The 71,879-nt window shown below is 38.5% G+C and overlaps 5 protein-coding genes across 6 annotated transcripts; 2 read left to right on the plus strand and 3 right to left on the minus strand.

The window, feature by feature from the left end:
* The first annotated feature begins 3,157 nt into the window (after positions 1 to 3,157).
* On the plus strand, positions 3,158 to 5,052 carry LOC144998606 (Na-translocating NADH-quinone reductase subunit A). The gene is made up of 3 exons (XM_078958345.1): positions 3,158 to 3,468; positions 4,501 to 4,598; positions 4,665 to 5,052. Exons 1-3 carry the CDS (start codon positions 3,417 to 3,419, stop codon positions 4,947 to 4,949), a joined length of 435 nt encoding a protein of 144 aa, XP_078814471.1. The 5' UTR covers positions 3,158 to 3,416; the 3' UTR covers positions 4,950 to 5,052.
* A 9,220-nt stretch (positions 5,053 to 14,272) lies between these two features.
* Positions 14,273 to 16,170, minus strand: LOC144998280 (Pyridoxal-5'-phosphate-dependent enzyme family protein). 2 transcript variants are annotated; one of them, XM_078958076.1, is made up of 5 exons: positions 15,824 to 16,170; positions 15,666 to 15,740; positions 15,421 to 15,564; positions 14,811 to 15,343; positions 14,273 to 14,733 (listed from the first exon to the last, which is right to left on the minus strand). In XM_078958076.1, the coding sequence occupies exons 1-5, from the start codon at positions 16,034 to 16,036 to the stop codon at positions 14,505 to 14,507; spliced, it is 1,194 nt and encodes a 397-aa protein (XP_078814202.1). In that variant the 5' UTR covers positions 16,037 to 16,170; the 3' UTR covers positions 14,273 to 14,504. The 2 variants fall into 2 exon arrangements, with proteins under 2 accessions (XP_078814202.1, XP_078814203.1); XM_078958077.1 differs by having other exon boundaries at positions 15,829 to 16,037.
* Positions 16,171 to 25,339: 9,169 nt separating this feature from the next.
* Positions 25,340 to 27,426, minus strand: LOC145045159 (two-pore potassium channel 1-like). The gene is made up of 3 exons (XM_078993502.1): positions 27,184 to 27,426; positions 25,764 to 26,684; positions 25,340 to 25,697 (listed from the first exon to the last, which is right to left on the minus strand). Exons 2-3 carry the CDS (start codon positions 26,639 to 26,641, stop codon positions 25,508 to 25,510), a joined length of 1,068 nt encoding a protein of 355 aa, XP_078849628.1. The 5' UTR covers positions 26,642 to 26,684; positions 27,184 to 27,426; the 3' UTR covers positions 25,340 to 25,507.
* An 18,320-nt stretch (positions 27,427 to 45,746) lies between these two features.
* LOC144997859 (serine--tRNA ligase) lies at positions 45,747 to 49,389 on the plus strand. The gene is made up of 10 exons (XM_078957721.1): positions 45,747 to 45,895; positions 46,837 to 46,992; positions 47,095 to 47,165; positions 47,257 to 47,418; positions 47,502 to 47,607; positions 47,704 to 47,897; positions 47,976 to 48,079; positions 48,498 to 48,681; positions 48,775 to 48,954; positions 49,024 to 49,389. Exons 2-10 carry the CDS (start codon positions 46,860 to 46,862, stop codon positions 49,234 to 49,236), a joined length of 1,347 nt encoding a protein of 448 aa, XP_078813847.1. The 5' UTR covers positions 45,747 to 45,895; positions 46,837 to 46,859; the 3' UTR covers positions 49,237 to 49,389.
* Positions 49,390 to 50,784: 1,395 nt separating this feature from the next.
* Positions 50,785 to 54,716, minus strand: LOC144997918 (isopentenyl-diphosphate delta-isomerase). Its single transcript, XM_078957789.1, has 7 exons — positions 54,474 to 54,716; positions 53,592 to 53,760; positions 53,097 to 53,439; positions 52,933 to 53,017; positions 52,763 to 52,849; positions 51,898 to 52,134; positions 50,785 to 51,106 (listed from the first exon to the last, which is right to left on the minus strand). The coding sequence occupies exons 2-7, from the start codon at positions 53,750 to 53,752 to the stop codon at positions 51,030 to 51,032; spliced, it is 990 nt and encodes a 329-aa protein (XP_078813915.1). The 5' UTR covers positions 53,753 to 53,760; positions 54,474 to 54,716; the 3' UTR covers positions 50,785 to 51,029.
* Positions 54,717 to 71,879: the final 17,163 nt, after the last annotated feature.

Here is a 71,879-nt window from a genome sequence, read left to right on the forward strand (position 1 = left end):
ACTAGAAAATAATGGGTTGTTACAATGACAAAAAAGGCATTTGATGTAATGAGGTAAATTAAGTTTTTACATCCTCTCTATTTTCATTGTTGTAACCACTTTCACTCGTCTCGATTTTCTTACTCTTTTTGGACCAAGACAAAAATGCTACGTAACACATATAATAATGTAAGAGCATATGACTTTTATTTTTTGGTAAATTTATAGTTATTTCACAACGCATGACAAATGTTCAATGGATTGCTCAAACGAAACTTAGATCTCAAAAAATGAACTGATAATCTACTTTTTCCCTCACATTTCTTAAGTATATATATTTCATTGAAATTCACTAATGGGGAATTGCATAAAAAATAAATTTTATAGAAAAATAATCATGTTTGTTAAAGCTTTGGTTTTTTATTTTGACTTTTTAACATTGTATGACTTGAAATGAAGAATCTACATCGAGAAACGAACCACATATACAAATGATTGGTAAATATATAAAGTGTTGTTGATCAATCAACCAATTTGGAAGAATATATACGTGGGGCGCTTACAATATTGGTAGATAACATCTATTTCTCTATTTCTCTTACTAAAGGTGAAGTTACTTGGTGGTCTCCCTAATATTGATATTGTATCAAAGTAATAAATCTATATTTTTTTTGCAGGTTATAAAAAGGAAAATATTGAGACTTTTATAAATGAAGGAGTTTGCCCAATATAACTTCCATCTCTTGTTATTATCGTTACATTTCAAGTTTCTTAGCATGTCTTTTATATTTTTGTTCATATGCTAGCAACATAAATGTACTTACATGTAAGAGTTCAATCCCCATTTAATGTTCTTTGTAGAATTGAAGTTTGGTCTTACTAAACTATATGACCCTTTATTATGGTAATGTTGAAATTTTTGATTTTTGAAGTTTGGAATTGATTTACTCCTTCCCAATCTATCAAAAAATGTTAAATGACAATTTATCAAAAATCAACATGTACGAAACAAGTAATTTTAAGTTACTTGCTTCTCATTATTGTTGTTGGTTGCATCCTCAATTTGCACGAATAAGTGTAGTCTTTTATAGGTTGTGAATGACATTATGATTAAACTGGAGATCAATTTTTGTATTTGATAAAATTGTTAAAACATTTGTAAGTAGGTTACTTATAAATGACTTTCTGATTTTATGTTTGGTTTGATTCTATATAGACAATGTTCAACAATGATTGCGAGGCACAGTTAAAAGGAAGCATTATAGAGTACCTTTGATAGAGCCACGTCCACCAAAATGCTTACAAACATGTAACTTCAGCGCTTGGTATTTTATGTAATTTTCACAATTCATTAATTACTAAAATTTATTTGTTATAATTCTTTTGCACTTTAAGCATTATATTGTAATTAGTTTATTTTTATTTCTACTAAAAAATAAACAAAACACACTAAAATACGTAAAATAATTTTGTCTACAAATAAAGACTAATATTGATATATGTTAAGTTTTTTTTATTTTTTTTTATTTTTTATGTTGTCTATATAATCTTAAAAACAGTAGAAAGATTTAGGTCATAATTTAAAAATGTATAATATTTAGATTCTATAATATAATAAAAAATAATTATAAATAATATAAAAGTTTGGTTTGGGTTGGGTTGCTAATGGGTGTGAAAAGTTGGTTTAGTTTGATTGTGTAGGTGGAAGAGAGATCAATTATTTTTTTAATTGATAGTTGGGTTGATTTTGGTTGTGAATGGGAGTAGTCTGACAGTTTCAACTGTTTGGTTGCTTAGGTCTTGTGTTTTAGTTTAGGTTTTGTGTTCCGAACATCGTAACTTCTTTATACGATCTCATATTTTAACGATCTTTATATGTATACGTTCGTATTTGAGTCTGCTACAACTTTCGTTAAGATTACTTCTGTTAAAAAGTAATATATTTTACTTATAATTTTATAATAAAAAAACGTTCATATATACATTCATAAAAAAAAAATACATGGATATAAAGATCGTAAGTAAAAATATATTACTTTTAAAAATGATTCAAACCACAAGACCTATGAAAATTGTAGTTGACTCAAATACGAACGCATGGATATAAAGATCGTTAAAGTTCAAGATCCTATGAAAAAATTACGACGTTCAGAACACAATATCTAAGTCAAAACACAAGACCTAAACAACCAAACAGTTAAGACTGCCATGGACACAAACATCAATACCCTCAAACACTTCATTAATGATTGTCTCATATAGGACGTCGTAAGAAAAACTTAAAGAAATTAGTCTTAAGTATTGAATGCGTACAAAAACAAAAAATGACTTATTTTGCAACAAAAATTATACTAAGGACTCAATGTGCACAAAAATATTAATGACTAACTGTGTATAAAGTGATAAATATATTACCTTATTAAGTTATTTTTCCCGACTTACCTGCAATAGCCAATCGTAAGGATTAAAAACCGGATAAAATGACTGAATGTGTACAGTTTAACAAGGGGAAGGGATAAATGTAGACGAAAAAAACTTAGTGATCAAATATATACAAATCGAAAAATATATTACTTTTTTAAGTCATTATCCCTTACATTTTTATAATTATTCAATAAAAAATATAATCATTATTATAACCCAATATAAACATCTTAAAATTCAGATTTTAAAAATTCAGACTCTTTTCAAAAATTCAGATATTAAAAAACATTAATTCATTATCCCAAAAATATATTGGAAAATTAGGAAATTTAATGAAAATTATAAGGATAAAACGAAAAATTAATCGTAAAAACTCTCCAATCTTTTATGCATTGTTCCCGAGTTCTACTTAAAGAGAGAAATGAAAGGATACAGAGGGAAAACGAGGGGTGTTGAAGGAAAACCGTGTTCCTAAGTTTCATTAATGGAAGGAAAGTGAGGGGAGGAAAAATATTTTTGAACCATATTTTCCTTTCAAAATTTCCTCCCAAATTTGACGGATTTAGGAAGAAAATAAGGGGAAGAAAAATTTTTAATTTTATTATATTTTTTCTCCTAACTCGTAAACATCAAAACTTAAAATTTTCCTTTTATTTAGTTCGAGAATACGAAATAACAAAAACAAAACAAAACAAAAAAAAAAAAAATGGGGAGGGCGTTAAGTTTTCTTGCTAAATAATATAATACCGCATGACACACCACCCCAGTCGCCACGTTCGTGGTTGGTAGAGTAGCGCGAGAGTTTTCTAGGGTTTATCTCTCCAGCGAGTCGTCCCTTGACTCCTTCCATATTCACCATTGGATCAATTCTATATAGAAAGTCACTCACAGTGGAATCAAATTCTCAGTTGATCAATTGTTTGATTCCATTTGCCTTTTTAGGGATTTAAAGTCGCAGTAGGGCTTTATTCGCCCATCTTTGGTAGTTCAATCTCCATGATCGTTCGTTTCCCATGGACCCTTCTGTGCATAACGCTCCAACAGTCGACGAAGATGACGAGTGGGGTAGGCCATATACATCTTTTATTTTGCTTATGCAGTTTTTGCTATTATTATGCGTGTTCTTGTTATAGGGCATGGTATAGTAGATCGTCTTTTTCTGCTACTCATTACGATCCTTGTTTACTGTTTAGTTATATAAAGTTTTGATTTTTGCAACTATCACTTCAATTCGAGATTGTTATGTGATATCATGAACTATTCAACTGGCCAAGTCTCAAAACAAAAATTAAGCAGCGATCACTTCCTTTGTAATTGAAATTGTAACAGTTACATTTAAATAAACATAGTTACTTTTTTCATTTGCTTAACCTGGTCATTACTCATCGGCTTCACAAGATTTTTCTGGGCATTAGTACATCATATGAAGAATCAAAATTTTACATCAAACAACATGTGGCAAACATTGCTCTTGTAAACCGAGGTTGAGTAATCTGAAATCTGTAATAACTAGCAAACAGACCAATTGAGGGTTTTTGTGCCCCTCGAAATGTAGGGCCTTCAAATGATTTTGACAAACTATAAGGGAAGTTATAGTTTATTTAGTTTTTTTTATCTCTGTGTCTCTGAATAATTCAATCTAATTAGTGCTATTGGTAGTAATTAGCATACTAGGAAAGTTAGGTTCTTCATGACCGATGCCAGTTATTTGTTTATTTAGTTTTTTATCGGTCTTGAGTGTTTGTAACACAGTTTTGTATTTGTTCATATCATGGTCTCACTATGATAAATTTTTAGCAGAAAGTGCACATCCTAAACTTGGATCTCCAGAAAATTACTCCATATAATCTTATCATTTTATCTTCTCTAGTTTCACACATTGGATTGATGCTGATGGCAACTATTGCCCTTGCTCTCTTGACCTTCTACTACTAGTCTTAAGACTTTGCAAGCAATGGATTTGTTGGCCTAAAGTATGAAACTGAGAAGAGCACATGAGAGTATTTGGATAATGTGAAATTGTAGAGTAGAACATGGGTTGATTCTGTTTACATTTCATTTAACCCATGTTTTTTTCTGGCTCAATTTTCCGACTAGACACTGATGGGTTTGTGATCCCAAGCTTGGGAATTGAAGACCTAAATCAAAGCACAACAAATGCTCCACTAGTAGAAGACTCGAAACACACAATCAAAGTGAGTAGACAAGTTTGCTTAATTGTTTCATGGGTCTATGTTTTTATTTTCTATGTGGTATTGCAGGATAAGAAGGAAGAGCATATATATCTTGGACCTCATGGAGCTCCTCCTTCACAAGCAAAACAGGATGTAAACTGTTCTGGACGCAAACAGAGGTTCAAGCAGAAGTTGAAGGATGCAGATGAGAGAATCAGTGGGGGTGGGTTAGGAAGAGAAAACAAGCTGGAAAATCTAAGAGATCTTGTGGGTGGTGGAAAGATGCCTGTTAACACGCCCAAGAGTTCCAATAGGGATTGGCTCGACCCGCACTGTCACGAGTCTCAGTTTGAAAAGCGATACACATCATAGAAATTTGATTACTAAAAACCATAGGCATAGTGTCTTGAAAGACCTTGTGTATACAGGCCATCATATTCATGCCTTATTTAAAGCTTTTAAGTTTTAACAGAAATTGATGCTTCTTGTGTCACTTAAAGGCAAGGTCTCCTTTCCTTTGGGCTGATTATATATATATATATATATATATATATATATATATATATATATATATATATATATATATATATATATATATATATATATATATATATATATATATATATATATATATATGTGTGATCGAGATTACGATAATGCCTACCTTACTGGTATTGATGTTTCCTGTCTTTGTGCTTGCTTGCAATCAACCGAATATAAGGCATAATCTTAGCATATAAGTGTTCTTTCATGTAAACCGGTATTTGATCCAAATTATCTAGGTGATAGAAACTATCACAGACATTTTCTTATATTGGAAATAGAGGCGGTTCAAACAAAAATAACGAATTCTCTATTACCAAGTCACATAAGATTTGGGTTAGGTCATCTTCAATGAGTGTTTAATGATAATTGTATAGTGGTGACATGATATTAATTAAGATTGTGAGAGCATGACATTGATAGTGGAGTTGTATCTCCATACAGCAATATCATTGGTATGAGGTTAGGTGGAGGGAGTGGTTTGCTGGCCAAACTTGCCTCCACCACTCCCATTAAACTTGGGAGCTAAGAATGGCTTGTTGGCCGGGCAGTGAGAGGAAAGAAAAGGCTATGATTGGTTGCCTTCATTTTCCTTTTTTTTTTTTTCAAAATAGATTAGATGTTAACATTCCTTATCTAGATGCTATCATTTTCTCCATTCTATGTAACTTAAAAAAATCTTATATGGCTTCAAAAAATCATTTGTGATAGAATGTTAACGATGTTACCATTCCTTTCAACCTTAATGGTGACCAATGAGCCATTTTAGTTTTGTTTTTTTTGTTAAATCAAATTACATTTGTTCCCTTTCTATGTCTTAGGTGGCTGTTCATATAACTTTACTGTTTGTCGAGTGTTATGGATTGCCTAAGCTACGGTAAGATATGGGCGGCCACTCCAACTCAAGGTAGGGAAACTGTATTTATTCATCACCTATGACATAAAAAGGAAAAATAATAATACAAGTACGTAGTAGATTATATTCTACAAATGAAAGACTTTTCAACAATGAAGAATAAACAAGCAAATTAAACAAACTGAACAATTACTTGGGTTAGGATGTTAGGTAACCTTGCTAAAGTTATAATTGGAATATAACAAAACTAACCATAATTTAAATCAACCTTAATGAAAATAACCCGCAATATTCATGAACTTATGATGTTAGCTACTAAAAAATGTACTCCATAATGTATTAAACGACTCCATAGTATGATGAATGGGTCAGGAACGTCTTATTTTTTCAAATCAGAATACTTAAAAGGCTATTGTGGGTCATTAGTTATCCTTAGAAGTCTCTGAAAACTAGTAATGTGAGGATTACTTGTCCCTTCTATTAAACACACCTTATGATATGTCCGAAGTGGATTTCTTGTTTCCGGAATGTGAACACTTTGAAATACAAAAACAATCCAAAATGCAAAAAACAAGTTGGAACGCGAAGAACTATCCAAAACATTGTACTCTGGAATGGTGTCACAAGATACCTACTAATGATTGTAACTCGCTTTGGTGGATATATTTTAGTATGACGATGTGTACAATGTTTCTATGATGTCAACCAAACCTAAATTTTATGCGATTATTCTTTGTAAGCTTCATCCTCTCCCGACATGAGGCGGCTCTTTCCGACAGTCGTGGTTTGATAGATGGTTGTATATTATCAGCTGTTTCCTTTGGTTAAAATGAACGACTTTGTGAAGTTGTGACATGTAGATGAGGTATTTGAAATTCCCTTGATAAGTTATTGAAGGATGATGTGGTCCGAGTGTGTATGTTGTACATATCAGGAAAGACCCCCTCAACCCACTGCCACATCAACTTTTCTATTTTATTTTTTTTATCTTTTCCAACTCACAACATATGGAAACCTTATATTTTACAACCCACTCAACCCGCTTTCCATATCATTCTTTTTTATTTTATTAAATTAGAAAATATAAATTAAAATAAAAATAGAATTCTCGGGTTGAGAAGGTTGGAATTGGGTTTCTGGAACCCTTTGAGAAAACTGATTCCATGGATTATAACTCTGATTTTCTTCTAAAAGTCTAAATGTGTTGTAAGATTGTTGCACCAAGAAATATTGTTGTGTATAATTTTGATTTTGTTGGTAGTTTTGGTATTGCTGATAGTTTGGATTTTGAAAATCTTGAAAAGAAAATGGAATATCTTGACTTGAACCGCCTTGTATGGATTTACATTTTTTATTAGAACCGGTTTGTTTAGCTTTGCCCCGGTAATCCATTTAATGTAACTAAATGAATAAAATGAAATATAATATTTTTCAGAATAAAAACACTACAAATGAATGAATTCTGTGTTCATATTTATAAACTTATTAAACAAAAAAATAATTCTACCCTAATAAACAAAAATCTTTTTGCCACATGTCATATTTTCATTGATTTGGCCACATGTTATTTTGTGGTTATTTTCAATTAAAATTTTTCCAAATGACATTTTGTGGTTTTTTTTATTTTATCAATTTCCATATAATTTTAAATATAATAATAACAATAAATGCATATCAGTTTAATTAATTGACTTTCCTTTTAATTTTAAAAATTTTAAATTAATACTTCATTAGTTTCCTTTGTTTATTTATCTTATTTGTTTAAATTTAAAAAAAAAATAAAAAAACACATTAATTTTAATAATTCAATATTTTTCTAAACTTTATATAAATCATATTTAGAATTTCATATTTTATTTTTCTTTTAAATAAACTCATATAATACATAAGTTTTACACATAGTAATAAATAAAAGATGCCAGTCAAATGCATTCAAATATATGGTCAAATTGCATTCAATAAAGTTGGCCGAAGACATGCATTCAATCTTTGTCTCTGTCCATGAATTAAAGCCACATGAAAACAAAATATTTAATATATTCAATACTCACACTAGCGGGTTCACCAACCCATTTTAAAAGTATTAAACAGTGAACCCGTTGAACCCACCAGCGCTAGACATCGTTTCTCGACGGTACCGTCTCATCCCGTCTTTGAAACCGCAACGACTCTGAGAGGCCTTAGCCAATCAAGGAGTTCTCTGCTCTCGTATCCAATCTTTAGAAGTTCAACAGATACATCCGAAAATCATGTTTGTAATGCAAAATAATCAAGTCTAGAATCTAATAAGAACTTGGGTCAAAACCCAAGAACCCTTCCTGCAATTTCGAGCTTACAGGCAAACTCCAGAACCTTTCGACAATTTATTAATTACATAAAATCCTAAAATAAACTATGAAACACTTTAAATAGGGTCATGCTAACAAACAACAAACAAATCCCAAAACCACGTGATAACTATTCATCCTAATCAAAAGTATTTAGACTTGTCCTAAAAAAAAACTCTTTAATAACAAAAAACTCTTTAATTCTCTTTTATCCTTATCTCCTCCAGTAAACGTTACCAAAACGCCGAGACATAACATTACTCCCCTCCCACACCAAAACCTTGTCCACAAGGTTGAAATCGGGAAACTGCTTATCCAATGTTTCTAAAAGCTCCCACGTAGCCTCATACTCAGGCAAGTCTTTCCAACGAATCAGCACTTCTTTCCCAGCCACCCCTTCGCGTACTCCCTCCACCTGTCCCGGTTGAAGCAAGACTTCCATATCCTCCGTTAACGTAGCTGGCAAACTCGGAGTGGCTGTACGATCTCCAATAGCTTTCCTTAATTGCGAGACATGAAAAATGTTATGAATGCGGGACGTCTCAGACAATTGCATCCGATACGCAACCTACCCAATTTTTTCTAACACACGGAAAGGTCCAAAGAAACGGGGTGCCAGTTTTTCGTTCCGTCTTTTTGCCACTGTATGTTGCCGATATGGTTTGAGCTTCAAATACACCCAATCACCCACTTCAAAAACAGCTCCCGCCTATGCTTATCTGCTTGCATTTTCATAGCCGGTTGAGCTTTCAGTAAATAGCCCCGCAACTCTTGGAGAATCCGGTCCCGCTCTTCCAAATATTGATCAACAGAACCCACTGGAGACCCATTTTGCCCATAATACAACAAGTGTGGGGGATCCCTTCCATACAAAACCCAAAAATGTGTTTTCTTTGTGGAAGTGTGAAAGGAAGTGTTATACCAGTATTCCGCCCAAGACAACCAAGACACCCATTTTCGAGGAGAATCCGCCACGAAACAACGCAGGTACGTCTCCAAGCAACGATTCACCACCTCAGTTTGGCCATCCGTTTGAGGATGGTAGGTTGTGCTTCGTTTCAATGTTGTACCCTGCCATTTAAACAACTCCTTCCAAAATTGACTTAAAATTTTTTTATCCCGGTCTGACACAATTGATTCAGGAATTCCGTGAAGCCGAACCACTTCTTTAAGGAACACAGTAGCTACTGTGATTGCGGTATAGGGATGCTTTAAGGGTATAAAGTGGGCATACTTGCTTAGACGATCCACAACAACAAAAATTACTGTGTACCCTTTAGAACGCGGCAGCCCTTCAATGAAATCCATGGTAAGTTCGGACCATACTTTGCTCGGTAACTCCAAGGGTTGCAACAGCCCACCTGGCGCCAAGGTGGAGTACTTATGACGCTGACACACATCACATTCCGCCACCCTCCTAGCCACCTCCCCCTTTATGCCCTTCCAAAAGACCTCTCGCGCAAGCCGCTGGTAGGTCTTTTGAACACCGGAGTGCCCTCCTACCATACTCGCATGATATTCTTTGAACACGACTGGTATCCACATCGAGTCACTTGGTAACACCAGCCGTCCTTTAAACAACAATCTATTTCGCACCAAAGTATAACCTGCCATAGTTTCGCCATTAAGTAGCCGTCGGCTAATAGTGCCCAGTTCCTCATTCTCATCAATTTCCTTCCATAAACCCTCCCAATCAACCAGACTCATGGCTGCCAAGGCCGACAACTGTGGAGCCCCCGCACGTCTCGACAGAGCGTCTGCCACATTGTTATCCTTACCTGGCCTATATTCAACCACAAACTTATAACCCAATAATTTCGACAACCACTTATGATGATCTTCTGTTACAGTACGTTGTTCTAAAAAATATTTCAAACTTCTTTGATCCGTTCGTACCTTGAAACATCTACCCAACAAATACGGACGCCACCTTTGTATTGCAAGCACAATAGCCATAAGCTTCCGCTCGTACACAGACTTCAAACGGGCCCGCGTTCCCAAAATATGGCTAAAAAATGCTAACGGTCTTCCTTCTTGCAACAACACAGCTCCCATACCGTATCCCGACACGTCAGTTTCAATAATAAATTCCTTGTTAAAGTCGGGCAAAGCAAGAACCGGAACCTCAGTCAATGCCTTCTGAAGTTTCCGAAACACTTTTGAGGCCTCTTCCGTCCACTTAAAATTGTCTTTTTTAAGCGGTTCAGTTAGTGGCCAAGCAATCTTCCCATAATTCTTAACGAACTTACGGTAATAGCCCGTCAAACCCAAAAATCCCCGAAGCTCGCGAAGCGTTTTAGGTAAAGGCCAGGTTAACATGGCTTCAACTTTAGCTGGGTCCGCTGCCACCCCCTCCCTTGACACTATATGACCCAAATATTCAACCCGCTCCTGACCAAAAAAACACTTCTTTTTATTGGCATATAATTGGTGTTCACGCAACAAGTCGAGCACCTTCTTCAGATGTTCCACGTGCTCTTGCTCAGTTTTACTGTAAATGAGTATGTCATCGAAAAACACCGATACAAATTTTCGCAAGAATGAATGGAAAACCTTGTTCATTAGAGACTGGAAAGTAGCCGGTGCATTAGTCAACCCAAAGGGCATTACCAAAAACTCGTAATGGCCCTTGTGGGTCCTAAAGGCTGTTTTTGGAATATCTCCCGTCTTCATTCGGATCTGATGGTACCCCGCTTTTAAGTCGAGTTTCGAAAACACGGTCCCCCCGTGAAGCTCGTCTAATAACTCATCAATAACCGGAATTGGGAATTTATCCAACACTGTGACTTTGTTTAGCGCGCGGTAATCAACACAAAACTGCCAACTCCCATCTTTTTTCTTCACGAGTAGAACCGGACTGGATAACGGACTCATGCTTGTTTGAATAATCCCGACACTTAGCATCTCTCCCACGAGTCTCTCGATTTCATCCTTCTGAGCATGTGGGTAATGATAGGGTCGCACACTGACCGGAGAAGTTCCCTCTTGAAGGGTGATGCTATGTTCATGGCTACGATTGGGCGGCAAACCACTCGGCATGTTAAACACATCCTGATATACGTCAATAATAGCTTGAATTTCAGTCGGTACCGCTAGTGGGTCTTCTGCATCTGATTTGGCAGTCAAATGTACCAAAAAACCCTCTACCTCCTGTTGTAACATTTTGCAAAGAGTCTTGAAAGAAGCTAAGGATTTCGAAAGCGTTGGGTCACCTACAATCCTCACTAACCAATCTCCATCCCAATATTGCATCCATAGCTCCTCCCAATTAACGGTCATGTCTCCCAAAGTACGTAACCACTGGATACCAAGGATGATATCAGAACCCCCAATATCGAACGGAAGGAAATCACTCACCACTTGCACCTCTGGCAAGTTAAGAACAATACCTCTACAAACCCCTTGATTCCTAACCAGCAACCCATTACCCAACTTGACTCCAACAGATCTGTCACCCCCTGAAGTAATTCCTAACTGACTGATAATTCGTGTCGACAAAAAATTATGCGTAGCCTCGCTGTCAATCAGCACAATCACCTCTAATCCCCCACGTCACCCCTCACTTTCATCATCCGAGGAGGCGTCAAACCGTTGATCGCATTAAGGGATACCTCAGCCATGTCAAAGTGGGCATGTTCTAAGTTGGTTCTCTCGTCGTCCTCCTCGTCCACAATCAGGACCTGCAACGTCTTGCTGGGACATTTGTGCCAAGGTGCAAACTTGCGATCGCACCTAAAACACAAACCCTGTGCCCGTTTCTCCGCGAGTTCGGTCTGAGTAAGATGCTTGAACGTACCTGGGCTACTATTCTCTCGCTTCACCTGAGCTACTGGAGCATTAGTATTGGTCTTTGCTGGGAACCCCTGACCCATCTTTGGAGGACCAACATTCACTCCACTCCGAATTGATCCTCCTGTCGTGTTTTCGTCTATCCGGATAGCCATATGGATGGCTTGAGCCAAAGACTCAGGTTCGGCTATCCGAACCGCCGACCTAACCTCTTCTTTTAATCCCTTAATGAAAGTGCTCTCTTGAATCGACTCGGAGACATCCATGAGTTACCCCGCAAAGGCCTCGAACCGGTCCACGTATTCCCGGACAGTTCCTGTTTGTTGGATATCCAAGAATTGTTCTTGGACACTGCCTTTCCCGCAACGCTTGAAAACGCTCCAACAACTTGCGTTTGAATCTTCCACACGACTGAACGGCTTCTTTGCATTGTTCCACCTGAACCATGTTAACGGGGCCCCTTCCAAGCAAAGGGTCACCGCCCGTAACTGATCTTTCTTGCCAAACTTATGAATTTCAAAGTATCTTTCAACCTTGTAGATCCACCCATGCACGTCTTCTCCACTGAAAATCGGAATCTTCAGTTTCCGGCAGTCAAGCAAGGGATTATGCTTCCGATGCTTCTTCTTAGATCGTTTGGAATTGTCGGAATTTGAGCTTTTATCAGAATCGTCAGAATCACCCTCTTCGTCCCCATCATCGTCCCCTGAATCGTCAAATGAGCTATAGTTGGCCTTTCTGCCCTTCTTTCCTGGTTTCTTGACCGCTTGAGTGAGATTATATACAACCTTAGTGAGTTCTTGCATATGTACCGCCACCTCCACGCGATGGGCTTCAGTGGAGTCGAGCATGTGATTGACAACCCCTTCTAAAGCAGCCAGTCGCTCAGCATTAGTGCCCTTTCCCTCCAGTTTGTCCGACATCTGGACCAGAACCGTGAAGCTCTGATACCAAATAATAAGAACTTGGGTCAAAACCCAAGAACCCTTCCTGCAATTTCGAGCTTACAGGCAAACTCCAGAACCTTTCGGCAGTTTATTAGAGGGTGTTTGACATAGCTTTTTAAATGACTTTTGACTTTATCTTTTAGAAAAAGTCTCAAAAGATGTTTGGCAAAGGGAAAAGGACTTTTGTAAATGACTTTTCCCATAGAGTAATTTGAATCTTTTTGAAAAATCAGGATTACCTGACTTTTCCCAACTTTTCACAACTTTTCACCAGTTAAAAATATTAAATTACCAATATACCCCTCATCTACCCTAAACATGTCTTTTTTTTATCATTTTACATGTAAAACTTAAACCAACACTTTAATTTTTGATTTTTTCCGTTCAAAAGTCAATCCAAACACATTTTAAAAAATAACTTTTGTAAAAAGTTCTTTTACAAGAAGTCCTTTTACAAAAAGGACTTTTGCCCCATAAAAGCTAAGCCAAACACCCCCTTAATTGCATAAAATCCTAAAATAAACTATGAAACACTTTAAATAGGGTCATGCTAACAAACAACAAACAAATCCCAAAACCACCTGATAACTATTCATCCTAATCAAAAGTATTTAGACTTATCCTAAAAAAAAAAACTCTTTAATAACAAAAAACTCTTTAATTCTCTTTTATCCTTATCTCTTCCGGTAAACCTTACCAAAACGCCGAGACATAATAGAATCTGAAATTGATTATTTGAATTATTAATATATTGACTGTGATTATAACTATATTTACAATTACAAAAACCAAACCTTTAAAAATAATAGTCTATATTTTCATTAAGATAATTTACATTAGCTAAATATTTTGAACGATATTAGATCATATGATATACACACCACTACAACAAATGAGATGAGATGTTATCGTTGTCACATCATGAACTTAGTATACCTACAACTACTGAACTACATATATATTTTTTAAATTTAAATAATAAAAAGTTTCTCATTGCTTGGTCAAAGGTTAAATGCATGGAAAGCGTTCTCATTAGTCATATGATAGATCGTGATGGGACAACGATGGACCAAACCACAATGGATAGTGGTGGTGTGCATGATAGTACAATGAAGGTGGTTTATTGTATGTATACGATAGACCCAGTTGATCTATCAATTATTAGTCATATTGATGCACTTGTACATTTTATGTAAGTTGATCAAGATTCTTGTCTCAAAATCAGAAACCACATTTAAAAAGTAGGTTAGCAACCTGGCACCATTCTATTTAAACCTCTATAACTTACAAAGCACACAGCTTAAGCTTACAACATAAAGAAATAAAAACTAAACTAAAGCAAAACTAAAAAAAATTGAGATCTTTAAGAAACAAAAGCTACTCCTGAATGTGTATGGCTGAGTGTGCAACCATATGAATGTAGGTGTTGTGAAATTCAGTGCTAAACAATGTGTATGGATTTTAGTCACGAATCACCACGATCAAGAAATTCTAATCCTTTTGCAGAAGGTGTCAAGCCATGTTGAGAGAGGTACTCCGGGTTACAAAACTTGCTTAAATGCCTCATCCCACTATCACACAAAATCGTGACGATCGTATGACGAGGACCCAACAATTTAGCCACTCTCACAGCTCCAACACAGTTCATTGCTGAAGAACTTCCAACAAACAGTCCATCATTCTTCAAAAGGAATCTGATGATAAAAGGAACAAACAAACAAATACTTACAACGCACAAAAACAAAATAATGTTGACAACTCTCAATCCTACCTTGACATTTCCACAGCCTCAATATCAGTACCCCTGAAAGCTCCATCAAGTTGAGCCATTTTGAAATTCTCAGTCAATCTATTGATCCCTATTCCTTCAGTGACAGTATCAAATGGGTTCTTTAACCTCTTCCCTTCAGCCTCCTCTCTTGTATACATCACTCCTCTTGTAACTTTGTTAAACAAACCAGAACCCGGAGGATCCACAAGATAACACTTTATCCCTGGATCATTTTCCTTTAAAAAGCAAGAAACACCAGCCACAGTGCCACCTGTCCCTGCAGCTGCAACAAAAGCATGTAATTTGCCACCAGTCTGCTCCCATATCTCAGGCCCGGTTCCTTCATAATGAGCTCTGTAGTTTGCCAGGTTCTCAAATTGATCTGCAAAGAATCCACCTTTATATCCATTCACTGCTACCTTATTTGCATCAGATGCCCTTCTCCTTGCAATATTCACATAGTGATCTTTGTGAGTTATCGACACTGGCCTAACCCTTTCAACTGTTGCCCCAAGGGCCTCTAGTATTTTAGACTGAGTAAGTTCAGACAATTTCAGTAACATAATATAATCAAGTTTCTTTTCCAGTTATGAAATTTTAACAAACCAACCTTCTCGATTGCAGCATCATCTGGGATAACTACATGACATTTGCATCCATAAGCAGGAGCAACTGTTGCAAGACTAATTGCAGTGCTTCCGGCACTTCCCTCTGTAACTACACCGCCTATGGATAGTTGTCCAGATTCTAAGGCCTGTGGATTATTTTCTTATTCATCAGCATATATTACTATAACCAAATTAAAGAAAGAGACATGTTAGAACCCCTAGAATCAATAGATAAGATCGAGTTAACCTCTTCAATTATTTTAACAGCGACTCTGTCTTTAACACTTCCTCCAGGATTCAAAAACTCTGCTTTCGCAAGAATCTGATTAACATGGAATTACAAAACCATCGGCAAAAACCATAACAAAAACTAATGTGTGTAAAATGAAAAAAGGACGAGGTTACTTCACATCCAGTCGCATCGGAGAGGCTAGTAATCCGAATGAGAGGGGTGTTGCCAATCGCACCGACGATTCCATTTCTCTTAAGCTTGTTCTTGGTTAGGGTTTTGCCTCTCGAATGAGACGTAGCACGGCGTTTATTGGATATAACGTATAGAGAACATAGGACGACTGAGACTACTCCTATAATTGCGATTGGTTTTGGCGATGGGGGCATCTCGCGGTGGTCGGAGCTTCAGAGAAGTAGACGGCACAGTGGAGTTGTGTAACCGGCTATAAACCGGGTTACCGGGCGGCGGGTGTAAACTATTTCCAAAAGAAGACTAGAGCCCAACCCAATAGTGCTATATGTCTTAACGCTTAAGTCTTTAAGTCTTAATTTTGTCAATCAAATCTTTATAAACAATAAGCCCAATTGTGTGTTGCAAATATAATATGTACTTATTTTATGAAGGGTAAATTACACGTATGGTCCCTATGGTTTGGGGTAATTTGCGTAGTTGGTCCCTAAGAAATTTTTTTAAATCGGACAGTCCCTATTGTTTGGTTTTGTTGCGCCGTTAGTCCCTATTTGACCTAAAATGACTTTTTTACCCTTATTAATTTCTTTTTTAATTTGTTTTTTATTATTTATTATTTATCATTTATAATTCTAAAATACAAAAATACCCACCCAGCTCCTCCGACAACCTCTACAGTCCTAGACACAACTTCCGACAACCTCCATTCCTCCGATAACCACTACAATCCTCTGCTGCCTGAAAAAAAAAAAAAAAAAAAGGCAGATAGCAGACCAACACAACCAACTCGTCTTCTTCCTTCTATTTTAAAAGATCTATGATACCTCATCCATTTCAGCTCAGACAAACCTAATAACGTAAATGAAACCGAAACCAAAATTCATACTTGAAATCAAAATCAAAACTAAATATGATGAATATCAAAGTCAAACCTGTGAAAATGAATATCAAACCCGAAGGAAATGAAAACCAAAATTGATGTTAGTAGAAGCTGGGTTTGATGATAATCAAAATAAAATCAAACGATCAAGATGATCAAAATCAAATGAATATCAAAATCTGATTCAATGATTAGGGTGGCTCTGGTTCACTTCAAGCACCAACGATTTCAAAGGGGATCAGCTTCAATCGGAGGAGAAGGTTGTTAGGGTTTTTGATATAAAGTGTCAACAATAAGGAATAAATGGGTGGGATAAGCGACGAGGGTGAGGCTAAAATAGAAGGACAACTCGTCGGACTCTCTGGTTTCTCCGGCTTCCTCCACCTTCTCCGGCAATCTGGTTTCTGTAAGGTTTTCCCTGATCTGATTTCTCCAATAATTTTCTTCGAGTTTGATTTCCAAATTTCCTTTAGATCTGTCGGTTTCTTTTCCTAATTTCTTTGACATTTATTTTGAGTGGAGGTTCTATGACGATCTTGTTGAAGAAGACAAACAGGTTGATGATGGTTAGGTGGAGGGTTACCAGTGAACGGGAGGAGGAGTGAGGGGGTGGGTTGGATTGGAGGAGGAAGTAATCTGATTATGCTTTTCAATAATAATAATAATAATATAACTAGTGAAAATAAGAAATAATTATTAAAATGAATTTAAAATATAAAAAATAACAGTAAGGGCAGAAAAGTCTTTTTAAGAGTGGTAGGGACTAAAGACACAATAAAACCAAATAATAGGGACCGTCCGAGTTAGAAATTCTTCTTAGGGACCAACTACGCAGATTACCCCAAACCATAGGGACTATTCATGTAATTTACCCTTTTATGAAATTCTATTAGGCGAATGTCAGTGAAATAATTATGTAATTAAATATCAATATCTAAATTATGGTAAAATAAATAATTGATATAAGTTGTAAGTTGTTAACATTGTTTTTAACCATACGTTAAATTGGTAAGTGATAACTTTATAGCAAATATGATAATAACATGATGGCGTAATTAACAAAATTATATTCCAATTGATATGTTCAATCTCTTGTTAATATTTTTTTTATTTACAGGTAATTTCTATTAGGGATGAGCATAAGCGGGTACCCGCCTCATTTGGTAGAACCGAAACCAGAACCGATGGTTCCTAGAAAGTTAGAACCGGAATCGGAACCAATCTAGGCAGTTCTTAAATGTTTGGAACTAGTCCCGAAACCAGGGGTTCCGGTTCCCGGGAGCAGCTAACCCGATTACATTAATTTTGTTATCTTTTGGCGATAAAACCACAATTTCGTTCGATCCAACTCAAATCAATTAGGACCAAAGACGGACAAAATTTGACCACTATATTCTAAATCGGTCTAAGTAACACACGTGTGTGTGTGTGTGTGTGTGTGTGTGTGTGTGTGTGTATATATATATATATATAAAAACCGGATCCGGTGGGTACCCAGTGGATAGCGGTTCCGAAAAAACGTGAACTGGAACGGGAACCGCTTAAGGCGATTCCATAACTTTTGGAACTGGAACTGGAACCGCTTACCAAAACCGACAGTTCCGAGGCGGTTCCGGTTCCAAAAGCGGGTACCCAGTTCCGATGCTCATCCTTAATTTCTATTAATAAATAATACAAAATTATTATTGCATTAAGTGTGTGTTTAGCACAAAGCATTTGAGAGCTTCTAGCTTCTAGTGTTTGACAAAAAAAACTCCGTTTTAAATAGAAAGTCCCGTTTGGTACTACAAGCTTATAGTGTTTAGTTTAAACAAAACGCCCCAAATCCAAAGCTACTTCACATAACGTTTAATAAAACACTGACATCTACAAACTACCCGCTACCAACTAGTTTTGTCAAACACGTCTTAAAAGTTTTACTGTAATGTTAGTTACTCCATTCGATATTAGTATTTAGTTAGTATTAGCATCTCAATAATCCTGTTGTAAGTCACACCTTGTAATTTGATGAGTCAAACATATGACACGTTGATCTATCAGCTTCAGCATCTGCACATTAACAACGCCAACATATCAAGTTTATCAGCGTCAACTTACAGTTTAGTTATTCGATTGTAATTCTTTGTATATTAGTTAATGATATAGATAAGTATATAATAGATCACAGATTCGGTATCTTTATGATAAGATCGTCTCTTAATATAGATTAGATACAATCCCGTCAATCATGGGATATACATGTATAGATTAGTATATATACACAACATAATGGCAAACCCTAATGTTGTGGTCGTGGTAGTTGTGATTGTGGCTTTGTGTCATCCGTCTTTGTGACAAACCAATCTTCTTGGTGAAGACAAAGCTTCTTTTCTTAGTGAAAGGAACAATTTGGAGAACTTATGTGTTATTTTCTTTCTGCTAATTATTTTGCTTAGATAAGTTTGACATGTCTTATACATACTTGAAGTGTATCTGATCATCACAAACCTTCAATTGGTATCAGAGAGTAGGTTTGTGATGCATTTAAGTAATCATGTCGGCCTCTTTTGTTCCTACGTCATCTATCTGTAACAAGATCCCTCCGTTTGCTAAATACAACTTCTCTTATTGGAAATCAAAGGCTATGAAAGTTCTAGAGTTCATGGATTTTGATGTGCTCGACGTCGTCAACAAAGGTCCTATAGCTGCTATGCATCAATCATCCAATAATGGTGCATCTAGAAGTAAGCTGAAAATGAAATTTGTTCCCTGTTATAACAAGGAAGAGAAAAGGAAGTTAAATCTTGATGTCAAGGCTAGAATTGCTATTGGAAACTCACTTCCTTTTTCTGTCTATCATTTAGTCCAAAACTGCTCAACTGCTCAAGAGATGATGACCACTCTATCATCTGCTTTTGAAAAAGAAAGCTCTTTAGACGATAAAGCTAAGTGTCTTATGGACCAGGTTGTTGAATCTCACACTAACACTTCACATGACAGTGTTGGGATCCTTAATGTTAATTCTCCTCACAATGTTGATGACCTCAAGTTAGAACGGGACGATGCATCAGTGTATCAGGTTAAAAATCATGTTAATCTTTCCTTTGTTGATAATATCGAAAAAAGATGACACAATCGATCTCTTGCATTTCAAGTTATTGATCTCAAATAAATAAAAATCTTATTTCAGTCTTGAGCTAAAGATTCTCAAAGAAAAACTCCTTTCTCTAAAAAAAATCTCTTTCTGTTTTAAAAAATGAAAACACTTGTTTCTCGCTTACCAATACTTTTCTTCACTTTGAAAAATAAAAAGTTGTTGATCATGCTAATCACACTCAACTTATTTTGAATTTCTGGGCATCCTATCACTTTAATGTCACAAGAATCATTAATGCTTAGATTCCAGACCAGTGTAAGAAAATTCTTGGAGGTGATATAAAAGGTGTTGTTTCTTTAACCAAATTCGAAACTAAACAAACATTTTATAAAGTTGAGTGCTTAAAAGAAGACTTTAAAAGTATATTTGTGAGTTCTTACTTTATAAATCAAACCTTAATTAATACTCATTGCACTTGATCCTTCTCTCCAACCTTCTCATCGTGAGCATGTTCCTACCTCCACTAAGACTTTACTAAAGTTTCTTATATGTAATGGTGAAGTTCATTCTGTAAACCATATTCTTAGTATGTATCCTCAGTGCTCGGTTAGCAATTATGAACCTGAAGATCAATCAAAGCCTTCTACTCTTGATAACTCTTCAAAGGATCATGAGTCTCCTGACAATGTAGCATATGAGCATACCATTGATAACATTCCTTGTTCTAAAGTTAAACAAAAAACTCTTAAATCAAATAAACAAAGTTCTTCAGATTCAGCAGTTGAAAAGAAATCAAAATCTAATGTTAAAGGAAAGCATCCTGGAATTAAATTTTGTTATCGATGTGGTGATGCCTCTCACAAAGTCAGTGAATGCACTTTTGAAAAGAATATCGTTAGTGCTGATAATATCATGACTCAAAATGATAAGTGGATCAAAAAGGAAAAGTCGTTGAAATGTCTCCCTGATGAGTGTTATGACATCTTTTCTTAGTGATCCTTTGCAAGTGGGTTAGTGTATATTCAATGTATATTTAATGTATATTTTTTTTGGACTTACTGTACATTTTAGTTTCAGGGTAAAGAGCTTATTTGGTATTTAGACAGTGGTTGCGCAAGACATATGATCGGATTCAAGTCTCTCCTCAAAGATTTCATAAATAATGATGGTCCGTCAATCACATATGGAGATAATGGTAAGGGAGCTACAAAGGGAAATGGATCCATCAAGTGCAATTATGTCACACCCTCGAACCAAACGGCGGAAACGTCTGAGGGCTCTTGTGACTATCAATTGAAATATCATCACAATGAATATACATGAAACATAACATAAAAGTCACCATGCATTACATATTACAACCGGTATTGTTCACATCAAGTACATTGTTTTATAGTACACATTTCAAATCATAAATTGTACGGAGATTAACACATCATAACAAAATTCCCAAAATACTCTTGACGATTTCTTCGGCTTACCAATTACCTGATAATACAAGTTATTTTGAAAATGGTCAACATATATAATGTCGGTAAGTTCATAAGCATGTTTGACTGTAAATTTTTGTATTATTTGTAAAACCCAGAAAATCCGATATTTTCTGTAAATTATATGAAAATGATGAAATGATCAGGTACAAATGTATGTGTGATTTCCTTTGTAAAAACATGTATAAGTGAGCAATTCAAAAAATTTCTTGTATTGTATCTGTTGTAAGTAGAAGATAATGAATAATAGTATTCCCCAGAAAATCTGATATTTTCTGATTTATAAATGTGCCATGGTCCTTGTATTACCGTAGGATTTGTTATCGTGTTATCATGATTTAAGCATTTTGATTTCCGTAATGTATCGATGGTAATGAATCTGTACGTGAGTCGTTATAACCCTGCATAATAATGACTAATCCGCTTGTCTTGACATTTTTCCAAACATCGATTTTGATCAAGATTTTGTCACCCTAGACTGACCTAGTTTAACTGTAGCGAACAACTCAGGTGTGGGGGAGTCACCCTCGTATAGATCTATACACAAACTCTCGCTCTCCCTCCAGGAGACTCTAATTATAACTACATGCTACAGCCAAACACTCAATGGTGTCAACCGATAGTTCTCACTAGATTCCAATGATTGTCACATGAATATGTTTAATGTTAAACATAGTTTGATTTACAAACACCTGATGATACTTGAATGTGAAAGACACGGCCCAACAAACATGAATAAGGACAATTGTGGCCCATTAGACATGTAAGTTATTTCTAGGCTCGATGGCGTGCAAACGGACACATTAAAGCCCATTAAGCATACAATGAATCTCTTCGGGCAAAATTAACATGTGAATGGGCCACTAAGGCCCAATAACATGTAAAAATTAATTTAGGCCAATTGAGCATGTCATTGGGCCACTAAGGCCTAATAGACATGTATTGAATATATTGGGCCCAATAAACATGCAAACGGATCACGAAGGCCCAATAAGCATGTAAAGGAAGTATTAGGCACGATATTCGTATCATTGTTCTAATTTTTGTATGTTTGTTGTGGTATAGTTTTTCTAGATGAAGCATTCGTGATGTTATAAAATATCCAATGTTTGATTTATAACAATATATTTCAATTTATATATATATATATATATATATATATATATATATATATATATATATATATATATATATAAATACCATTTTAAATCCCTTATGTTATAAAATTTTATATTTTTGGTCCAGTTGTTCAATAATTAACATATTTAACCCAAAATATTTATTTGACTATTTCAGCCCATTTTTCATTAGAAAATTCATTTTTCAACCCATTTTTGCATAAAATGACATTTTGGACCTTTTTGGTGTAAATAACATTTTTAGCCTATTAAATTATTAAACTTAACATTTTCGGCCCAATTATAAAGTAACTTACAATTTCCGCCCCAAAATACCATTATTGACATTACCAGCCCTTATTTGGTAAAAGTTAACATTTTTGATCCATTTTCTGTAAATTTTACATTTTTGGCCCAATTTCAGAAAACTTTACATTTTTGGCCAAATTTAGGAGTAGGTGTCATTTTTTATCCTTTATTTTCATTCATTTCCTGTTTTTAGCTCATGTTTTGATGAAATAACATTTTAGCCCCTAAAAACTCACAAGTTTCGCATTTTGGGCCCAAAATCGTAAGGTCCAATTTTTAAGCCCATTATGCTAAAATTTATATCTTTGGTCCTTTAAAAAGGGTGATTATAAAAAAAACATAATTTTATGCAAATACGGCCTTTTTATCCTTATAAAACCGAAAATGTCACTTTTTGCCCAAACTTTACTTTATTTGACAAAAATGATCCTTCTACATGATTTTTGTTTTGTTTTTCACATCATAAGCATATAAAACACTTTTATCTTTGTAGTATGATGACTAGTATGTTTTAGTTCATGAATCTCACCCATTTTGGCTAGGGTTTTCGAGATTTGTCAAGTTTTACCTCATATTCACAACATAAACCAAAAAAATAACACATAACATGTATAAACACATAGATCTACACATAATACTTGTTTTCTCTCCCAAAAAACATGTAAAAACCAAAAAACAAGGGGGTATGAACTCACCTTGGTTGATGTATTCGGTTTTTGAAGAAGATTGAAGGAGTTTTCGACCTAGCTTGCTTCTTGAGAGGAGTTTTCGATCGTAAGGTGTTCTAAGAGCATGAATCACAAAATGAGAGTGGTTTAAGGAGAGATTTTTAGCACAAGATTAAATAAAACAACTTGAGTGTGGAGTTAACTTACCAAGTTGTGATCTTTGATGAAGAACCTTTTGAACACACCCTACACCCACACGATTTTAGGGAAGAAAAGAGGATTTTTCCTTTGAGGTTTGAGATGAGAATGAGAGACTTAAAAATGAATTTAAAGAGAAAATGAAAGGGTGTGAGGGTGGTCTCAGTCGATGGAGAGATGGGGAGGAAGGGAATGGCTTGCCTAGATATTTGGTGAGTAATATCCCTCCTAGGAACATGGTGGGTTTGTGCATGGATACCCCCCATGCATTAATGAGGTGTCAAGAGCTCAAATTTTCTTCCTTTTTTTTAAGTATGGGCCGAGAATAGGCCTAATGGAAAGAAGGAAAATGGTGTTGGGCTTAATTTCTTGGCTTTGTTCGGATTTCCTAGGCTCAATATTAGTTTTCGGCCCATTGGGCCCATAGGATGGTCCACGACCCATTTGGATAAAAGAGATGGAGTTTATGGCTTATTAAGGCCCATTAGGGTTAAAATGAATCATTCTAGGCCCAAATGGTCCAAAATGTTATAAATCTATGAGTTGGGCCCATTTTGAATCCAAAAGGGTTCTAAGCCCAAGTTAGTCAATTTGAGTGCTTATTGGTCCATTAGGCCCAATAAGAAAATCCTAATCCATATAGAACTTAAACCAATAATTTTAGGGTTTTCAGCTCCCAATTGTCTTTCAGAAATGCTTTGCATAGAGTTTTGAATTTCAATTGTAAATCTTGACTAAGTGTGTTGTCATAGAATAAATACATTGTATAATCTCATGTTAGAACTACAAGTATCATCATGGATGATATTTACATGATCATAGAACTTCCTGGCTAAATTGCTAGTTGTGACAAATTCTATTATTTTCAAGAATGTCTCTTATGTAAAAGGTCTTCAGCATAATCTCATTTCTATCAGTCAACTGTGTGACGCTGGCTATGAAGTTCTCTTTAACAAGAAAGAATGAAAAGTTGTTGATCAAAAGAACATCACTGTTCTTACTGCAAATCGACAAAATGACATCTATGTTCTAGATATGTTTTTTGCTGACAACTTACTTCGATGTTGCTTATTCTCTCATGCTCATTCTCATCTAAATTGGTTGTGGCACAAAAGGCTATCGCATCTGAACTTCAAGAACATCTCAAGGATTGCAGGGAATCAGCTTGTGAGAGGAATTCCTAAGATGCAATTTCTCAAGGACAAATTGTGCTCAACATGTGAAAAAGGGAAGAAAACCAAGTCTTCGTTCAAGCCAAAGTCATGTTCTTCAATCATCGAACCTCTTCATCTCCTTAATATGGACCTTTTTGGACCAGTTCCGATCAAGTCAAAAGCCAGAAAAAAAATATACGTTTGTCATTGTGGATGAATTTTCAAGGTTTACATGGATAGTCTTTTTAAGAAAGAAGAGTTATGCCACTGAAGAAATCATTGCTCTCATTAAGCAATGAGAAGTCCTCTATAATCACAAAATAAAGCAATTATGTAGTGATAATGGAACTTAATTCAAAAACTTTTCTCAAGAATATTTTTGGTTAGTCTCAGGAATCTCTCAGGTTAGAACCCCCTAACATTTTGACAACAATTTTGTACGTGTTGACTATGATTCCATACATTTCATTTACTGACATTTTATCTAACATTTAGAAATTAACATTAGCTCTTTTATCAATAATCCTTTTATCATTAATCAAGTTCACTAACTAAACCCTCAAAATTTGAAAGCTTATCGCTTTATACAAAATTTAGATCAGAAAAATAAAAATAAAAATTACGAACGATATTGTAATTTTAACATGTTCTGGTTAAATTGGTAATAATTTAACCAAATAAAAAATACAAGTAAGAAATTAGTAAATAACATCTACAACACAACACTAGCGTGAATTGGCGTCCTCATGTACGTACGTCGTACGCTTACAATTTATTAGACGGATGTTTGCGTAAGTAGAAATTCAGAGGCATACCACGACGACTGTGAAAGCAGAACATCTGAAGCCGTCAGCGTACCAGTTTTATCAAAGTCGAGTCTTTCAAACTCTTCCATGATAGGTGCCATGTCTTCTTGGCTGATTTTCCCCATCTCTTTTAGCTTATAAAGGATGAATTCAGCAGCCCTATATAAAACATAAAGTAATTAATTAATTTTTTAACGATTGGATGTTTCATAGCTAGCTACTTACACTACAACACCATCGTCATCAAGATCAGCTGCCTCCAAGTCTGCAGGCGTGGTCTTTCTCTTAAGAGCCCATTTCACTAATGACCTCTGTCTTCTTTGAGTGTGTAGCATAGCAAAAGTAAACAGCAACTGACCCAAGTAAACAGTACCAGACAGAATCCAAAATAGCGCGAAAACACGGCCGCCTTTTGTTGAGAAGCATTTATCGATGTAACCTAAGCTTGTGATTGTGGCAACCACACAATAAAAAGCATGAATAAAGTCCAAATCTTCAACAGCAACCAACACGGTTGTCCCGGCAGCCATAAGAACCACAAGCAAGGCCACTAGTATTATACACTTGTTCCTAACTTTGTTGGTTTCCATTTGTTTTAGGGTTTCAGCAGTGCCAAGGGTTTGATTCAAGTGTAAGGCTCTTGCTAGCAGTAGTTCCTGTTTCTCGACTAGAAAATCTGCAGCTTTGCTGAGGACTAGCCCGATGAGAAGCATTCCCAAGACGACGAACAGACAGGATAGTAGTATTGTGAGAGTGCTACCAGGGAAAAGGTCTCCATACCCAACAGAAGTCATTGTGACAACTGTGAAATACAGAGCATCGAGGACTCCGTTTGTTTTCCTTCCATTAATTTGGTGTCTAACCAGATAGAAGCAAAGCGTGCCTGCACCCAAGTAAATAGACAAGATGATGGCTACTTTTCGGTAGCTTGGGTGGAGGTAATTAAATACAGACTTAGGCCGTGCAAAAGAGGAATCGGCAGTTTTGGATTGTGAAGGAAACGAATCTGCTATTGGGGCGCTTTTAATGCGTCTGAATCTTTTTCTTTTGATGGAAGCTATTTGGTCTTTTGGTATTGGTTGTTGTCCACCGTTAGATGCCATCACAATTCACAAATCGCATGCAATGCACCACTTTTCTTCACTCCTAAGAAGCAATATTTCAAAGATTAATAATGCCAACGATACTTGATGCAATTCTTGTGTCACTTATAGACTAACAGAAGCTAGTTGTTGTGATATCCAAACCATTTAGATTAGGGGACTTATTATCAAAGTAGCAGCTTAGAATTTGAAAAAAATATGGAAGCAGATGCAGGAAAGTGAATCAGATGTATGGATCTTAGTAAGCAGGAAGCTACATAACACTTTCGGCCAGTCAAAACCGCCTTCAACTTTTCAAAACTAACTTTCCGTTTTCAAGTTCTATCTTGCATGCTGTAATATAGATTTTGCTATTTCGTTATTTTTTACCAGACGTCAAACTAATTAATTGTATATTTTCCACTAAACTACCAATTACGATCGATCAAAATCAAAAATCAGAGACTCGGATTCAACAGATCTCAACAGTAGCTAACAAATAAACAAATGCTAATACAATAAGTCAATAATGCTCTGAGAAACAGTTAAAGTAAACTAGCTACCTTCGTGAATCGTAGGTTTCCTTTCCGTAACTTGTTAGCAGCAGCAGTCATCCATGGTTTCTAATTGCAGTCAGTTGTAAATTGAACACGAAGTGGAAGTCCATTATAATATTATCGCAAGCTTCGAAAATGTCAGAAAGAAACACCGATTTGCTTTCGTTTACTGAATGTCAACCGTCGGATTCACGTAGTGATGTCGGAAATCCCGTTGGCAGGACGATTAATGTTTCCACACTCAGCAATTTTTTATTTTTTTGACTATATTATTGCAGTCAACTCCCACCGGTAGTTTGAATAGATTGAGTGCAAGCATCAAGATCGCCAATAAATGCATTGTGGATCCATTATCCCATTCACTCCAACGATATAAAGTCATACACCAGTATATTATTAAAGATTCTTAACTTTGTATTTTAAAGAGGGTTAATCAACTATTCAAAAAATTGTTTGAGTTCATGCAATTTGTCCAAGAAAATGGTATAGATATGGACAATATTAGAGTCGGTTGGCTTATTTTTTTCAAATAAAACTAATATCTAAGCCTAATGGTTTTGATAATTAAGATATCAAACTTTATATTATTATTATTATGATGATTGCTTGTTATGACCGTAAGCTCGAATTTGTAAAATTAATATATTCGTTGAATATGCGATTTACTTAAGAAAACAACGATTTTGTTAAAGCCGATTCAATAAAAATGGAATATCAAAATTAAAGAAGAAAATGATTGATCATATTGTTCTATTGTGTAACATTCATATCTTTGAGGTAATAAATTTTGAGGATTTTAGCCTTTTGGAAGTGAGTCACGGCGTGAACTATGCCCAGTCATGTCGTGAGTCAGTGTTGACCCGTTGACTCGCGTTTTTTTGTGTGTCACGAAATGAGCGATTGTTGGTCACGATGTGAGAACTGTTTGATGGTCAAAACCCTAATGTTTTCGGGAATTTAATGGAATGAGGGGCTAATGTAATGTTGTAACACCCTGTTTCGAATCGTTCCCATTACGGGGCAGTGATCAAGGAGTGGGTATTAGCTGAGTTAGAACCCTTGAAGAATTGAGTTTGGGCTCATTTAGAGGTGGATGATGCACTTTGGATGATCCAATTATTCGGTTTGTGTTTTGGATCCCAAGGGTATCGGTAAAGGCGTTGGTTCGGGCCTTTTATGAATTTTGGATTTTAGTTTGGTTGAGTTTCAGGCTAAATAGAGTTGATAGATGTAACATCCCAAAATTTGAGGCCAAAAATTTCATTTTTTTGTTAAGTGATTCATAAATTAGTTTATCAAAACATTGTCAAGATCATGCCAATACATAAAACCATAATAGCATGTCTCAAAATCAAATCATATGAAGTAACGAAATATCAGAGTACAATCCCAGAAAACTCTAAACGGAAATCATGTATGTATGTGTGATGCCCTGCTACACCGCCGACTCCTTCCCCTTGAACGAAGAGGTACCTGAAACCAAAACTGAAACTATAAGCACAAAGCTTAGTAAGTTCCCCCATCATACCACATACCATACAATCACATAACATACATATTATTGGGCAATTCTGGGGCGCCCGTCCTACCCATGTCAAGCCATTCTGGGGTGCTGACCTACCCATATTAAGCCATTCTGGGGTGCTGACATACCCATGTCAAGTCATTCTGGGATACTGACATACCCATGTCAAGCTATTCTAGGGTGCTGACCTATCCATATCAAGCTATTATGTTATGCTGACCTACCCACTGGTCTGTCTCAACCGAACACGGGGACTATTACACCTCCTACTACTAACACATAATATCATATCATAATCATGATGTCAGACATATTTGGGGTGTCCGACCTATCCATTGGTCCTAACGACCGAATCGGGGACTAGTCCCCTCCTACTGATACTATCTTATATAACATGGCAACTAGCAAACTAGCATACTCACATATCTAATAGTCTAGCATACTCACTTATCCAACAATCACAAACCAAACAATTATCACAAAGATAACCATCCCAACTAACAATTATTAGTGGGCCGGCCTTGGTGCCTTAGACCCACTTCTACTGGAAGGTAACTCACCTCGATGTCATGTAGTGTCTGAACTCTCCTCGGTGTGAAGGTTGGCTCTCCTCGACTCCTCAATCCTTACACGACAACCCTTAAGTTATCAAATAGAACATACAACCCTAACCAGGGTTAATACCAAAACCAGGAAAAGTCAACATTGGTCAAAGTCAACACCCTGTTGACCTGACTCGTCGAGTTGGTCTACCAACTCACCGATTCCATACTCCACTAACCCGATCCAACCCCGACTCCACTCGTCGAGTCTAGCAAGAACTCGACGTGTTCTCCTTCATTCAAACCAGCGGGACCATCTTCATCCGACTTGCTGAGTTCTTCCTTGAACTCGACAAGCTCATCTCACTCATAAGAACGTGTCCGGTCTAAGACTCGCCGACTTGTATGAACAACTCATTGAGTCCAGCTTCAAAGATTGGGAGATTGCCTTGGACTTTCCGAGCCTCTTCTAAGCACTCGTGGAGTCCCATGATTCCCAGGTACCTTTACGTCTAAACATCTAAGGGACTTTCATCCCTAACAGCTGGTCCATCCATAGAAAGGATTATGTGGTCATTACACCGCGACTCGCCGAGTCCCAAGAACAACTCGTCGAGTCCATCATTGACCAACACTATACATTCAATTTAGATGGGTCTTAACACCTCAAAACCATAGATCTGGCCCCCTAATGTCCATTTCATACGTAAAGCTCCAAACTTGGTGCACATGCATGGGGGTTTTGGCTCAAAAAGCCATAAAAGGTGCTCTACAAGATGCATGGGGCTCTCATGGCCATAAAGTTGGCACCTTTATGCCATGAGACCCTTCCAATGACTCAGATCTGAAGTCAAGACTCCATATAACACTCCACAAATCATAAAATGGCTTGGAAAGCCCTAAATGTGCCCAAAATCCAAGTCTAAAGATGAATATACACATAGAAGACCAATACATGGGCATTTTACCTTGATTATGCTGAAAATGGAACTAGATCTCTGAATCTCTAAGCCCCCAACTCGAACTCTCAAGCTTCTTTCTTCTTCTCAAGCTTCACAAACCACCAGATGTAAGGGCGATGGAGGTTGAGATAAGGTGTTTAAGGGCGATGGGGGTTGAGATAAGGTGTTTAAATAAGGTGGAAACCCTTAGATTTAGGGTTTCACTCAACCAAAACCTACTCGCCGAGTCAGTCCCCTGACTCGTCGAGTAGGTTACTTAAACTGTCCACGGTCACGACTCTATTCGACGAGTTGGGCCTCCAACTCGTAGATTCCCAGAGAAAAACACAAAATACTTGAATAGTAGGCATACCAGGAATCATGTGTTACAATATAAGTGTAGGGCTTCTCGTTACCTTTTCGTGGATATAAATAACGTCGAAAACGGAGTTAAAACGAACAAGTTATGTCCGTTTGAAGTTTAGGGGGTTTTAGGCCAAGCTGAGTACGCTGGGCATACAAAAAGGTGTACGTTGGGCGTACTAATGGAATCCTGAGTACGTTGGGCATACCAGGAGTACATTGGGCATACGTAATCAGTGCGCAAACCCTATTTTTGTGGTTTAAGCCTTATTTAAGCTCCTTAACTCCCCCAAACCCACTTCATTCTCAGCCTCCGCCCCTCCAATACCGCTTTCATGAAACCCTAACGTTATATGAACCTTGTGAGCTTAAGAAATGTGATTTTGAGTGCTTTGGAGTATGCACGATGCACCTTGGAAAAGAAGGAACTTCTTGTAGAAGTGTTGGTTGCATTGGAGCTTGTAGATTTGGACTTTGTTCACCTTTATCTATCTTCTAGATGTATAATAAGCCTCTTAAGTACGTTGGGTGTACTTTATGGGTACACTTAGCGTACCATGTATGGATGATCTATCTTCTAGATGTATAATAAGCCCCTTAAGTACGTTGGGTGTACTTTATGGGTACGCTTAGCGTACCATGTATGGATGATCGCGGAGGGCCAGCACATACACTCGGCGTTATCTCATTTGAGCTTATATAAGCATCCTTATCTCATTTGAGCTTCACCCTAACCAGCCTCCTTCACCTTCAAATGTTCCTGAAAACCCTAAATGCATTCGAGAGTGTGTTCTTGAGCTTTTGAGTGTTTAAACACCATCCTTTTTTATGTGTTAGCCACTAAGAAGAAGAGGAATAAAGCTTAAACAAAAAGGATCTTTTGGATCTTACATTTTGAGTGGTCTAGGAAGCTTAAGGAGGTAAAAAGCTTTCACCTTGGTTATCATTTCCATTTCTAGAGCTAGGATTTTCTCCTTAGTCCCTTTTTGTGTTCTTGAACCACCTCTTGAGAGTATGGGCAACTCTAGAGCTTAGGGTGGATAGATATGAAGTCCTTTGGTCCATTTATAGCATAAAATGGAGTCCTAAGGATTGTTTTGACCTCATGCATAGATTAAGACTCCTAGAAAGGTATTAACGGGTTGTTGGGAGCATAGGGGACATGCAAAGGCATAAAGTTGCCAACTTTATGCCTTAGGAAGTCTTAATGGAATCAGATCTAAAGTTTGGACATTAGAACATCGAGTATTAAGCACTTAATGGAAGAAGGTGCTTAATCTGTTTATACATTGGGCGTAAGTTAGAGTACGCCGCGCATACAGCTCAGGGACGCAGTACGCTGCGCGTACCAGGGTGATATGCAAGGCGTACGCACAACAGATGGACTCGGAATCGTTTTGGTCTTGTAAGATTTTAGGCCTTAATTAGTCATTGGGCCTGGTCACATTTTGGATTTGGTGGGCCAGCTTATCTGTTTTGGTCCATGGATCCTATGGTTGGGCTTTATTAGACCATGAGGCCCATTAATGATTTAGACATGGACTTTGTGCCCATTAGCAAAGGAAGATTTTTGGGCCATTGTAAAAAGGACTTGGGGTTTGGGTCCTTTAACTTGGATTATGTTCAATCCTAACCTGGGTAATGTTATTATTGCTCAGCACGAGTGGTTACAGACTGTTGGGAGAGCAGCTTTCGGATTCAGCAGACAGAGGTGAGTCTCCTCACCATACCAATAGGTCTAAGGCACCAAGGTCGGCCCATTTTATGATATGTGGTAGACTAGTTGTAGTAGAAATATGTGGTATGATAGTTAGCTATATGCTAATTGGTTTGCTAGTGATTATGTGATACTTGTAGGGAAGACCATGAGGGAGCCCATGGCACTTGGACAAGACCATGTGGGGATCCCATGGCTTGATAGTTAAAGACCATGGGGGAGCCCATGGTAGTTAAATGAAAGACCATGTGGGGGAGCCCATGGCTTGTCGGTTAAAGACCACAGGGGGGCATGGCACTTTGGTATAAGACCATGTGGGGGGGAGCCCATGGCATCCTTATATGTTTGTATGCATGACTTGTGTGATATATGTAGCGTTTATAGCTAATATGATATGTGTTATGTAGATTGTGTGTGGGTATGCTTTGGGGAACTCACAAAGCATTAGCTTATAGTTTTTAGATTTGTTTCAGGTACATCTGATCCTAAGGGCAAGGGAAGGGATTGATGGTGCAGTGTGCAATCTCTCTCAGACGTTTGTATGGGAGTTGAGGGCAGGGTAGGGCATGCCAGAATCGTACTGTGGGCTAGGTGGCAATCCATATGTGATTTTTGGGCCCGAAAGGCAATCCAGACTCACACTATGGGCCCAGGGGTAACCCGGTCTGTAAAGCTGTGGACCCATTGCATGTTGTTTTGTTTACTTTGTTATGTTATGATATTGTTAACATGGTTATGTGGATTGTATGTGTATCGGTATTTTGGGGGAACTCACTAAGCCTCGGGCTTACAGTTTCAGTTTATTGTTTCAGGTACATCAGATGATGGCAGGAAGGCAAAGGTGTGATCGTATAGCTCCTCGCCTTTTATGACTATGTTTCTAGGAGACTCTTATATAGAATTGTTTTGAAAACAAATTGGTAATAACTAATGGCTTTTAAATGTTTTAAAAAGTTTAAATTTGGCTTGATTTTTTATGGATGTTACAAGTTGGTATCAGAGCCTTGGTTTGAGTGAATTGGAGGAACACTCATGTGAATCCAGTCTCAAAATGATTTCTAAATGGTTTCAAACTAAGTAAAGGAGGATGTAGGGTGTACGATCAGTCAGAGCCAGTAAGTAGACCCCAATATACCATATAGTTGTTTGAGATTGTGATATGTTAGAACAACATGCTAGTACTAGGATAGGGATCTTCAGGAATTCCATGATAGAATTTCCTGATTGGATGATGCCATATAGCCTAGGGTGTTCCTTATATGGAATTGATATCATTACTGTAGTTGCTTAGTGTATGCATCACGGTTGTACATAATTAAGATTTTATAGCCTGAGAATGTTTGGTTTGGCCTTATTTCTTGTTCTTGTTTGATGAAGAACTCAGGGTAGGATCAGATATTCGAAAGTCTATATGGTCCATCGTTATGTATGGTTAGCATACACGAGTGTTACAGGGTTGGTGAAAGTTTCATTGGTGGGTCATGAAAGGTCGGGAGGCCAGTTATGGGATATTCAGTATTCCACTAGGAGTGAGGATTGAGCGCTTGCCAAATTATGTTTACAGTTAGGGTGTTGTGGTGATACTTGAGACAAAGATGGGTAGGTGTGGAAGGTAGTATGGGCCCGTACTACTGAGAGCACAGGACCCATACACGTATCAAGGAAGTCACAATCCCTGGGGTTTAGTTGGGAGTTGGTTCACTATTATTATATGGATTCTTCGAGGTCTCTCGGGTGTATTATCGGAATGATGGTTACGGGACGTCTTGAGACTGGGTCCGGATCAGGAGCGGGAGCTAGTAGCCAGGATAGGTCAGTATTGTCAGACGATCGTGTTAGTAAGATCGTCCGAGAGTAGGTGATCGAGATTTTTCGGGGATAGTTGTCAGAGATGTTTGGGTCTATTAAGACCGTCATGGTTGAATATTTTGAGGAGAACTACGCAACTATTGTTGAGATAGTTGTCACGACAGCTATATCAGATGTAACGATGATAAGGGGAGGATTCGGTCGAGCTTTCCAGTACCAGGACTCGTTACTGGGACATATTGTGATTAGCAGAGGGCTATAATTACTTGGGACCAGGGAGATATTCTGTACTCGTTACATTTCACGGGTTGAGCGGGAGAGTCTAGCATGTGAGTTTCTAGATTTGAGGCTTCAAGGGTTTTACTCGAGACTAGAATGTGAGTCGTGAGTACTCCGGAAAGGAGTGATGATTATGTTCAGTTGGGGGTTCGTAGTTGGAAGTAGAATGGTTAATCGGTGGATTGGAATGTCATTTTATAGGGCGAGGATTGTGCCCTTTCAGTTTTCGAGCTGGAATGAGTGATCAAACTTGGGACCCCAGGATCAGGTTGTCTTCCAGCTCGGGTCAGTTAGTCGCAGGGGTTGGCGACATTATTTCAGCGCCGGTGAGCACAGGTGGGTCAATATGGCAAAAGTATTTTGTGAAGTTCGATTTGTTTCCACTGCAACCAGGCAGGCCATAAAAAATGTTGATTGTCCTAGGTTGCAGAGAGGGGGAGGAGCAGTGGCGGAGCCTGCGCCCGCCACGATGAGGATTACTGATGGTAGCCCTGCTAAGGCGGATATTCCAGCAGTGAAGAGCCGCACATTTCAGTTGACCACTGAGGAGGCTCGGGTAGTGCCAGACGTTGTGGCTGGTACGTATTTTATTTCCTCGCTCTAGATTTATTGCATTGCTTATGTGTATATTATGCTTATATATAAAGACCTTTCTGGTCAATGGTATGTTTGCTCACATTTTGTTCGATCCGGGATCTACCCGATCGTTTGTGTCTCTTGCGCTTAACAAGAAATTTCGGGATGCACCGGGAACTTTAGATTCCCTGCTAGATGTGGAGATTGCAGACGACCGCACCATGAGTGCTGCGAGGGTGTATCGGTACTGTGTCCTAAATGTTCTTAGGGAGAGGTTTCGTCTTGATTTAGTCTGATACCATTGCGAGGGTTAAAGGTGATTGTCGGGATGGACTGGTTGGGGGCCAACGGGACCATGATCGATTGCGAGCGCCAGTTAGTGAGGGTTCAACCCTAAGTAGGGGAGAACTGGTTATTCATGGTGAGAGGGCCTTGCAAGGGCCAACCCTCTGTTTAGCCGCGAGAGCTAGGAGATTTCTGCAACAGGGTTGTACAAGGTTTCTGGCATATATCTCGGATATGAGGATTGAGACCACGACGGATGTGGGCAGTGTGCCAGTTGTATAGGAGTTTCGGGATGTCTTTCCTGAGGAATTACCATGAGTGCCTCCAGATAGGCAAGTGGAGTTTTGAATTGATTTAGTGTCGGGTGCCGCTCCGACAGCGAAGACACGATACTAGCTAGCACCGCCCGAGATGCAGGAGCTATCTACACAACTTCAGGAGCTGCTAGACCAAGGGTTTATTCGTCCGAGTACTCCCCATAGGGAGCTCCAATCCTGTTCGTGAAAAAGAATGATGGGTCATATAGGATGTGTATTGATTATCGAGAGCTGAACAAACTAACGGTGAAGAACCGTTATCCGTTATCGAGGATCAGTGATTTGTTCGATCAGTTGCGGGGTGCGTCTTGGTTTTCCATGATTGATCTTCGGTCGGGATACCATCATATGAGAATTCGGGATGAGGATATACCAAAGACAGCTTTTAGGACTCAGTATGGGCACTATGATTTTGTGGTGATGCCATTCAGACTCACCAACGCCCCAGTAGCGTTCATGGATCTCATGAACAGAGTGTGCAGAATGATGTTGGATTGGTCGGTGATCGTTTTTATTGATGATATCTTGGTCTATTCTAAGACCAAGGAGCAACATGAGAAACATCTAAGGGAGGTTTTCGAGACACTGAGGGCGGAGAGGCTTTATGCCAAGTTCTCCAAGTGTGATTTCTGTTTGCGATAGGTACAATTTTTTGGGCACATCATCAACCAAGAGGGCATTTCAGTTGATCCAACCAAGGTTAAGGCAGTGATGCGATGGGAAGTACCGAAGAATGCATCCGAGATCCGTAGCTTTTTGGGTTTAGCGGGATATTATCGGCGATTCATTAAGGATTTCTCCAAGATTGTTGTGCCTTTGACCCGCTTGACCAAGAAGAATGTGACATTTCGATGGGGCACGGATCAGCAGTTGGCTTTTGAGACCCTGAGATGGAGGTTGTGCGAGGCTCCGATTCTAGTACTACCGAAGGGGTTAGATGATTTGGTAGTGTATTGTGATGCATCGATCTCAGTGTTAGATGTGGTACTAATGCAGAGAGGGCATGTGATAGCTTATGCCTCGAGGCAGTTAAAGCCTCATGAGGCGAATTACCCCACTCACAACTTGGAATTGGGGGAAGTGGTGTTTGCCCTCAAGATTTGAAGGCACTACTTGTATGGAGTACGGTGCACTATTTATACTGATCATAAGATTCTGAAGTATTTGATGGATCAACAGAACCTCAACATACGACAGAGAAGGTGGTTGGATGTGCTGAAAGATTATGATTGTGAGATCTTGTACCATCCCAGGAAGCCCAATGTGGTGGTCGATGCTTTGAGCCGCAAGGTGACGGGTTCCCCAATCGGGAACGTTTGTTTGAGGATGAAGGTGATCTCTCCATTGTTGGATATGATCAAGGAGGCTCAGTTCGAGGGTGTGAAGAAAAAGAATTGGAAGATAGAGCAGATTCGGGGTCAGAATCCCTTGTTCGTTCGGGATAGCTGAGGTCTTCTGACACAGTGTGTCTAGGTGTGGGTACCTGTGACTGGAGGAATGAGAAATAAGATATTAGAATAGGCACACAAGTATAAGTTCTATACATCCAGGGGTTACAAAATTGTATAGAGACTTGAGACTGAGTTACTGGTGTCCATGCATGAAGCGGGAGATCGCTTGGTTCGTGGAGCGGTGCTTGACATACCAGAAAGTCAAGGCCTAGCATCAGCGGCCTCATGGTAAGGCTTAGCCGCTACCCATTCCCATATGGAAGTGGGAAGAGATCGCTATGGACTTCATCACGAAGTTATCGAGAACAGCGAGGGGTGTGGACTCCATATGGGTGATTGTGGATAAGTTGACGAAAAGTGTCCACTTTATTCTGATCTCTGAGAGTATATCCGCTGAGAAGTTGGTGGACATTTATGTGAAAGAGGTGGTGGCCAGACACGGGGTTCTAGTATTGGTTGTCTTTGACAGAGATGTTCAATTTACATCTAGATTCTGGAAGAAGTTTCACGAGGAACTGGGCACTCAGTTGCATTTTAGCATGACGTACCACCCCGGACATATGGCTAAAGACAGAGGACAATCTAAATACTCTAGGATATGCTTTAGGCATGCTTGTTGGATTTTAGAGGTAGTTGGGATACATACCTCCCGTCGGCAGAGTCTTCATACAATAGCAGTTACCATGCCAGTATCGACCGACCTCCATTTGAGATGTTGTTGTTGGGTTTTATGTACTACAACATCCTATGGTGCACATACAACCCTAAATGCTTTGGATCTAAGTTTTCTCTAGTTATACATGCAATAAAATTTTCCAAAGCATGAAGCCTACAACTAGCATATAATTTGGCATATGAATCATAAAGTAAGTTAGAAGATTACCTATTGTTGTAGCTTGTTGAATTTTGGCCTTTAAGAACTTATCACCTTAAGTATGATGCCTTTAATAAGTCAAAAACACCACCAACAATTGGAGGATAATGAGAAAGAGCTTCTAGGCACTAAAATTCGGCTATAATATCTCCAAGATTACTAGTGTCACCATTTCTAGGCAAACAGGTGTCATATATATAGTGTAGGAATCCAAGATTCATGGGTAAACCCTAATCCATACACTTAGGTTATGATCCATATCTCATGTGGGCTTAATATTTATGAATACTTACATAAACTTAGCCCATCATGGATCAATAGCCCAAACAATATATATATATATATATATATATATATATATATATATATATATATATATATATATATATATATATATATATATCATTGATTTACATAATCAGTCCCCATTAATTTAATTAGTCTTATTGATCATTAAATTAATTCTTGATCAATAATAATTAAATATGATTTCATATTAATATATTATACTTATAATATATTATTAAATCACAAGTAACCTCTTTCTCAAATATTCATCCTATCAAATTGTTATGGTCAAGGAAACCCAAAAGGACCATACTACTCTCGGGTTAAGTACATAACAATTATAGTTATGGGCTTAGACACCTAATCCAACAGCCACCCACTTGGATAAGTCTAATAACTATTATTGCAAGTACGACTCCAAAATCCCGACTAGCAATCATAGCTCTTAAAAGCCGATGTCGAACTCTGTCATAGTCAATGACGTGTCCTTTAGATAAAGGATCATATACTCCTCCATTCTAGATATCACATGGACCGAGACATGGATTATAATCATTCTCTCTGTCCATATGTTGTTTCCCTGTAAGGTCCTTAGATCTGAGGATCCAAACCAGTGATCAAACAAATAGCAATCAAACACTGTGAGAATGGAGTAGAAGAAGAATTAAGTCAATCATGCACACGTTTATATCATAAAACGTCTTTCTTTCCCTCTTTTTTTTCAACTTAAATCTTTAATTTACAATCTAAACCCTCCCTTCTGAAAACCGTTACATATTAAGTCTAAATAATTCCCATATGGCCCCCCCCCCCCTCCATGACCAATTATTTTCAACTTAGGTACATCATTTACCCTTTTAGCCCCAGCCATCCAAGATCCTTTCAAATTAAGTCCAATATTTATTCTTTAACCCCCCGAAACTAACATTCCGATAATTATTATTTGATTTTAGACTATAATAATAATAATTTCTTCTCAGGGTTTCAGGTTTATTATTCAATTACTATATTTTAAACGAAATGTTACAATATATATATGTATGCAATTATGTTCATAAGGCTGGAATGAGTGGTGTCGTGCTCCCTCATGAAACCGTAGTGACACGTAAGCGCTGCCTCACCCATTACCACAAAAGTGTGGTCACATACCACATCCAAGGAGTGGTGCCACACTCCTTTAAATTATTTTTATTTTTAAATAAATAAAATTTTATGTTTTAAATAAAAAAAAATCATTAATTAAAAATAAAAACCATTACATTACTTTAAAAAAATCCTAGGAAATTAGAAAATAAAAAACTAGAAAGCTTAAACGTACAAATTTAAAAAAAAAAACAAAAAACAAAAAAACACACATCAAATAATTAAAAACTTGGAAAACAACTACAAATTAACCACGATTAACGTAACGCGTTTTCACGACTTCCATCATTTGCAAAACGACTTGAAGCGCATCCCCGGTCAAATTCGACGTGTCCATTGATAGCACTCTCAGGTCACTGTCCCTTTGTTTCTGACTCTCTCTATCCGAAGTAAGTTGCAAAAAATTATCAATTCTATCTTTTATGCCTTCCACGTTCTCGGCCGTTTCTTTCAAGTCATCCGATTTTGACGCTTTGCTCTTTCCTTTGTTTTTTGTTTTGTCCTTTTTCCCATTGGTCGAGGGTGGTGACACTTGAACGAACTCATATTCGTTGAGGTCAAAACCAACACGCGCATCCGATGAAGTGTGTTCGGATTCGAAATTGTTGACTGTTTTGATCCGCTATTGATGTGCTCGTCACTTGTTTTCAATTTTTGCCATTTCTTGTTGCTTTTGAGTAGATTTAAAACTCAAAAAACTTGAATGTCTTCTTTTGCTTTTTTTGATAAATGTTCAAAGGTTTCTCCAAAACCACTTCGTCACTTTCATCGTTTTCCCATTGTCGTTTCATGTAGTTATATAACTCGTTAAACAACATCATGTCTTTGTTCATCTTTCCCCATTTTAAGTACATCTGACGTTTCGTATGATATGGTTCCAGGTTCATTCCTTTGTGGAATCGAGCTCTAACGCACATCCAAAAACGATCATGTTTTTTGTTCCTTCCCATCTTCGCATCCTCTAAAACGTCAATCCATGATTGTGTTAATACTAACTCTTCTTGAGGTGACCACGCTTTAGCTTCCACCTTCTATTTTCTTTTATTTCCTGGTTGAGAGGGTTGAGTTTGTGGAAAAATTCTGGTTCAGATTCGAAATTGGGTGTTTGTGGTTGTGATTGTGTTTCTGTAACAAACTCTGGTTGGGAACCAAAATCAAAAGGATCAAAATCTTGGTCAAATTGTGGTTGTGTTTACGGAAATGGTTACATAGGACGTGGTTGTTGGAGTTGTGGGTTTTCTAGTGGATGTTTTTTCGAGTGAAGGTCTTGGAGTTGTGGGTTTTCTAGTGGATGTTTTTTTGTTGGTTGGATTTTTGGAGGATGACATTTTTTGTGGGTTTAAAAAGAGAGAAGATGGTAAAAAACATAAAATGTTGATGAGTTTTTTTTTTTTTTGGTTAAGTTGATAAAGTATTCATAGTATTGGTAAAAAAAATTTAAAAATGATCGTTTAAAAACGGTAAACCACGATAACCAATCAAAATTAAGCAAGGAGCACACCCTTGGAAGGTCGCAGTGCGGCCTAGACCGCACCTGGCACCCAGGGGGCGGTGTACGTGATGATTGTGGCAGATGGAGTGCGGCCTAGACCGCACCCACTCCGTCTGATCTAAGACTAGAGGGAGTGGTCCTCGCTAAGACATCGCCAATATGCCATTCTTCCTCCAATGAGCCCTCTCCATCTGGCCAACGAGAAGAGAGAGGATAAAGAAAGTAAGGGAAACTTTTGACCAATACTAAAAAATTTTGACTACTTTTTAAACTTATTTTTATAAATTCTCTTATAAGCATTCACATTTCACCACACATAATCTCTTTTTTCCTCCCTCAAAACATCCTTCAATCTTTCAAACACAACAACATGTCTCCACCTAGACATACCAAATCCCTAAAAAGAAACAATAAAAAATCTTCAAATCCCAACAACACATCTTCACCAAAGCATTCATCACCAATCTGTTATCGACCGTCACTCAATCAATCAACCTATTTGTTCACCTACAAGTTGCCATTTTTCGGCCATGGCTCCATATTTGTATCAACTTCCTCATCAATACTCTTCTTAATCACAATTCATGTAAAGACCCTAACCCAATTTCCACTCCGAAATCTATTTCCAATCTTAACAACAAACGAATTTACAATCCTAACTCGTACCCAATTTCAAAGTTAAGCTTTTTTTGATGGTTGCCGAAACCCAATTATTTTCCCAACCCTAACCCAATTTCCAATCCCGACTCTGACGCCTAGTTAATGATTCTATCGATTCTTCCAATGAGGGGCCCATATAATCCGAATCCAAACAAAAAAGTAAAGGAAATGGAAGGTTTTAAATCCAAGGTTAAACCAATGAAGAAGAGAAGGTATTGGCGCAAGCATGGTTTGACATATCGGAGGACCCGACTAGAGGGGACGACTAAAGTGTTGAAGCTTTTAAAATAAGAATTAGGAAAAAAAATATGTGCTCAAATAAATAAAAAGTATAACTGTGAGTAATCAAATATACTTGAAATGGAAGGACACAAACAAAAATACTATAAAGTTCAATGGGACAATATTCTCTAATATTAGTTTAAGGGGTATGGGGGATTTTTACGCGTATAATATGATGTGGATGGAGGTTTCCACCAATGAACACCATCGGATACTGATATATGTCTTGTAGAGTGCTGGATTGTATGATTGTTCACGGAGCCTTGTGAAGAGAGAGAAGCTTTCTCTCTCTTCTTTCCCCTTTCGGTTTATCTTTTCTCTATCTTCTTCTTGGTACTTCACTAGTGAACACCTCCTTAGTTACTAATAGGCATCTTGTAAAATGTTTTATGGAATGGTTTGATGATGAGGTGACCACTATTTGACTAGTAGCCATCTCGAATAGTCTTATGGGGAAAGATGCGGCTGATTAGAGTTGACAATTAGGTCGGTCAGGTTCTCGGGTCTGAATGCATCGACCCATCCCAACCTATATTTACATTCAGGTTGGTGGGTCACGGGTCAGAAACATCAACCCAACCAACCCACATAACTTGTTTAATTTAATTATATAGGTTCGCGGATTCACAGGTAGGTTTCACCGACATTGGTGGTTTAGGGATGGAGCGATGAGTAGTGGTGGACCATAGGTGTACAAGTGGTTTGCGACTTTAAACCGATGGGTTGGTGGTGTGCGACGCCGATCAACATACATAAAACATTGAAGATAGTAGGAGATGGCTTTTGCTTATTTATTTATTTACTAGGTTATAACACGTGTGTTACATGGTTTAAATAAAACAATCTGTTATAACAAAAAGGTTTCATTTAATAATACAATGTCACAAAGAATATATAATAACCGACGTATAGGTTAAGTTTATAACTATTAACTAAAAAGAATATTTAAAATGGTTAGAAAAGCAATAACCATTTAATCTCTTTTAGTGATCATTTTGTACTCTCCTCTCAAAAGCAATCATAACTTTTTTAGAACAAAATAAAATTTATTAAAAGGAATTACCAACAAAAACCTACACCAAGTTATAGAGTTTTTCCCGTGTACTTTATCACCAATTAAATATGAGGTTCTTCTTCCTTGAGGGTAAACTTGTCCAAAAAAGCCTTTAGTATTATCCATGAGTAAACAGAATTGACTATTTTTTTCATCATGCTTCTATTTTTATAATTTTATATTATTTTCACCATTCTTATTTGTTGAAACCTATGTGACCAAGCCCAAAATAAACACAAGGTTATGTGTGTCCTTTAATGATTATTTGTACAAATTCACATGAAAACCAATTTCCATGCATCTAACAAATAAAAAGGAACAAATATAAAATATGACATAAGAGAATTTATAGTAATTTTAGTGGAGCTTTTTATCATTCAAAGACAAAAAACAGACATCTAACATAATGCATATATATGTTAAAAAACAATCTATCTCATAAAAGCATTGTACTTTAAGATAAATAGACATCACAAAAATGTCATTTTATTAGCACCTGTACATTTAATTACATCTTCAATAATATAACCCCAAAAAGTTAATTTGCTATTCTTTTGCATCATATAATATAATAAACCAAACATAACCATGAAAAGAAAGGGCAAAAGGAACTTACAACATTTATTCTCTTAGTTGTACACCTATTTGGAAAAAGATTTGAATCAACAACTGTATAATAAGACCGAATATTTATTCATCAAAATGTGACATGTATAGTCCAAATTGCCATTTTTTCAAGCATACAAAAATATGGAAGACACATACACTGATTTCATATTGGTAACTTATAGGAAGAATTTAAATTTTGAGATGTGAATTTACCGAGATTTATGAGATTCATATTAATAAAAATTGGTCTGCAAACTAAATCGGTTGCAACAGCAGCGAGATTCATGTATATAAAATGGAATATGAAATTGAATGAGAATGTGCAAAGGTATTTAGATTCATTTTCGAGCAGGAATTGCCAACAATAATGTTATATATGGGCGAGAAAATGGAGCTGAAACAGAATGAGAAGTTACACATGGAAAATTATGGTGGAACTTATATTCTTATAGTATGGATTAAAGATCAAAATTATATTATATCTTATATCTAATCATAGAAAAAAATGAGTATAACTTGTAATATGGGTTCGTTCGCACCAATATCTATATTATCCTCCACAAGATCATTCTAAGTAATATATTGTACTAATTACCAGTTACAAAACACCTACGATTGTAACATAGAGAAATCAATAGTAATTTTGAATTATTAAGCCTCAGTTCATGTAACAACTACAAACAAAAAAAATAATGTTAAGACTTCAACATCTTTAGAAATTAGAAGGGTGAAAAAAATATATAAATTAATAAATTGGTTGCAACAGCAGCGAGATTCATGTATATAAAATGGAATATGAAATTGAATGAGAATGTGCAAAGCTATTTAGATTCATTTTCAAGCAGGAATTGCCAACAATACTGTTATACATGGGCGAGAAAATGGAGCTGAAACAGAATGAGAAGTTACACATGGAAAATTATGGTGGAACTTATATTCTTTTAGTATAGATTAAAGATAAAAATTATATTATATCTTATCTAATCATAGAAAAAAAAAATGAGTATAACTTGTAATATGGGTTCCTTCGCACCAATTTCTCTATTATCCTCCACAAGATCATTCCAAGTAATATATTGTACTGATTACCAGTTATAAAACACCTATGATTGTAACATAGAGAAATCAATAGTAATGTTGAATTATTAAGCCTCAGTTCATGTAACAACTACAAACAAAACAAATAATGTTAAGACTTCAACACCTTTAGAATTAGAAGGGTGAAAAAAAATATAAATTAATGATACAAGGCTCTGCTTTTTCATGATTTTGTTGGTCTCTCAAATGGCCATCCAATATCTTGCATTATCAGACCAACATATCACTATTAAGATCATCAATATCAATATCAATTAGAAGAGGAAATATAAGAACCTTTAGAGAAACATCATTCTAAAATCTCATTTTTATGGGGCAAGTTTGTTGCTAATTGAGATGAATCGACCCAGGTCTAATTCGTTTTTCTTTTTCTTTAGCCATGTTCTGCTTCGCGCATCAATATCAAGACCAAAACCTTATTTGAAGGCTTGAAATTGGAATAAAATGGTGATCTAGGGAATTAAATGGAAGCAACGAAATCGAAACATGGACATCTAAGCTAACCAAAAACATATAAGCAAAAATAAACCAACCTGAAGAAAGTTAACTCATATCAAGAATTCTTCATCTTCATCCAAATATTCATGGATTGTGAGGCCTTTATCCTAATAAAAAAAAACTCCATTCATAGCCTTCATCAAGACCCTGTTTAGGGTTTTGAATGGTGTCCGGGAGGAGAACGATTAAGAGAGAAAGTGTTTCATGTGATTCAAAAGAGGTAAACGGGAATTCGAATTCAAAAACTAATATCCTACTATTTTGGGGATGTGATAAGGTAAGAAGGGGCTAGGGTTTTGATGGGAAAACCAAATCACGCTGTATATCATATTGAGTAGGAAATAAAGAAGAGGTTAGGCATTGTGATTTTCATTGCACAATTGCGGTGGAGATGATGAGAAGATGATATATTGAATTAAATCTAAGGAGGAGAAGTACGGATTTCAATTTTGAACAACACGATGATTTCGGGATCGTAACTTGTGATTGAGCAAGAAATACGTCGAAACGAGAGATTGAGAGATAATGGAGATATAAGGTGAGCGGGAAAGTGAGAATAGGAGCACACCTGCAATTTTTAGAATGTCTGTGAAAGATAATTATAAATTCAGAAATATTTACATGTGTATAACTTCAGAAATATTTACATGTGGACAAAATTTTACTCTTTTGTTAGGAGAAATTTTTTATCTTTTTGATTTTTTTTATTTCCTTTTTAGACAATTTAGGGTTCGGCGTTGACTTAGGTCAAAGAAAATACCGCCTACAACGATTCACTCTCAATCGACCCTCAATTTCTTTACCTTTTCTGCATCCACTCACCTCTGGTGCTTCCTCCAGGCCGTCGACCGCTGACCTCCGGCGTTCCATCACACCTTCCTCATCCGATTCTGAGTTAAAATCTCTGCTTCTAAGGTTTTTCCTTTTCATTTTCAGATGCTTTTTACTCTTATCTTTCTGATTTCTGTATTTCTAAGCTTCTATGATATGTATACATGTTTTATTGATCATGTTTCATGTAAATGCTTTCACTATTTCTCACTCTTATATTTATGATTATTATATTTTTCTAAGCTTCTCTGATTCACTCTTATATTTGATCAAATTGATCATTTGAACTCTTGAAGTACTTGCAAGTATGCCATTGTCACGCATATTAACTTCCAATTGATTATTTAATGTTATTTTCAGTTTTTTTTTTCGAAGCTTTTTCTTGTAATTTTCCCTACTGAAAGTAACCGAAAATTGACTCAATTGAGCAAGTATGAGGTTCGTTGATTGTATAAGTATGGAATATGGATTGACGCAATTGATCATTGTAAGTTATAAGTTTTAACTGAAGTTCATACCATTGTTCATAGTTTGCATCAAAACATGTCCTTAAAACTAAAATGATCAAGTGTTTTTGCTAGTATCATGGTTTGTTTGCTTATTTATTGATTATATTTAAACTTAGTTTTTTTTTAATCGCTATGGCTACATAGTGTATATATTCACCGCTATTCTCTATCTACAAATCAAAAACATTCCAGAGCTATATGTTGGTTATGTAAGTGATAGTATTATATAGGTTGAATGTCATGTGCCTAATTTTACTGGTCTACTTATTTTGTGTATATTAGCTACTGCTTACATATACCCCAACAGAGTTTTTTGTTTTTTTGAGAGAGAAGTGTCTTGTTTAGATATGAAATCTTGGTTACAAATGAGAATCGGAGATGCACACTACAAACTACATAGGCTGTTTTTGTTTTAGTTGTAAGAGGATGCGTTGGTTGTTTGATTTTATCTGTGGGTTGGATTTGGTGTAAATATCTATGTTTTTAACTCGTAAACTATGTCAACCTTTATACCAGAAAGCAAGAAAGAAGGAGAAAACATGTTGGACATAAATCTATTTAGGGAGGAAAAAGGCAACAACCCAGAAATTATACGCGAGTCTCAACGCCGCAGGTTTGCAAATGTAGATATTGTTGATGAAATTATTCATCTCGACAAGGAGTGGCGACAACGTAAGCTTCATTTTGAATTTGATTGATTCATCTTTGTGTTTATATATTACATAACTCTGGAACCATTTGGTTTATTTATTCTTTTCATTTTTTGATTTACAGGTCAGTTTGAGCTTGAACAGCTGCGCAAAGACTTTAACAGGATTAACAAAGAAGTGGCTAAACTTAGAATTGTAAGTCTTTCTATCTTTGAAAATCTTGCCTTTCATTAGCATATGATGAACATGAACTTACAGTATTTATTAACACTAAATTCATCTGAAGGCTGGGGAAGATGCCAGTTCCATGATAAAAAATACAGAGGAAAACAAGGACTCAACTGCAAAAAAAGATGCAGAGGTTCAGGAAGCCCGTGCAGCATTATATTCAAAACTGGAGGTGGTTGGGAATCTTGTGCATGATTCAGTTCCTGTTAGCAATGATGAGGTGGACATTTTTTCCTTTCTTGTTTCTTTAAATAATAAATATGTGTGTATCTCTTTTCCATTATGCATTTTGTATATATGTAGGCAAATAATGCTGTTGTCCGCACTTGGGGGGAGAAAAGAACAGAGCCAAAACTAAAAAATCATGTCGAGCTTGTGGAACTTCTTGGAATTGCAGATCTGAAAAGAGGTTTTGTATTAAAATTTATTTGATTCACCTGAGTTGGGTTCTTTTAACATGTCTTCTAAGCAAATTGAAATGTTTTTTTTTTTTGGTTATATTCAGGTGCTAATGTAGCTGGTGGTAGAGGATTTTATTTGAAAGGAGATGGTGTGCGTCTAAATCAAGCTCTTATAAACTTTGGTCTTGATTTTCTGGAGAAAAGGGGCTTCACATCATTGCAAACTCCATTCTTTATGAGGAAAGATATAATGGGAAAGTGTGCTCAATTAGCCCAATTCGATGAAGAACTTTACAAGGTAAATAACTAAATACTTGTGTTGTGGCAAATATTCAAGATTAAAAAGTCTCATGAATTTGTTTATCCTCTTTGATAGGTAACAGGTGAGGGAGATGACAAGTATCTGATTGCTACTGCTGAACAACCACTTTGTGCTTATCACATAGATGACTGGATTCATCCAACACAGCTACCACTAAGGTAAGGTTTCCTTAATAATAATAATACCCTTTAATTTGCAGAAAAAATTTAGGGTGCGATTGGTTGTGGAAAACTGTTTTCATTTTCTAAGAAAATGTTTTCAGAAAATAGAGTTGAGTTTGCGCTTTCAATTTTCAATGATAATTTTAGAAAACACGTTTGGTTGAAACTGGGGGAGTTTTCATTTTCCATCTTAGAAATTTGGAAAACTGTAAAAATCACTTTTCTAATTTACATACAATTTGGAAAACTGAAAATTTTCATTTTCTTATAAAATTTTGGAAAACTGAACGAACCAAATGCTTTTTCAAAATTTCTGTTTTTCTTGGAAAATTTTCCATAACCAAACGCACCCTTACTGTCTTAATTTTTTAAGTAAAGAAAAACATATCCTCTTTTTGGTTGGAAAAATGATCAGATATGCTGGATATTCGTCTTGCTTCCGGAAAGAAGCTGGGTCACATGGTCGTGACACTCTTGGAATCTTCCGTGTTCATCAGTTTGAGAAAGTTGAACAGTTTTGTATCACCAGTCCTAATGCCAATGACTCATGGGACATGCACGAGGAGATGATTAAAAACTCTGAGGAGTTTTACCAAATGGTAATTACTAATTATTAATTTTCACCATAGACCCGCAGATATTTAAAAAAAAAATACAGTATATGATATATATTTGTGGTATGCAAATTGCAGTTGAAATTGCCGTATCATATAGTCTCTATAGTCTCTGGTGCACTAAACGATGCTGCAGCAAAGAAGTATGACTTGGAAGCATGGTTTCCTGCATCCAGCACTTACAGAGAACTTGTGTCTTGTTCAAATTGCACTGATTACCAGTCGAGAAAGTTGGAGATCAGATTTGGGCAGAAAAAGGTTTGGGTTTATTTTTTCAGTCGTATTTGTTTATTTCATTATTAAGTGGTGTTGATTTGGGTTGTGCAGAGCAATGAACAAACAAAGCAATACTGCCATTTATTGAATTCCACACTCACAGCAACAGAGAGGACTATGTGTTGCATTCTTGAGAATTACCAGAGGGAAGATGGTGTTGAAGTGCCTCAAGTGCTACAGCCATTCATGGGTGGGAAGACGTTCATCCCTTTCCAAGCTACTCCTGCTACTAAAGAAACCAAAGGGAAAAAATCAAAACCATAGAGTTGCTGCTTCAACAAATACTTAAGTTATCAACAGCTTAATCAATTTAATCGTGAAGATTTTGTTTTCTTTATTTTTAGTTTCTATTATAATTGAATTTTTTCATCTTGATTAACCTCATTTATTTTTAACAAAATTTCAATCATTATGGTGCGATCAAGTGTTAATATTCACCTTATACAAAAGACAATTAAACTACTGGTGGTTCCCATACATAAGTCGATGAAAAAACTCTCATACAAATTGGTGGCTCCATAAATAAGCTGATATTATATAGAGTAGTTTTCTTGGAGCTTTTTAAATTGATGAGTTGGTGCTTATATGTATTGAAAAAGTTTAGGAAAACAAGCTCTACTAATACTATTATGGAGGCTCTAATATGTTGGAGATGATGAATTACACTTACACTAAAAGTGATACTATTTTGGTGTAAAAATGGTATAATTGTTTGGTGAATGTTACTTACATTACAGTAATTCTCAAAAGCTTTGCTACCTGTTCTGACTTGACTTAATGCTATTAATTTTGAAAAACGTTTTCCTACATAAAAGAAATGTTACATCCACAAGCAACGGCAACTTTGTAACATATACCCACATATGCATACCAATAACTGCTTCAACAAAACTTCCATCCACCTCTTCATAAAACCAACATGTTCTTAGTTCGTACATAAAATATTTAGATACAATGGGTTGTTGGTTGTTGGTTGTTTAACTATAACTAATTTAATATTGATGTTATTTTTGTTTATGAATGAAGTGGTTGATCTGTAAGTGTAGCCCCCCTTTGTAAATATTGTATGGATAGGGAGGGCAATCACATGGACCTGATGCCCTCCTTGGATGGTTGGACGTATTAGTTGTTCATTTGATCACAGCATGGTTGTATTTATGGCTGGGATGGGAGTGCTTCCATTTTCTTTTTCAGGATCCTGGCCTTGGAGGATCAATCTCAGTGAATGTTAAATGTTACCGAGAGGATCTCTTCAAAAATCTTAAGGGGACCAAGCTATTTGAGGCAAATACTAATATTTTAATATACACCTACACAACATAACTAAAGTTTACTATTTTTTTATTGAGTCGGTGGGATAAAAATCAAAACTCGATCCTCACCAACGACACTAGATGTGGTGTCATGTATTGTCATTGTCACTCCATGTTCAAAATCATGTATTGTTATTATCACTCCATATTCATTTTGAGCGTCGTAAGAGCTATTTTAAATAATAATATTTAATAAGAATTTAAAAACTTGTGAAATGAAATTCATGGCGAACATCATTTAAGTAAAACAATTTGTAGAAAAAGTCATAAGCTTAAACATTTAAGATGTTTAAAGTGCCACTGCATACAAGAATACAACACAATAACCATGAGCCAAAGCTAAATAGAAATTATCTCATACAACTTTATCCAAAATAGCATCTTATAAATGCCCACGTTAATTATTATAGAAAATGAGTTAACGTACACTGTTTTTGACCATTGCCAAAAAAAGTGAAGCAGTGATCCAAACAATAATAGTAAATCAAATTTTATCAAGTTGTAAGAAATTCAAAGAGTATATCTTATTTTGAAGGCAGCACCCCCTCGCGAAAAGAAAAATAAAATAAAATATATATTATTCGTTACAATGGTTGGCTGCACATAGCAATGCTCACAAAGATACTGATACACCTCCCAATATTGTTTTACAGGTAAAACCTTTGTTTTAAGATTCATTCATTCAAATTCAACCTCTCTCAAGAGTCGAGCTTCAATCAACTGTTGACAAAAAACAAATAGCATCTAAACTTCCAAAGGAGAACCGTTGCCTAAACAAATCGATACAATAATAGGCCCCGCCAAGTCCCCAATCAAACACCCTGTAAAACAAACAACACAACAATATCACTCAACAACCCCAACTCCAAAAACAATTTTTTTTTTTCTAAATTATGCATGACAATTGAATGCAAAATTAGCAATGTACTTTCATTAATTCTAGATTTATTACAGGCAGCATCTTACTTTTGTTTCCTTTTGTCATGTTACAACATACTTTTTTTTCCTTAGCAAGACACTATTTGAAACAACCTACCCAAGTGTAAGGACGTTATAAAATCTATCCATTCCAACTATAACATTATACTTTTTTTTTCTTATGAGCACATTATACATGACATGATCTTTTAAATTGTGAAAGATAGCAATGTACTTTACTCATTTTATCAATTTAGACAATGATGAACCCATAATAGGCAATTTAGTTACGATTCTTTAGCGATGAATGATAGAGCATCATGTTTACATTTTTTACTGATGGTAGCAATGTGTACCCATACTTGAATTCTTTACAGATTAGCAAGCACGTACAATTCATTACCGATAATAGAAACCTACTTAACAAAAATATGTAGCACTAGCATAGAAAGTACATTTTACCCGTAGTGGTAGCAAAATGTATCTATGTTGTTATTATGGGATGAAACATAAAGATAAAGTTAAAAAAAAAAAAAAATGAAAGCATGTTGCTATTTGGGCAAAAAATAAAGTACATTGGGTATATCGGTGGAAAGAGTAAAGTAGGTTGCAATTAAAAAGTTATGGTTGTGAAAAGTGTTTTTTATGGGTAGATTTTTGAGAATACAATGTTGTAATGAAGGCTGGTGCTTACCAACTGATTGACCGGTTGATGGGCGGAAAAGGGTGGCACCGATCCCAGCTCCAATGGATGCAAAAAGTAGCGAGGCACCACATCGAAGTGTGACAGCATACACCTTCTTCCCAAGACCTTTCACTTGTTCTTCCCGCTCAACACCATCATCATCAGATTTTGAAATGTCACGCACAAACCGGTAGCTTTCTATTCCAACTTGAACAACCCATGATGCTGCAACTCCTAGGAAATGACCTGCTCACACTCAGCAAACATCAAATCAATCTGTTTAGTTATTGACTAGCTAGCTACCAAAAAAATCAACCATCAAGAACTGAAAAACAAAGCCAATGGTGCACATAAATTCCTAAAATTTCAGCAACCAAGTTTTCTGACCATCATGTTATACTTTTGTTGCACACTAACCATTAAATTGCTAAAAATGTGTAAAAAGGGCTTAAGTATAGCAAAAGGAGCAATACTAACCATCCTATCAATAGTTCATAGCACAGAAAAACAATAAAAGAACTGCTAAATATCTCTTGCTTAAAGATAACTTGGTGTGTTTTTTGGGTGTCATAGCAAAGCATATAAGCATAATGGCAGTTTGCATCAAAATGATATCTATGATGGATAGAATAGTAAATTCATCTGACACTACTGCTTTTTGAGTTGAATTAAGCTTTTCTACAGAAGCAATCTGCAGGTTACAAAGCACAAGAAGATTTAATAGAATCAACATAGAGCTGAAGTAAAAAACTACATGCTGAACTTTTTTTTTAATGAAAACGTGCAGACCATATCTATAGCAATATATACAATTATAATAATATTATATAGTATATTCGTATAGCAAAAAAAAAAATTGAAGTTAAAAACTGACCTCTAAATGTGGTTCTACCGACACAAAAAAAGTAAGTATAAAATGGCATCCCCCTGTTAGCTTTGCGCACAGCAGACTTGGGAACATCTAAGCATGGAAAGAAAAACAATCAGCGAGTGAAATGGATGAAAAGAGAAGAGTTATGTGGACATTGATTTGATTGATTGTACCTTTAAGAAGCTTCCACGCTGCTCGCTGTGAGAAATGGTGAACAGCAAGTCGTTCCAGAACCCGTCTAGTAGTAACAACACTAGTCTGTGATGATGAAAATTCAAAATATCAACTTATTGTTTCTAATTACAAAAATAATGAAAATCATCAATTTCATGCTTACTTCACGAAGGATCTGCTTTACTGATTTCTTGAAGGGTACAACCAAGTCCACATGACGCTCGTCCGAAGAACCCGGTAAGAAATCATCATCATCTTCAACATTAGGCGCCAAAAGTGGCAAATAGAAAAGTAAGAAAGACCTCAATGATGTTAGCGCGAGTGATCTCGCCTGAAAAGCAGACCACAATGGTTTTAGCTCGATGTAATACTCTTTGGTTCTGTAGTCCAAAGTATCGTGTCGAAAGATGGTTTCGGATGCTGTTCTTAAACTGGTAAGGTAATCTTCAGTCAGAAGAGGAGAAGTAGCACCAGCATCACAATAAGCAACTCTTCTTCCACCAAACCTGTTTCACTCACATCAAGAATCATTATTAACAGACTAACTGAATCACTGGAATTACTAGTGAATTTCTTGAGAATTCCACATATATATTATATACTACTTATTAAGATCAAATTACCAGATGGAAAAACAGAACTAGATTAGGTCGCGTACCCGAATATAGCCTTAGATGCAAAGGGGGTGGTGGCGGCGGCATAAGCGGCGGCGGAGGAGGCAGCAAGCGTGGCTGAGTATAAACCGGTAGAATGTAGGGTTTGACCATTCACGTTTGGATTTTTCCTCACTAGATCCATAAGCAAAGCTATTCCTGCCATCCTTGTAACTGAAAAATCTTTATGTTATTGTTGGAATAATAATTTAAATGTTTAAAAGAGGGTAAAGCTCATTTAAAATGATAACTACTTTTTAACTTATAGGCTATAGCTTATTAACTTACGAAACGGAGTTTTCTAAAAACTATTTGGATTAGCTATCCGATGTCAAAAAGCTATAACTTGATAAGCACTTTTTAGTGTCTAAATTACATTCAAAGAAATATATAATCATCTTAAGAACAGCATTCAAAAACAACTAACAGAAAACATGCATCTATTGTTCCTTCCCAAGTTGCCAACATCAAAATTCAAAAGTTAAACATTAAAACATGTATATTACAACTGATAAGTGAAAACATGCATATTAAGAAAGTATTATCCCTCTCAGGCATTTGATCAAACAGCTTGCCTCCAAACACATTCCCTTTTTTATAGAACACTGGACACATCAGATTTCATAATCATATATGAACAACAAACAAGTAGCAAATCAGTAACAGAAAACAAGTAGCAAATCAATAATGAACCAATGTAAGAAATCACCTAACAGAATTCCAAAGAAAAACTTGAACTTGCCGATTGATATTAAAAAATAAATACTACAGAAATTTCGTATTAAGTAAAGAAGGAAATCACAGTAAAAGAAAACCTTTTTGGATAAAAAGAAATCAACCAACATCAATTGGCGATTTCAAAAAAAGGCAGGAAAAAAAAATGAAACCTGGGGTTGGGTGCGACGGTGTAGCTGTGGCTATTGAAGGTCTCAGGCCGATGGTTTCACAGGGGAGGCAACCACGAGCAGGGGAGAGTCGGCGTGAGGAGCAGATAACGTGAGGGATGTGGGTCGGGAGGAAACGGATCGACGGAGTTAGAGAAGAAAACTGTTTCGCTTCGCTTTCCGGGTCCTGAATCCGGTTGAGAAGGGCATCTCCGACCGATGTACAATGTTAACCTATAAAAGAAAAAAAGAAAAAAAAAATTGTTACGTCGTATTATTAAAATTATACAGGCAAAACTGCAGAATTAGTCCATGTTATTTAAATATTTTTTTAGATAAGGTCCAAAGAAATTTCAATTTGTATTGAAGGTCTAAAATCAAAAATTTCTTATGGTTTTAGTCCAAAAAATATTGTAAGGACTATTTTACCTATTTCATTTCATTTATGTATTTTTATATTTTTTAATGCTTTACTAATTAAAAAACAAACAAAAGAAAAATAAAAAAAAATATGACGGGTCCTCTCTCTCTCTCTCTCATATAAACTATAAACACAAACAACAAAACCTACAACATAAATCTCCCAACTTTCGATTCGTGGTTGATTTACCTAAGAGAACAAAGACATTCAAGAAACAGTCAATCTTTTATTACACAAGAAATACAAGCATTAACAATTTTTATTTTCATCTTCAACCTCTTTTTTCAACTTATTGAAATCAGTTACTTAGGGTTCTTGAAACATAATAAAAATCCCAAAAACGAAACATGTTGATAATCCCATAAATCAAACTGAGGCCCAACATGATAAGAAGAACGACGATCGTCATTATCTGGTCCATCTTAATCAATGTCGCCATGATGCCGATGAATCAGAGCAAAAAAAAAAAAAAAAAGACAGAAGAATCGTTTTCGCCTCTTTACTTTGCCTATCTATAAAACCAAAATCGAAGCCACCTCCCGTACCTCATATCCACTTCTCCCCTTACTCTCAAACTGATGGAGGCTGAATTTATGTTGCCATGATGTCGTCGATTTGCCCCTATTATATGCTTAATCTACAGTTTCTTCATGATTTTTTTGTGGTTTGAAGATTTTAGATCAGAGGATTTTCCAGATCGGGGGAATTGTGGGTTTTCCAATCTAGTTGAAGGCTTTATGCAACACTTCCAATGCGCGATATCGGTTTAAGTTGCAAGTTTCAGAACAGGCGAAAGAGAGGTAGAGTATATGGTATTTTTGGCCCTTGATAATTATATAAATGAAAACGTGTTGTTAATTAGAAGACATCATAGGGATGAAGACTTATAAAGATGTCCCTGGTTCTTGAGGTCAGAGAGAGAGGGGGGAGGGGGTGGGTAGGTAACTAGGGTGGGCCCGATTCTTTCATTTTTATTTTTTAATTAATAAATTATTAAAGGAAATAAAAAAATACAATAAAAAGATATAAAAAGGGCAAAACAATATTTTCAAGTTCTCTATTAACCAAAACCAAATCAAATTCTTGATTTGGACCATCCATGCAAGTCATGAACTTTTTGGACCATATTCAAAAAAAAAAAAAATACCATAAGGATCAATTTTGTAGTTTTGCCAATTATATAACATATTAATTGTGGTCACATCTTATGAACAAGACCTGGTATTGAGTTTGGCTAATCCGCATTCAAAGTCGGCTAAATTGTTTTAGTTGGCTTCTCTACCTTTCGCCAAACATCTCTTCAATGCAACTGATTCATTTGTCGGGATTGATATCTTTAATACGCACATCTCGCTTTTATCCGCAAGACACGGATTGCTTTCGTTTCACACACACAAACCTCGAATTGGGTTGGATTTGGATGTTCATCTTCATTTGCTACCTCATGTATCGCTTGTGAAGGATATATGTCTGGAATTTTCGTAATTTTCCCTCCACCGCCTTACTTTCTCGACTGTTGTGTTGGTTGGTCTCTGTAGTCGCCAAAGATTAGTGGATGGAGTTGTCCAAAACACTAAAGTACTACAAATCTTTTTTCCCTTCTAATTTAGATTTTTTTATATCTTAATTTTTCTTCGTCTACCGATGAAAAGCTTCAATCGGATGGACTTTTCCTTTTTTACAAATGCACCACTGAAACTCCAATTGAAGCAAGTGTTATTGATGACACGATCGCTTGGATTGTTGAGAAAAACTTCGTTCATCTAGTAAATTTTATTTTCTTTTTTGGGTTTTTTTATATTATAAGACGAAAACTATAGATTGGATTATGAGATTGTGTCAACTTATAGGATTTTGACTTCTATAAAATTGAAGGAATGTAGTTCTTGTGCATTTCTTTACATTTGTTTCAAAGGTAAGTCTTATTTCTTCAACCATCATCATCACTTCCATGTACAAGTGATCCTTCGATTTGGACGAATTTATATACCTTTCTACCACGTCTCACACTTTTTGATAGACTTATTAATATTCTGAAGCAAAATTAATTGATTTTAGTGCATACTAGGTACTTGGCCATATTACAGGTAAAGGAGGAATCATAGGATAAGGTGATATATCTTTAATTTTTAGTGTTATTGTGACTTGTGATTGTGTCACTCTTTATTGTTAGATTAGTTGATTTTTTCTGTGAGACATTACATGTGTAACATTCGTTTGATCTGTAATGGACCTTGATGTGAATAGCTATACTAATTGAGTTTTAGATGTGCATGTGTTTTCATCGATGTTAAGGTCCGAAAAAACGAGTCTCTGCTTATTTTTATTTGAAATATTTTTTTTGTCTTTTATCAAAAAGTCAAGGTTTATATTTTATGAAATAGTTTATAAAATTTAAGAAGTTTTCTTTCCTTCTTCTTTGTAAAACCATGGTTAGTCAAAGGCATGGGTTTTTGATTTGTTTAATCAAAAGCAAGATGTAACACTCCGTTTAAAATGGAGTAATAAAATAATAAACTCGGAACCCTAAGATGTATAATAGATTTTATTGTAGCTCTAAATCCATAATATCTTATTGAGATGTTGGTCTTTGGGAGTCAAAAGCCATAATTGAGAGTCTGGGGGTTAAAATGTAATTTCGGATTAGTTTGTAAAGAATTTTGAAGTTTGAGGGATGCTTGATAAATTATGGATTTAATTTGAAAATGATTTCAGAAGTCAGGGTGTGTTTGGCAAATATCGGACCTGGATTGTTATGAATTTTAGATGTTGGTGGTTGTTTATTAAATTTTAGCCTTAATTTGAAAAAGATCTCATAGGGAGGGGACAAATGTGTAAAATACACATAAGTTTGAATGGAGCGGGACTGAAACCAGGTGCCTCCATTCCCTCCTGTCACAACACCTTAGCCCTAAACCTAATTCATCAGCTCTTTAGCCGCCATGCGTGACTCCAACCGCCACCATTCGCCTCTCTCATTCTTCCGATCAACTTATTGATGTCAGTCAACTGCCGTTAGCCACTGATGCCTTGCCACCGATGCGAGTTGTCAACCGGCGCTTTGTCACTCTCGTGGACGACGACGACGAGGACCAAAAGTAAAGGTCCCTTCTTCTGCTACTACTGTTGTCGTCCACGATGGCATCCCATCTTAGACCCTCGGTGCTACACCACAGACACGTCGGCCGCCGCCCACACGATTCTTCTCCGCTTCTCTGGTCAACAGTCACTCCAAGGGAGGCTGCTGCACACACCTTAGCTTGGGATTTCAAGTATGTGTGTGTATTGTTGGCGTTGTTGTACATTAAGGGGGTGTTCGTTGGCCAGGAAATAGGGATGAGAGTGGGTCCAAACCCGGACCCGGAAAACCCGGAACCGGTTAATGGGATTTTGTAGAACCGGAAACCGGACCGGTATATAGGAACCGGTTCCGGTTCGGTTCCGGGTAAAGTGGGTCTAGAACCGGAAAACCCGGAAACAATAAAGTGGGTAGATTGGAACCGGATAAAGTGGATTTAGAACCAGAAAATCCGGAAAAACCGGAATTTTTTGGTAATTACTTACTACTTAGCGGATTAAACTTTGAAAATTTTCATATTGATATCCCGACTTTGGGGGACTGTAACTCATTGAATAAGAAACTAAAATTAACAAAATTATAGTTTAAAATCATGTACAAACTCTAAAATACACTCTGGAAAAAACCGCATGTCAATCCGACTTTAAACGAATGAGATATGCATGTGTTAACATTTTCACATAATACAAAGTACAATAACAAATTGCTGAAAAGTTGAAAATTTTCAGTTTTGATATCCCGAATTTGGAGGACTGTAAATCATTGAATGTTAAACCAAAAATGACAAAATTAAAGTCTAAACTCATGTACAAACTGTAAACTACAAGTTGCAAAAAACCACATATCAATCCGACTTCAAACGAATTAGATATGCATGTTTTAAAACTTTCACCGAATACAAAAAAACAAAAAAACTAAAAACTTCCAGCTTTGATATCTCGACTTTGGGGGACTGTAAGTCAATGAATATTAAACTAAAAACGGCAAATTTATAGTCTAAAAACATGTACAAACTCTAAACTACATGTTGGAAAAAAAATGCATGTCAATCGGAGTTGAAACGAATGAGATATGCATCTTTTAAACGTTTCACAAAAACCGGTTCCGGCCCTAAAAGTGGTTCTGGTTCCAAACACCGGTTCCGGTTTTTAGACCCGTTTTACCCGGACCCGATGGACCCAAACCCGGATTACCAGGAACCCGGATAAAGTCAATTTTTAAACCCGGAACCGGAACCGGTTTTATATATTCCGGTTCTAACGGTTCCTGTTCCGGTCCGATTCCGGTTCCGGTTCGGGTTTCCGGTTCTAAATCTCATCCCTACCAGGAAACATAGAACGACCACCATGACAGCCAACCATGGTGGTTGTTGCCATCTCCATGCCTTTTTCCGCCTTCTGCCACCACCAACCGTCGTGTTAGGTGGTTGTGCACATGATTTACTATGTGTGTGTTCGTGTTTATATTGTGTGTGTTTATTTTAGGGATATTAAGTTGTGTAATCGGATTTTTGGCCGGAAAAACCCATCACCACCATCGTAAGGTGGAGGCTGCCACCTCACGTTGCCTTTCTACCGCCACCAGCCACCACCTTGGGTGGCGTTATGCTCTTGTGTATGGTTGGATTGCTTTTTGGAATGTTTTAATATGCCTTAATCTAGAATCATAACCACCACCACGAGGTGGTGGCCGCCGTTGTGAGTTGTCGTTGACCACCGCTACCCGAGGTGGTAATGAGTAGTGCCCGACTTAGCTAACCCTAATTGACCTAATGAAACCCTAATGGTCCTAAGGACTTATATTTCGGGCCTAATTGGATTGTGATGGGTTGGAAACTGTAACGACCCGTTCCCGGTACGTTAATTCATTAGTAATTGTTGTAAGTTTTCAAGAGGGACTCGGCGAGTTCTAGCCTGACTCGCAGAGTAGGGTCGCGACTTCGAGCACGCATGAGCCGGGGACTCGGCGAGTCCATATCCCTGACTCGGCGAGTCCATCCGTCTGGGTGAAACCCTAAATCCCCGGGTTGCCCACTATTTAAACCACCTTATAGCCCCCATTCTCGCCTCCCTCACCCTGAGAACACTGTGAGAAAGAACCCTAATCCTCCCTTGTGTGAGCTAAGTGTTTTGTGCCATTTTGTGAAGGTTTGAAGAAGGAGAAGAAGAAAGAAGCAAGGAGAAGAGCTGTAGTGCAAAGATCCAAGGGCAAATCTGAGTTAATTGAGGTATTTTCGGAGTTTCCTTCTTGTTATATGCTTTAAACTTCCATTAGAGCTCTCCTAAGAGCTAGTTGATGCTTGTTCCAAGCCTTATGCTTGCATGAAGGTCTTAATAAGTCGAAATATCTTTGGATCTGAATGATGGGGTGTTGTAGAGCCCAGATCTACTGTCTTTTTGGAGTTACTTTGCATATTAACCATAGATCTACCCATTTTGTGCATCTTTTAGCCTTATTTCCCTTATTCATGAGGTTGTGCACGTAAAGTTGGAAACTTTACGTGGTAAATCAGCTTATTGGACCCAGATCTATCAATTGCATGTGTTGGATTCAAACAAAATCGAGTAAAAATGAGTTGCATGGCGGCAACTCGGCGAGTCGGGAAGAACGACTCGGCGAGTTGGGTCGCGAGTTCCCGATTCCTTCATTTTTACCTGTGTCGAGTGAACCCAGTGAGCTAGAGAGTGGACTCAGCGAGTTGAGGGTAAACTCAGTGATGGAGGGACTCGGCGAGTTGTTCATCAACTCGGCGAGTCCAAGGCAATCTCCTTAAGATCAAGAACAACTCGTCGAGTTTGTTCATCCGGCTCGGCGAGTCGGATGAAGATTGTCTGAGTTCTTGAATCAAGAGGGTACTCGTCGAGTTGATGCCAGACTCGACGAGTAGCAGCGAGTAAGAGTGAAACGTGAGAGTAGGACTCGGCGAGTTGGGTGGCCCAACTCGGCGAGTCAGTCCAAATGAGAGTAACTTTGACCAAGGGTAAAAGAGTCATTTTTACCCCAAGTGCAGTGTTTAGTATTTGATTGAGTGTGTTTATGGACTTGTAGCCGAGGAGATTCAGGAGCAGCAACCGTTAGCTTCCCGAGCCACACACTCAGCAGCCAGCTTACGAGGTGAGTTTCCTTCCAGTAGGAACGGGCCTAAGGCCACAATGTCGGCCGTTCAGTTAGCAGTAGTTCCGGATTTAGGTCCGATGTAGTAGCTAGTATGTTCGATGCCTTCGTGGCTCGAACAGGATTTGTGTGCTATGTTTTATGCGTTAAGTATTATGTGTTCCGGGCTACGGCCCGATGTAGTATGCCGTATATGTGTTTATGCTAGTTGATGTGTTATGCTATGCCACATTCAGTCAGTCGGTTCCGGACTTCGGTCCGATGCAGTTAGTTCCGGACTTCGGTCCGATACAGTTAGTTCCGGACTTCGGTCCGATGCAGGGGACAAGGTCCCAGTCAGTTTCGGACTTCGGTCCGATGCAGTTAGTTTCGGACTTCGGTCCGATGCAGGGGACAAGGTCCCAGTCAGTTCCGGACTTCGGTCCGATGCAGTTTCCGGGTTTCGGCCTGATGCAGTGGGCGGGGCCCAATATGTGTTTATATGTTATTGTATGGTATGTGGTATTTTGGGGGAGCTCACTAAGCTTCGTGCTTACAGTTTCAGTTTTGGTTTCAGGTACTTCCGCAAGCAAAGGGAAGAGCTCGGGGTGACGGCATCGCACACACCACAGTTTTAGCTTTTAGCCTGGGATTGATTTAGTTTGTTTTGATTTGCTGTAGTATGATACAGTTTCCGCACAGTGTTTTCTATTATGTTGGGATACATCACGTATGGTTTTATTATATGACACTCTGATTATGGTTTTGATTATATCGAATAACGAAATTTTTGGGTCGTATTTTTGGGTTGTTTCAAGTTGGTATCAGAGCCTTGGTTTGAGGGATTCGGATACACTTCCGGGTGTATCTGAACTCAAACTAAGGGAAATAAAAGATTTTAGTAAAATAAAAATGTTTTACAAAAAGAATTTTGAAAGCACTTAGAAAGAAATAATAGTTTTTAACAAGATAGAGGTGTGTGCATGCGGTCAGCCGAGCTCAAGTAAGTACTCCCAAATTACCCATACAAGTTAATTGTTCAGTTTTAGTTTCAGTAGAACAACATGCTAGTATAGGGCTAAGGATCTAGGAGAATGCCTTATGTGCCTGCTTATGTGTTACAACTTTATGGGTATTGCATGCTAGAATTGAGTAGACAGCAGTAGGATAGCCTGTTTAGGTTATGCCTGATAGTATGAGCTTAGCATCCTATGCTAGTGACGTTTCTTGTTACGAGGATAGTTTTGCTTGAGTCTGGTTCCCTTGTCCGAATGCTGCTTGCTTCGTGCTTTGTGGGGTTCTGAGTGATGGGAGTTAGCCATTAGGTGAACACATCACACCACATGTAATCAGGTTTGAATAATCCCAGAGTGCTGGAACTGGCCCTATTGCGCAGCTCTTGTTTGAGTCCAACCGTTCTAGGGACAGATCTTTTACTTGAAGGATTATCTGATCCTCATCACATGTGATGGTGTTTAGGTGGTGGCTAGTTGGCATTATGAGGAGACCTACAGCAGCTGAGGACCAGTCGTGTTGAGCTTGAGGTTTCCCTAGGGCAAGCCTAGGATGAGAGTAGCAGAGAATGGCGGTAGTAGAAGTGACTTGGTGGAGTCAAGGCAGTTCTTGAGGAAAGTACGGATAGATGTGGAAGGTAGTATGGGCCCGTACTACTGAAAGCAAAGGATCCATACTCGAATCAAGGAAGGCCAAGACAAGACCAGGAAGCTAGTAGTAGTATCATGATCCCTTGAGATATTTCAGTGTTCTGATGTTGTTATGATATGTTTCAGAATGGTAGTTTTGCGTCCGAGACCCGCAGTCGGCAGCTCAGATGCCGGAGGGGGATCCGGATCGGGATCAGGCCCGGAGGTCGGGCAGATGGATGAGCAGACCAGAGAGTTCCTTCTTCTGAGGTTACCCGCATCATACTGGAGCAGACTCCTGTGATCTTTGGTTTGATCAAGGAGGGTATTTTAGAGCTGATGGATGAGAGATTGAGTACTTTCCGTGCTGAAATGGCGGCCGTGATGGGGTCACGCACACTTACGTTCAGAGAGTTCAGGGCATGCGGAGCTCCAGACTATCATGGGGCGCGGGACCCCATAGCGAGTACCAGATGGTTGGCGGATGTGGCCAACGCTTTCCGCACTAGTAGGTGTCCCGAGGGGGACAAGGTCAGATTGGCGTCCTGTCTTCTGAAGGACAGGGCACGGGACTGGTGGGAGGAGGTCGGACATGCCATCGGGGATGATACGGCATTGGATGCCATGACCTGGGCTGATTTCTCCACCAGGTTCAGGGCAGAGTTTGCACCGGTCATTGAGGTGCAGCAGTTAGCTAGGGAGTTCCAGGACCTTACCCAGACTACCGAGACAGTGGCGGAGATCACCGCCAAGTTCAGGGAGAGGGCTCTTCTTGTTCCACAGTATGCAGCCGATGAGGAGATGAAGAAGGCCCGTTATCATGAGATGCTGCGGAGTGACATTCGCATGTTTGTGAGCCGGTCCAGTTGTAAAATGCTGGACGATATGATTGCTAGAGCCAGGGAGAAGGAGATTGATCTCGAGATGGAGAAGAAGAGGAAACCGGAGGCGGTTTCGGGTTCAGGCAGTATGGGCAAAAAGCCCAAGGTTTCAGATCACAGGTCTAGGGGTCAGCAGAGCCACGGTCGGTGTGGCAAGTGTGGGAGACTGCACGAGGGGGCGTGCAAGGCAGGGAGTTCCGGCTGCTACAAGTGCGGTCGGACTGGGCATTTGAGTAGGGATTGTACGGCCCCTGCTACTACGGTTACAACACCAGATCTGATTTGCTTTCAGTGCAATCAGAGGGGACATAAAAAGTCCCAGTGTCCCAGTTTAGCTGCAGCAGGGAAGGTGTTTGCACCTGCCCCTGCCACCTTGAGGATTACGGATGGCCGGCAGGACTGAGCTGATGCGCCAGTGGCGAAGAGCAGGGCATTTCAGATGACAGCAGAGGAGGCGCGAGTGACTCCTGATGTGGTGACGGGTATGTATCTTTCCTTCATCTTTAATTGTTATTATATCGGTTGAGTATTACTTATGTGGGTATGTTTTATTTAGGGTCGTTCTCTGTGAACGACATTTCTGCTTTGGTATTGTTCGATTCGGGGGCTACCCGATCATTTGTATCACTTGCGCTTAGCAAGAGATTTAGCAGAGCTCCCAGGGAGCTGGATTGTCCACTAGAGGTTGAGATAGCAGATGATAGGACCGTGAGGGTCAGCAGAGTACATAGAGGGTGTTCCCTTCAGATATTTGATGAGCAGTTTTCAGTGGACCTGGTTCCTATTCCCCTGCGTGGGAATAAAGTTATTGTGGGCATGGATTGGCTGAGCCCCAATGGGGCGGTGATTGATTGTGAGCTTCAGCTAGTGAGGGTTCGCACTCCCAGTGGGGGAGAGATAGTGATTCAGGGCGAGAGGCCCCAGCGAGGACCGATCTTTTGTTCCGCCGCAAGGGCGAGGCGCTATGTTCAGCAGGGTTGCGCCGGTTTTGTAGCTTACGTATTGGATGCCCGGGAGAAGGGCAAGACGACGATTGACGATGTTCCTATGGTTCGTGATTACCCGGATGTGTTTCCCGAGGATTTGTCGGGGATACCTCCTGAGAGGCAGGTTGAGTTCAGGATCGACCTAGCTCCTGGTGCGGCTCCGATAGCCAAAGCGCCGTATCGACTTGCTCCCCCTGAGATGCATGAGTTGTCTACACAGCTTCAGGAGCTGTTAGACAAGGGTTTCATTCGGCCGAGCAGTTCGCCTTGGGGAGCGCCGATCTTATTTGTGAGGAAGAAGGATGGGTCGCATCGTATGTGCATTGATTATCGGGAGTTGAACAAAGTAACGGTGAAGAACCGTTACCCACTTCCGAGGATAGATGACTTGTTTGATCAACTTCAGGGAGCGTCTTGGTTCTCCAAGATCGATCTACGCTCCGGTTATCATCAGATGAGGGTTAGAGATGAGGATGTACAGAAGACTGCTTTCAGGACCCGGTATGGTCATTATGAGTTCGTGGTGATGCCATTTGGGCTCACCAATGCCCCAGCCGCGTTCATGGATCTCATGAACCGCGTGTGCAGACCGATGCTGGATCGGTCGGTGATAGTATTCATAGATGACATCTTGGTATATTCCAAGACACAGGGGTAGCACGAGGAGCACCTGCGGGAGGTGTTGGAGACTTTGAGGAGGGAGAGACTTTTCGCAAAGTTCTCCAAGTGTGAGTTCTGGTTGCGCGAGGTGCAGTTTCTTGGTCATCTCGTCAACCAGAAGGGTATTTTGGTAGATCCGGCCAAGATTGAGGCCGTGATGCAGTGGGAGGTCCCGAGGTCTCCATCTGAGATTTGGAGCTTCCTGGGGTTGGCAGGGTATTATCGGAGATTTATTCAGGACTTCTCCAAGATAGCAGTGCCGCTCACCCGACTAACCAAGAAGTCGGTGGTTTTTCGTTGGGGGCCTGAGCAGCAGGCGGCGTTCGAGACTCTCAGGCAGAGATTGTGCGAGGCTCCGATCCTTACCTTGCCAGAGGGAGTAGAGGATTTCGTAGTCTATTGTGATGCTTCGATCACAGGTATGGGAGCAGTATTGATGCAGCGAGGCCATGTGGTAGCTTATGCCTCGAGACAGTTGAAGCCTCACGAGGCTAATTATCCTACCCACGATTTGGAGCTGGGGGCAGTTGTGTTTGCCCTCAAGATTTGGAGACATTACCTTTATGGGGTCCGCTGTACTATATACACGGATCACAAGAGTTTGCGATATCTTATGGATCAGTCGAGTTTGAACATGAGGCAGAGGAGATGGTTAGACGTGCTGAAGGACTATGACTGTGAGATCCTTTATCATCCAGGGAAGGCCAATGTGGTGGCCGACGCCTTGAGCCGCAAAGTGTCGACGGCCCCTATCAGAGGTCTGTGTATGAGGATGACAGTGATCCCTCCGTTGTTGGAGCGGATCAAGGAGGCTCAGATGGAGGGCCTCAAGGAGGAGAGGCAGAAGTGTGAGAGGATAGTGGCCCGAGTAGCTTCATTTGACTACGACAGTCGGGGTTTGTTGACGCTTCATGGTAGGATATGGGTACCGTACTGGGGTGGGGTACAACAAGTATTGATGGACGAGGCTCATAAGTCTCGATTTTCTATCCACCCAGGAGCGACGAAGATGTATCGAGATCTTCGACCTGATTATTGGTGGCCCTGCATGAAGCGAGACGTCGCCTGGTATGTTGAGAGATGTTTGACCTGTCGGAAGGTCAAAGCGGAGCATCAGAGACCTCACGACAAGATGCAGCCGTTAGACATTCCCGTGTGGAAATGGGAGGATATCACCATGGATTTTGTCACCAAACTCCCCAGGACCGCACGTGGAGTGGACTCGATATGGGTAGTAGTGGATCGGTTGACGAAGAGTGCCCATTTTATTCCAATTCAGGAGAGTATATCGGCGGAAAAGTTAGCCGATATCTATCTGCGGGAGATTGTGGCACGTCATGGGGTGTCGGTATCGGTGGTGTCGGACCGAGATGTTCGATTCACGTCCGGATTCTGGAAGCGGTTCCACGACGAGATGGGTACTCGTCTCCATTTCAGCACCGCTTTTCATCCTCAGACAGACGGGCAGAGCGAGAGGACGATTCAGACTCTTGAGGACATGCTTAGGGCATGTGTTCTAGATTTTGGGGGCAGTTGGGATACGTATCTTCCGTTAGCGGAATTCTCGTATAACAACAGTTATCATGCGAGCATTGATCGACCTCCTTTTGAGATGTTATATGGCAAGAAGTGCAGGACCCCGATTTGTTGGGGCGAGGTCGGTCAGCGAGTCATAGGGAGCACCGAAGTGGTGCTCAAGACGACAGAGTTGATCCAGCAGGTCCGTAGTAGGCTGCAGACTGCGTAGAGTCGACAGAAGAGCTACGCCGACAGGAGGCGTTCGGACTTGGAGTTCCAAGTGGGAGATATGGTTCTTCTGAAAGTCTCACCTTGGAAAGGTGTCATCAGGTTCCGGAGGAGGGGCAAGTTGGGCCCCAGATTTATTGGTCCTTTCAGGGTTTTGGCCCGGGCGGGTCGCGTTGCTTATCGGTTAGATCTTCCTGAGGAGCTTAGTCAGATACACAACACATTCCACGTGTCGCAGTTAAGGAAGTGTTTGGTGGATGAGATGGCAGTCGTTCCCTTAGAGGATATCCAGGTTGATAGCGGCCTGAATTATATTGAGAGGCCGGTCGCGATTCTGGAACGGAAGATCAAGACCTTGAGGAACAAGGTAATTCAGCTAGTAAAGGTGCAGTGGCAGCACCGGAAGGGGTCTGAATGGACGTGGGAGGCTAAGGAGGAGATGGGAGCGCACTACCCGGAAATTTTTGCAGATCCAGCCGTAGCAGACTTCGAGGACGAAGTCTGAGACAAGTGGGGGAGAATTGTAACGACCCATTCCCGGTACGTTAATTCATTAGTAATTGTTGTAAGTTTTCAAGAGGGACTCGGCGAGTTCTAGCCTGACTCGCCGAGTAGGGTCACGAATTCGAGCACGCGTGAGCCGGGGACTCGGCGAGTCCATATCCCTGACTGGGCGAGTCCATCCGTCTGGGTGAAACCCTAAATCCCCGGGTTGCCCACTATTTAAACCACCTTATAGCCCCCATTCTCGCCTCCCTCACCCTGAGAACACTGTGAGAAAGAACCCTAATCCTCCCTTGTGTGAGCTAAGTGTTTTGTGCCATTTTGTGAAGGTTTGAAGAAGGAGAAGAAGAAAGAAGCAAGGAGAAGAGTTGTAGTGCAAAGATCCAAGGGCAAATCTGAGTTAATTGAGGTATTTCGGAGTTTCCTTCTTGTTATATGCTTTAAACTTCCATTAGAGCTCTCCTAAGAGCTAGTTGATGCTTGTTCCAAGCCTTATGCTTGCATGAAGGTCTTAATAAGTCGAAATATCTTTGGATCTGAATGATGGGGTGTTGTAGAGCCCAGATCTACTGTCTTTTTGGAGTTACTTTGCATATTAACCATAGATCTACCCATTTTGTGCATCTTTTAGCCTTATTTCCCTTATTCATGAGGTTGTGCACGTAAAGTTGGAAACTTTACGTGGTAAATCAGCTTATTGGACCCAGATCTATCAATTGCATGTGTTGGATTCAAACAAAATCGAGTAAAAATGAGTTGCATGGCGGCAACTCGGCGAGTCGGGAAGAACGACTCGGCGAGTTGGGTCGCGAGTTCCCGATTCCTTCATTTTTACCTGTGTCGAGTGAACCCAGTGAGCTAGAGAGTGGACTCAGCGAGTTGAGGGTAAACTCAGTGATGGAGGGACTCGGCGAGTCCAAGGCAATCTCCTTAAGATCAAGAACAACTCGTCGAGTTTGTTCATCCGGCTCGGCGAGTCGGATGAAGATTGTCTGAGTTCTTGAATCAAGAGGGTACTCGTCGAGTTGATGCCAGACTCGACGAGTAGCAGCGAGTAAGAGTGAAACGTGAGAGTAGGACTCGACGAGTTGGGTGGCCCAACTCGGCGAGTCAGTCCAAATGAGAGTAACTTTGACCAAGGGTAAAAGAGTCATTTTTACCCCAAGTGCAGTGTTTAGTATTTGATTGAGTGTGTTTATGGACTTGTAGCCGAGGAGATTCAGGAGCAGCAGCCGTTAGCTTCCCGAGCCACACACTCAGCAGCCAACTTACGATGTGAGTTTCCTTCCAGTAGGAACGGGCCTAAGGCCACAATGCCGGCTGTTCAGTTAGCAGTAGTTCCGGATTTAGGTCCGATGCAGTAGCTAGTATGTTCGATGCCTTCGTGGCTCAAACAGGATTTGTGTGCTATGTTTTATGCGTTAAGTATTATGTGTTCCGGGCTACGGCCCGATGTAGTATGCCGTATATGTGTTTATGCTAGTTGATGTGTTATGCTATGCCACATTCAGTCAGTCGGTTCCGGACTTCGGTCCGATGCAGTTAGTTCCGGACTTCGGTCCGATGCAGGGGACAAGGTCCCAGTCAGTTCCGGACTTCGGTCCGATGCAGTTAGTTTCGGACTTCGGTCCGATGCAGGGGACAAGGTCCCAGTCAGTTCCGGACTTCGGTCCGATGCAGTTTCCGGGTTTCGGCCTGATGCAGTGGGCGGGACCCAATATGTGTTTATATGTTATTGTATGGTATGTGGTATTTTGGGGGAGCTCACTAAGCTTCGTGCTTACAGTTTCAGTTTTGGTTTCAGGTACTTCCGCAAGCAAAGGGAAGAGCTCGGGGTGACGGCATCGCACACACCACAGTTTTAGCTTTTAGCCTGGGATTGATTTAGTTTGTTTTGATTTGCCGTAGTATGATACAGTTTCCGCACAGTGTTTTCTATTATGTTGGGATACATCACGTATGGTTTTATTATATGACACTCTGATTATGGTTTTGATTATATCGAATAACGAAATTTTTGGGTTGTTTCAGAAACCCTAATTAGGGTTTAGAAAACCCTAATTTTGGATATATGGGCTTTGGACTGTCAGGACCCGCATTTTTAGATGACTGGATTGGAATTATGTATTAAACCTATCCACATTATATTATTGACCCAACAGATTAATGGACTTAATGGATTGATTCCTTAATGGGTTAAATAAGAAACACTTAACCCTAATCGTCATTTTATGTGAAAGCCCTAATTTTGCTTGGGCCGTTCTATTGGGTTTTGGTGATTGGGCTATTGATGGTCCATCTGAGAATAATAATATGGACTAAGAAAATATGGATGTGCCTTAGGGTAAGGCCCATGTGAGGGTTTGAGCCGAATTTGGAAAATTGTGCCATGGATGGGTCATTATTGGGCCTTAAGGATTATGAGAGGTTGGACCATTGGAATACCAAGTGGTTGGACCAGAATAAATGGTTGGGCCTTAAGATAAGCCCATGTAGAGGTTTGGGCCCAATTTGGAAAATTGGGCCATGTTTTGGGCTTTGGTCCATAGTTTGACTTTTGGGCCTTTGATTGGGCCTTGGATTGAATAAAGCTAAGTCAGGGATCAAGTAGTCTTTTTACCCCAAGCATGGAGTTAAGGTTACGTATCGAAACCCAATTATTAATTGGGTGTCATTTTGATGTTGACAGTTCGGGAACCTGTCAACCAGTAGCTAGAGTTCTATCTGCGGGACCTCAGCACTGCGATGTGAGTCTCCTCACCATACCAATAGATCGAAGGCACCAAGGTCGACCCATTTATTTAGTTGTGATGACTATTGTGAATGTGCCATTGATACCGTATGTATTTATGTGAAGACCATGTATGGGTTCCCATGGAAATTAGTTATATGTGGGATACTATTTGATTGTGTGGTATTTGGTGTGCTAGTTTTCTTTCTGATACTTGCATGGAAAACCCCGAGGAGTTCCCGAGGCAGTTGGATATAAGACCATGTGGGGGTTCCCACAACTTTCCGGGTTAAGACCATGCGGGGGTTCCCATTGTAGTGGGATAAGACCACGTTGGGGTTCCAGTAGCACCTAGTGTAAGACCTTGGAGGGTTTCCAGGGCATCCTTATATGTTTGCATGTTTAGCTTATATGTTTGAATGTATTGTTTGATTGGTAGTTGGTGGAGACCATGCTGGGGTTCACATGGCAGTTGGCTAAGACCATGAGGGGGTTCCTATGGCACCTAGAGTAAGACCTTGGAGGGTTTCCATGGCTTCCCTATATGTTTATATGCATGGCTTGTGTAGTTGATATGATTTATGTGATTATGTGTATAAGACCTTGGAGGATTTCCATGGCATATTTATATGTGTATATGAATGGTTATGTGATTGCTATGGTTTATGTGATTATGTGGGGTATGCTCTGGGGAGCTCACTAAGCTTCGTGTTTACAGTTTTGTTTATGGTTTCACGTATCATTGTTTTGGAAAGGAAGGACTCAACTTGATCGCAGCACAAACACCCGTGTTTTCTATATTATGTGATTTTGGGACGATCTCTGATAAATGTTTTGAATTAGTAATGCGTTTTGTAACATTCCAAAAATTCAAACCAATTTAAAAATTTTAAAACATTTCAACCCATTAAAAAAAATTACAAATTTGTTCTCAAAATGTATAATATCAGAGTTTTCCCAGAGACATGGGCAAAGCAGAATGAGCTGTACGATCAAACATTTGCCTTCCCGCGGTCATCAGAAGTACCTGAAACAAAATCAACTATTGTAAGCCCGAAGCTTAGTCAGTTTCCCTAAAATACCAACGCCATACATATATAACCATATCGTACAAACATATAAGAAAACATCAAACAACATGCATAATGAGCCATTAGTCTGACTGGACTGACTCCCGGTCCTCAGCCTATCTGGACCGCTCTCCGAGCCATCGGCACGTCTGGACCACCCCCCTCGGGGCCTTCAGCCTATCCAGACCGCTCGCTGGGCCTTCGGCCTGACTATATTTACCCGGTCCGCCTGGGGTGCCTTGGCACTACAACACACGGCAAGACCTGCCTCAACCCTTCCCCATACCAATAAACATGTGCACATAATTATCGTACACTAGCATGCAATAAACAAGAGTCATACAGATCTAACCGATCTCTAGCATAAACACCTTCCTACAACCAGGATATCAATCAAACAAATTACTAGCATAGCAACCATCTTAAACTAGGATGTAATCTAACATAACAACCATCCTAAACCAGGATGTAAATCATAAAGGGCCGACCTTGGTGCCGTAGACCCTGTTGATATAACAAGGAGAACTCACCTCGCAACTGACGTCTGAAACTAGAAAGCTTCAACTCCCGGATCAACAACAATAACTTAACTACA

Source organism: Lactuca saligna, chromosome 5, assembly GCF_052625555.1.
Source record: "Lactuca saligna cultivar CGN05327 chromosome 5, ASM5262555v1, whole genome shotgun sequence".
Taxonomy (NCBI): Eukaryota; Viridiplantae; Streptophyta; class Magnoliopsida; order Asterales; family Asteraceae; genus Lactuca; species Lactuca saligna.

Coding starts and splice junctions, on each gene's coding strand:
- LOC144998606 (XM_078958345.1), top strand. CDS start 3,417: ATGGACCCTTCTGTGCATAACGCTCCAACAGTCGACGAAGATGACGAG. Junction 3,469..4,500: donor CGACGAAGATGACGAGTGGG/GTAGGCCATATA, acceptor TTTTCCGACTAG/ACACTGATGGGTTTGTGATC. Junction 4,599..4,664: donor ACTCGAAACACACAATCAAA/GTGAGTAGACAA, acceptor GTGGTATTGCAG/GATAAGAAGGAAGAGCATAT.
- LOC144998280 (XM_078958076.1), bottom strand. CDS start 16,036: ATGCCCCCATCGCCAAAACCAATCGCAATTATAGGAGTAGTCTCAGTC. Junction 15,741..15,823: donor CCGATGCGACTGGATGTGAA/GTAACCTCGTCC, acceptor CATGTTAATCAG/ATTCTTGCGAAAGCAGAGTT. Junction 15,344..15,420: donor ATGATGCTGCAATCGAGAAG/GTTGGTTTGTTA, acceptor GAACTTACTCAG/TCTAAAATACTAGAGGCCCT.
- LOC145045159 (XM_078993502.1), bottom strand. CDS start 26,641: ATGGCATCTAACGGTGGACAACAACCAATACCAAAAGACCAAATAGCT. Junction 25,698..25,763: donor GATGACGATGGTGTTGTAGT/GTAAGTAGCTAG, acceptor TGTTTTATATAG/GGCTGCTGAATTCATCCTTT.
- LOC144997859 (XM_078957721.1), top strand. CDS start 46,860: ATGTTGGACATAAATCTATTTAGGGAGGAAAAAGGCAACAACCCAGAA. Junction 46,993..47,094: donor CGACAAGGAGTGGCGACAAC/GTAAGCTTCATT, acceptor TTTGATTTACAG/GTCAGTTTGAGCTTGAACAG. Junction 48,080..48,497: donor CCAACACAGCTACCACTAAG/GTAAGGTTTCCT, acceptor AAAAATGATCAG/ATATGCTGGATATTCGTCTT.
- LOC144997918 (XM_078957789.1), bottom strand. CDS start 53,752: ATGGCAGGAATAGCTTTGCTTATGGATCTAGTGAGGAAAAATCCAAAC. Junction 53,018..53,096: donor TAAAGCAGATCCTTCGTGAA/GTAAGCATGAAA, acceptor TCATCATCACAG/ACTAGTGTTGTTACTACTAG. Junction 51,107..51,897: donor ATCAACCGGTCAATCAGTTG/GTAAGCACCAGC, acceptor TTTGTTTTACAG/GGTGTTTGATTGGGGACTTG.